The 72,089-nt window shown below is 42.4% G+C and overlaps 2 protein-coding genes across 5 annotated transcripts; both read right to left on the reverse strand.

Moving 5' to 3' along the window:
- Positions 1-2,222: 2,222 nt before the first annotated feature.
- blk (BLK proto-oncogene, Src family tyrosine kinase) lies at positions 2,223-20,356 on the reverse strand. Of its 4 annotated transcripts, none has more exons than XM_077220828.1 (15): positions 19,828-20,356; positions 18,297-18,338; positions 18,000-18,097; positions 17,817-17,910; positions 17,519-17,555; positions 17,138-17,231; positions 16,653-16,751; positions 16,082-16,185; positions 14,574-14,723; positions 14,039-14,191; positions 6,153-6,332; positions 5,972-6,048; positions 4,108-4,258; positions 3,634-3,765; positions 2,223-3,538 (listed from the first exon to the last, which is right to left on the reverse strand). In XM_077220828.1, exons 4-15 carry the CDS (start codon positions 17,907-17,909, stop codon positions 3,336-3,338), a joined length of 1,473 nt encoding a protein of 490 aa, XP_077076943.1. In that variant the 5' UTR covers position 17,910; positions 18,000-18,097; positions 18,297-18,338; positions 19,828-20,356; the 3' UTR covers positions 2,223-3,335. The 4 variants fall into 4 exon arrangements, with proteins under 4 accessions (XP_077076943.1, XP_077076942.1, XP_077076945.1 ...); XM_077220827.1 differs by lacking the exon at positions 19,828-20,356 and adding an exon at positions 18,650-18,861; XM_077220830.1 differs by lacking the exon at positions 19,828-20,356 and adding an exon at positions 18,650-18,858 and having other exon boundaries at positions 5,972-6,044; positions 6,149-6,332.
- Positions 20,357-36,602: 16,246 nt separating this feature from the next.
- Positions 36,603-61,948, reverse strand: rp1l1b (rp1 like 1b). Its single transcript, XM_077219994.1, has 4 exons — positions 61,862-61,948; positions 53,139-53,750; positions 48,385-48,562; positions 36,603-48,262 (listed from the first exon to the last, which is right to left on the reverse strand). The coding sequence occupies exons 2-4, from the start codon at positions 53,619-53,621 to the stop codon at positions 36,753-36,755; spliced, it is 12,171 nt and encodes a 4,056-aa protein (XP_077076109.1). The 5' UTR covers positions 53,622-53,750; positions 61,862-61,948; the 3' UTR covers positions 36,603-36,752.
- Between the last annotated feature and the right edge of the window lie 10,141 nt (positions 61,949-72,089).

A 72,089-nucleotide genomic window follows, 5' to 3' on the forward strand; every position in this document is an offset into this window, starting at 1 on the left:
TAGTTTTGCCTCAGACAGTGTGTGTCAGTATCCAATTAAGAGATATTGAGGCTCACTGTCACTGCAAGTTTCAAAAGAAAAGTGCAGCGTTTGACCAGAGATGTAAAAATGATGTCGTCAAATAATGTGATCTGGCACATTATCAGAGGCTACAGTCAACAGATGTTCAATGCTACAAGCAGGCTAACACAAAATCATTCTTGTGCTTGAATACCCCCTGGTGGAAATATCTGAGACAGATTGAAAGAGGAAATGTGTAGGTGCATCAACTTCATTTATAACTCATCATTTCCAGGCCAGCCATCAAAAAGCTGGAACTAAGCATTTTCTGACTGAGGTTATTATATCTTTTCTAACTCAGACTTCAAAAACACCCAAAATCCAATAGGAGTCCAATGACTATTCTTTATCATATTTTTAAATAATTTGACTTTACTTTTGTTAAATTTTAAGTAATTTTGTCAGGTTTTTGTCATTTTTAAAGTTTTATTGACTCATTATTCCAATTTTGTTAATTTTCAACAAAACTAATTGTATACCTTAAATTTGTATGGTTTTAGTTTAAGTTACATATAGTCACCCTCCTTTAAACATTTAAATATAATCACCCTCCTTCAAACTTTTTAAATACATTTTTAGTTCTACATTATCAAAACGTTCACAAAGCAGAGTGAATGGTTCAGCACACAGAAAGCTGTGTTGCAAATTAAATCATTTGTAACTGATCCTGGCTAAAAGTGCATATGACACTGATAATCAAATGGATTTTACAGTTGTATAATATTTATAGGCTTTTTTTTCTTTTCTGGGGACTTAAAGATTCAATATCAGACAGTTTGCTCCTGCCAGGAGATAATGTAAGTAATTGGAACCATAAAGAGATTTTTTGCAGCCTAGCTGTTGGAACATGGCCAAACTGGATGTTTAAATCGAAGAGGTGCTCATTGTATATTTTTCAGAGAAAACCTTCTGTAATCTTTATAATGGGTTGACGTTTTTGCAGACAAGCAATTTGTGATGATGAGAATAATTAGAATAATTGGTCCATACATAAATCACACTGCTTAGTGAGGGCTGGCCAACACGGAGAGCTTGCTGATTTCAAGTCTAATCCTCTAATTTGTCTTATTTATATATATATATATATATATATATATATATATATATATATATATATATATATATATATATATAAAACACTCATATATGCATATGCATTTCACAAATCTAATGATACATCCATCTAATATTGCAGTGAAAAGCTAGATAATGAAAAAAAGTATGACAGGTTATACGCTCTGGATAATGATTCATTACCTCTGTTATAGTCAACATAGCCTCGTAACTGAAGAGGCAGTTCATTGATCAGCCCCTGTTAAATATGATCATTCCATCAAAGCAACACTACTAAATATATGAACAGATATCAAGTAAGGTTGCGGAAGTTTGTCCTGCATCATTAACACAGCTTGAGAGCATTACTCAAAAGGTTTCAGCATGCAGTTCACAGAAATATTTTGCTTAATTGGCCACCTTTGATTTTGCATGAATGCTGGGAAAAACTTCTGCAGCGTGTTTGGAATTCCGAGCCATAGAGTGCTTTTCGTGAGAGGAATGCTGACTCACTGCTTCCTGTTTCAGCTGCTGACTGGCAGGCAGGAAACCACAGGAGCAGCTCTTGGGTGTTGGTTGCATTCTCACTCAGTTATCTCTAAACATATAAAAGCCCCAGGGGTGAGTTTAAGAGAGGGAGCAGTGCTGTACGAATGCTGAGCATTTCTCATATTCATCTGAGCAACCAGAGATTTACACCGTGAAATATAGAGAACCGTGCTCCCAAGATTTTTAAATGAACAGTATGCAATTTAAAATATCAGTTAAGTTTATGATTGCACCTTCTTTTAAGTGAACATTTTGGAAAACATGTAGGCTATTCTTAATAGCTTTCCAGAACTATTTGGATATTATGTAAAATTTGTTTCCTAAGGATGAACATATCTCATTATATGATGATCATACTAATGTTATACACTACTATTTAAAAGTTTGGAGTCAGTAAGATTTTATTTCATTTTGAAAGAAATCCTACTTTTATTTTGCAAGGATGCATTAAAATGTTCAAAAGGGACAGTAAACACATTTATAATGTATAATGTTTCCAAACATTTTAAGCAGCATATTAGAATAATTTCTGAAGGATCATGTGACACTGAAGACTGGAGTAATGATGCTGAAAATTCAGCTGCATGAATAAATTTTATTTTAAAATATATTAAAATGTAAAACAGTTATTTGAAATTGTATACTATTTCACAATATTACTGCTTTTACTGTATATATTTGATCAAATAAATACAGCCTTGTTGAACATCAGAGTCTTTCAAAAAAGTAAATAAAAATAAAAATTGTCAACCCCAAAATTTTAAACAGTAGTGTATGTGATCAGATAATCACAAACTACTTCACTGTCATCTAACTCTTTAATCTATCCCTAACGGAACATTAAAAGTCTGTTATCTCAGGAGGAAGTCTTATAATGACTATGTTCATTTTATGGTTTCCTGTAGTCAGTTTATTTAAAACACATCCACATCAGTTCAGAGTTCATAGGTAATGTGTATGGTTTAACTGAAACTTCAGAGTAAGATATAAGAAGATCTTGTTTACTGACTGTTAAAAACAAATGTGTCATAATTCAGAATTTTCCAAAAGCTGGAGTGTGTAATTTCTGTGAAACTAGCATCAACAAATTTAATTGCATAAATAATAACTTGTGAAACACTCACCCCGTCTTCAAACTGATTGGATAAACAGATAGCTCCGCCCCAATCTCATGCCATTGGTTGAGCCAGTGATGCTGTGTTGGGCTCAAACAAACCACAGAGCCACTGTGTTCATATTTTTTGGTGGAATCAAACAAATGGCCTACTTACAGTTGTTTTTATATTAAGTTGTGATAGAGGGCACATGAATTTTAAAAAAAGAAAAGAAAAGTTGTGCACGGATAAATCATTTATAATAAATACTGCAATATTCCAAAAAAAATAAGATTTGTCCATTTTGATTTCATGGTGACTTAAAAAAAATACCATAAGACAACCAAAAAACAAATCTTAGAAATACACTAAACCTTGACAACAGTGACATAAGTGTACTTTTTTTTTTTTTACAGATATACAAGGACGCAATCTTGTTGTTGCTCTAGTATATTCCCCATAATCCATTGTTTGGTCCGGTGTTTAGTCCATCCTTTCATTTCTTTCATGCGTTTTTGTACCCCCTTTTCTTTTATCCCCTTTTCAGTTCATCAATTCATTCATATTTCAGAATGGAGGCTATGGCTGCATCTCGTACTGGCCCTCAGTAGCAATGAAAAAGTCATTGAGTGTGTCCTGTAGGTGGTCAAAAGTTGGCCTGTCCTCAGGCCTTTCCTTCCAGCAATTCAGCATGATGTCATAGAGCTCTTCTGGACATCCATCAGGACACGGCATTCTGTAGCTCTTGTCAAGGTTACGGATCACCTCCGGATTTGTCATACCTGAAATTGTGAGGAAAGCACAGCCAGATTAAAGACCTACCCATCTATCCTACACAGTTCTGAATGGGAAGTGAAACCCAAGAAATCCCCATTACCTGGATACGGTACTCTGCCATATGTGACAGTCTCTGTCAAAAGAACTCCAAAGGACCAGACGTCAGACTTGATGGTGAAAGTACCAAAGTTGATGGCCTCAGGGGCCGTCCACTTAATAGGGAACTTCGCACCTGATCGGTAAATAAGACACATTGACATGCAACAATAAGCTTTTCATAAATGTGATGTGGAACAGAGATGCATGCATGGAAAATTAACTCGCACTAATTTGATAGTATCAGTTCTATAAATAAAGCCACAAGGACAAAAAAATCTGCCTTAAAGTGGTAAAAGTGGCAAATCTCAACATGGAAAAATGCTATTTTTGAACGTCAGTAGGTCGTAACCAACCTTAAAAGGTCAGATATGTCAGTTAATCGTATTAGAAATCAAATGTCAATAATGACTGGTGCCAATTAATTTGTTGCACTGGAAAAAAGCACTGCATTGTGGGAATAAGCTAGTGAACTGACCTTCTTGTGCAGTGTATTCAGTTTCTATGATCCTGGCAAGGCCAAAGTCTGCTATCTTACAGTGCAGGGTCTCAGAGACGAGAATATTAGCGGCACGCAAATCTCTGTGAATGTAGTTTTTCCTCTCGATGTAAGCCATGCCTTCTGCAATCTGTTACATAAAGAGAGTTAAATGTGCAGTTACAATCATCATTTACCACTAAAACATTTTTTTCTAAATTAGGTTAAATATAATTTAGGCTATACTGTATGCGGGATTGTGGTTCATTTGTAAGATCAAAACACAATTACACAACTAGATGCTAATTTAATAGCTACTATAAAAATATGATATTATTAAAATCAACCCAAAATATTTTTGTTTAGGTTTGATTGATTGTAATTATGTGTAATGTTATTACTAGTAGTAAGTACATGTACAATGTGTAACAAGGACACTGTAAAATAAATCACAAATTCATCTACTCTGTAAAAAAAAAAATATGACAACGTATGTTTTTACATTGCCTTAACTAAAAGTAAATGTAAGTTGAAATGACTTAAACATTGATAGTACTTCAGTCACCAACTTTTTTTTTACAGTGTACACAGGATTTTTAGGTTGAATTCAGATAAAAATTCTAGAAGTTTTGAACTCAAAATTAACCTTAAAGTGAATTTGCAAACATATACATAAAGCATTTGCATTTATATATCATTGCATTTATATTTGCAATGCCGACCAAAACAGACAGCATCAACAAAGTGGTCTCTAACAGGAAGTTGCTTTTGCACAGAGAGCGAGATCACAGTCATGCATGGTAGGGGCTTCAGGTCGGAAAAATTTACGTAATATCCTGCCAAAAAGATATTAATCTAAATTTGTGGCGGTTTTTAGAAGTGTTCAGATCTATAAATGTTCAGACCATGTGTCTACAAAACCAAAGACCATTTCCTCTACATGTCCCTGAGAGTGCAAAGGAGTACTTAAAATAGTTTCAGAAGTTGAAATTAATATACCATAGGTGTACAGATTTCCATGATGTTTCAAATCTACAGTAGTGGCCAAAACTGATTTCCGGAGGGGATCTTTGTTTTTAATGACCCTAAAATTTTGAATAAGCCATCAAAATTTGAGGAATATATGAAATTTGCCTTTTTCACCACTTTAAGGCAGCATTTTTTTTGTGTGTGTTCCTGTGGCTACCATCAAATTATGAGTTTGTTTTCCATGCATGCATCTTTGTTCTACATCACATTTATGAAAAGGCTTATCGTCGCCTGTCAATGCGTTGTATTAAACTATCAAAATATGAGAAAAAAAGAAAAATATATAAATGTGTGTGTGTGTGTTTGTGTGTGTGTGTGTGTGTGTGTGTGTGTGTGTGTGTGTGTGTGTGTGTGTGTGTGTGTGTGTGTGTGTGTGTGTGTATTTATGCTGTATTTACAAGGTATTTCTCTAAAAAAAAATTAAAAACAGGAAAACTATAGCTACGGAAGTCCATATAACAAAAAGCTCACAGGAAAAAGCAAACATTTTCATCTATAATATTTCCAGTTATTAATATTTCATTGTTTCTCTTTTGTTTTTGCATGTATTAATAATTTCTTTGTAAGACAGCCTGGCCAAAAAATTATGCCCGCACAAATTGCCATATTTCATTGTTCTCACAAATTAAACAATTCACTTTAAGCACGACCACGCAATATGTTTAAAAAAAATCTTTAACAAATTTTTAATAATATTTGAATAAATGGTAAAGATGTCAGTTTTCCTAGACCAGAGATCAATTTTGGCCACTACTGTACATTGCAAGAGAAATATAAATTGCTACTAAGCAATGAAGACAATCAAGGGAAATCATAAAAATTAAATTATTCTTACTTGAGCAGCCATATCAATCAGCTTGGGAAGTTTTAATTTATGGCCATCATCTGTCTTCAGAAAGTCTAACAAGCTTCCTGGAATAAGACAAGAACAATTGTATGGTTTGGTCAGTCACAACATAATTTAATAATAAATTAAAAAAATGGTTTAGAACTAATAATGTTGTGTTAATACTAGCCATTAGCCATGTATTCTGTGACAATGAGGATGGGCTCATTGGTGACTACAGCGTGCAATTTGACCAGTCTCTCATGCTGGAGCTGCTTCATCAGATTCGCCTCCTGTAGGAAGGCCTCTGGCTCCATGGTGCCTTCCTTCAAAGTCTTGATGGCGACTTTCTGGTTGTTTTTGTAAAACCCTACAAACAAGAGCCACAGGCAAATGCAGGTTTATTAAATAAACTTGCGAAGAAAACCACATCGATCTACGGCAGCTCAATAAACACAATTTTCATGACAGATAATACTACAGATATATGGTTTGATTCTTGAGAAAGGGCCTAGAATCAATACTTAATTATCAGATATGCTGTAAAAAAAATATATAATCATAATATATATGTAAACACCCCTAAAACAAGATAAATTTACTCGAGAAACACAATTGTCAAAGATATTAAAAGGATAGTTCACTCAAAAATGAAAATTGTGCCATCTTTTACTTACACTCAAGTTTTTCCAAACCTATATGATTTTCTTTCTTCTGTTGAACACAAAAGAAGATATTTTGAAGAATGTTTGTAACCAAACAGTTTCTGGACCCCATTGACTTCCATAGTATGGAAAACGTCTACGGTTACGTATGTAACCCTCGTTCCCTGAGTAGGGAACGGAGACGTTACGTCGGATGACGACGAATGGGGTTTCGCTTAGAAAGCCTATCAACTTCGAGTATTACAAAACGAGCCAATGGCAAAGAAATGCCATGGGTCTGCGGAATTTGCATGGCGTAACTCCGCCCCACCTCGTGGGTATAAAAGGAGGAAGCCGGCAGCAAGCAGATATGTTTCTTCGCTGAGGAGCCAAGACTGAGCTCAGGCGATCCCCGCGGTACAGCGGAAAGTGGCAGGCAGACGTAACGTCTCCGTTCCCTACTCAGGGAACGAGGGTTACATACGTAACCGTAGACGTTCCCTTTCGTTGTCACTCCGAGTTACGTCGGATGACGACGAATGGGGTTACCAGTCTAATCACGCCACCTTCTCAGCTGTCTTCCAGTGCCCTGCGTAAATCGAGATCCCTGTCAGCCTGGACAAAGGACTCCATATAACACAGGAATACCAAGGTACACTGGGAAGCATATCCCAAGCTTAGGGGAAGTATGCAATTAATGCCAGCCCGGAGGGGGGGGACTTAGAGAATACACATATGACCCGAAGGAAGCATATGGAAAACACTGGGGTGTCCAGCCGCAGGTGGAATATTTCAACCCCAGGGGTGGCAAGGTGGCTTGCCAAGGGAAAGACACACGCTCAGAGAGGCTTACAGTGGAAATACACATGTGGGGGTCGCTCAGAGGAGGGACCATGCACACGGGAGGCACCTAGCCGACGCACAGGCAATAGACACTGGCGCCGACGTCAGGAGTGCTGGAGGAGCTCAGGGCTTTCGGAGAAGCTCACCTGAGAAAAATATCGCACGTATCCAGTCCGTGGAGTGGAATGGCGAGCAAGCGAAGACACCTGAGCGGGTCCGGTACTAGCTGGTTGAAGCGAGTACACGAGAGGACACAGGCTCCACTCGGAGATTATAGAATCTGGCGAATGTGTTAGGTGTCGCCCAGCCTGCAGCTCTGCAGATGTCTGTTAGCGAGGCGCCATGCGCTAGAGCCCAAGAGGACGCCACACTCCGGGTGGAGTGGGCAGTCACACCAAGGGGGCACGGTCGACCTTGCTGCTGGTAAGCCAAAGCAATGGTGTCCACTATCCAGAGAGACAACCTTTGCTTGGAGAGAGCCTTTCCCTTCAGCTTCCCACCATAACAGACAAGAGCTGGTCTGAGGTCCTGAAACACTGCGTTCTGTCTACATAGGCGCGGAGAGCGCGTACTGGACAGAGCAGTGCCAAGGCTGGGTCTGCCTCCTCCGAGGGCAGCGCTTGCAGGTTCACCACCTGGTCCCGAAAGGGAGTGGTAGGAACCTTGGGCACATATCCAGGCCGGGGTCTCAGGATCACGTGAGAGGAAGCCGGCCCAAATTCCAGGCACGCTTCGTCAACGGAGAATGCGTGCAGGTCCCCAACCCTCTTGATGGAGGCCAGTGCAACCAGGAGCGCTGTCTTCATAGACAGGAACTTAAGCTCGACTGATTGCAGGGGCTCAAAGGGAGCACTCTTCAGGGCAGTTAGAACCACTGAGAGGTCCCAAGAGGGAACGAGAGGAGGACGAGGAGGATTCAGTCTCCTCGCTCCTCTCAGGAACCTGATGATCAGGTCGTGCTTCCCCACCGACTTACCTTCGATGAGGTCATGATGTGCGGCAATGGCGGCAACATAGACCTTCAGGGTGGAGGGAGACAGCCTTCGCTCCAGCCCCTGTTGAAGGAAGGAAAGCAAAACACTGATCGAGCATCTCCGGGGGTCTTCTCGGTGAGAAGAGCACCAGTTGACGAAGAGGTTCCACTTCAACGCAAGACGTGTCTCGTGGACGGCGCTCTAGCGGAAGTGATGGTAGCCACCACCGCTGGTGGTAGGGTACTCAAACCTGCCTCGTCCCATCCAGGAGCCACACGTGGAGGTTCCAAAGATCGGGACGAGGGTGCCATAGGGTGCCCCGTCCCTGAGAAAGAAGGTTCTTCCTCAGAGGGATCGGCCAGGGAGGTGCTGTCGCGAGGAGTACTAGTTCGGGGAACCAGGTCCGGTTGGGCCAGTAAGGGGCAACCAGAATGACCTGCTCCTCGTCCTCCCTGACCTTGCGCAAAGTGTGCGCAAGAAGGCTCACTGGGGGAAACGCATACTTGCGGCCCTGCGGCCAGCTGTGCGCCAGAGCATCCGTGCCGAGCGTGCCCTCGGTCAGGGAATAGAACTGGGCGCAATGGGTCGAGTCGTGAGAGGCAAACAGATCTATCTGCGCGTCCCCGAACTGGTCCCAAATCAGCTGAACCGACTGGGGATGGAGTCGCCATTCTCCAGGGAGGGGCTGAAGCCGTGAGAGCTCGTCGGCTGCACAGTTCAGCGCTCCGGGAATGAAGATGGCTCGAAGCGACCTCAGATGCTTCTGACTCCATAGGAGGAGGTGGCGAGCGAGTTGTGACATACGGCGGGAGCGTAGACCACCTTGATGGTTGATGTACGCCACAGTGGCGGTATTGTCTGAACGGACTAGTACGTGTTGACCCCTGAGCAACGCCCGGAAGCGGTGCAGGGCAAGGCGTACTGCCAACAACTCGAGGCAATTGACATGCCACAGCCGCTGGGGTCCTGTCCAGGAGCCCGCAGCAGCATGTCCATTGCACATGGCGCCCCAGCCCGTGGTGGAGGCATCTGTTGAGACAACAACATGCCGGGAAGCTCGTGCCAGGGGGACACCGGCCCTGAGAAAACCGAGGTTCGCCCACGGGGTGAAGAACTGACGGCAGGTCGGAGTAACTGGTACTCGGAACGTGCCGTGTTGCCATGCCCACCTCGGGACTCGGTCGCGAAGCCAAAGCTGAAGCGGTCTCATATGAAGCAATCCGAGCGGCGTGACCGCGGCTGCAGATGCCATATGCCCCAGGAGCCTCTGAAAAAGTTTCAGTGGAACCGCACTCTTGCCCTCGAATTGTCTTAGGCAAGTCAGCAGTGACTGCGCGCGCTCGCTCGTAAGCTGCGCGGACATGGCGACCGAGTCGATGTCCATACCGAGAAAAGAGATCCTCTGCACGGGGCAAAGTTTGCTCTTCTCCCAGTTGACCCGAAGGCCCAGACGGGCTAGGTGCCGAAGCACTAGGTCCCTGTGTTCGCAAACCTGATCTCGAGAGTGAGCTAGGATCAGCCAGTCGTCGATATAACTCAGGATGCGAACCCCTTGTTCTCGAAGGGGAACAAGGGCCGCCTCGACGACCTTCGTGAAGATGCGAGGAGACAGGGCTAGCCCGAAAGGGAGAACCGCGTACTGGTATGCCTGCCCCTCGAAAGCAAACCGGAGGAACGGTCTGTGTCGAGGAAGAATGGAGACATGAAAGTAGGCGTCCTTCAGGTCGATCGCTGCAAACCAATCCTGGGGCCGTATGCATTCGAAAACGCGTTTGGCGGTGAGCATCTTGAACGGCATCCTGTGAAGGGAACGGTTCAGCACGCGCAAGTCCAGGATTGGCCGTAACCCACCGGTTTTCTTGGGGACAATGAAGTAGGGGCTGTAGAAGCCGGACCTCATCTCGGCTGGAGGGACAGTCTCGATTGCACCCTTCGCCAGCAGGGTGGCAATCTCTGCTCTCATGATAGGGGCATTGCCACCGACCAAAGTGGAGCGGACTCCCCTGAAGCGGGGAGGAGACCGTGCGAACTGAATCGCATAGCCGAGCCTGACGGTACGCACGATCCAGTGGGACAGACGGGGAAGCTCTAGCCAGGCTCCCAGGAACTGAACCAACGGGATCATGCGAGCCACAGGCGTCCCCCCGGAGGGGCAGCGAAGCGGAGTAACTGGCCCAGATGTGGACGGCATAGCGGCCCGGAGAGGGGGCACAGTTAGCAACCGCGCCCTGGCAGAGGGGGCCAGGGGAGGACCAGGCTGGTCGTCCCGCGGGGGCCTGCTCTGCCAGGGGTCTGGCGACAGAGGGGGACAGCGGCGAAGCGGTCCGTGGACGGCACGCCATGTCAACCACCTCCGGGACAGAGGGGGACGAGGAGAGCACGGCTTGTGGGCGGCGCTCTGTGACGTCCGAGAACTCTGTGCTCAGAGACGGGAGAATCAGCTCTTTGGAGAATAAGGATTCTTCCCCGGCCCTCCCCGGGGAAAGGAGTGGTCCTGCTACCAACTCCTGGAAAGAACTGAGTCCCATCTCTAAGGAGCCCAACTCAAGAGCGCCGCTTAACCCGGCGTGTAGCGGGGTGCGGGGCTGGAGAGGACTGTGGCGTCCGACCGCGGCCTCCAGAGCCGACCCGGGTGAACGGGCGGGGTGGGAGCCGCGGGGGGGCGCCCTCGGCAGTGGGCAGACCGAGGGATCTGAGCGGACGGCGGGGCCGTCGGGACAGAATCAACCTCAGTCCGCTCCATCGCCGAGGTGCCCGTCTCACGAGCGCCGCTTAACCCGGCGTGTAGCGGGGGGCGGGGCTGGAGAGGGCTGTGGCGTCCGCCCGCGGCCCCCAGAGACGGCCCGTGAACGGGCGGGGTGGGAGCCGCGGGAGGGCGCCTTCGGCGGTGGGCAGACGAGGGATCTGAGCGGACGGCGGAGCCGTCGGGACAGAATCAACCTCACTCTGCTCATGGGCGGCTGAGAGCTGTTGGGCAAGCCCTCAACCGCACCGCCGAAGAGGCCGACCTGGGATATGGGAATGTCGGACAGACGGGTCCGCGCGACATCCAGCACATCAGACAGGTTCAGCCACAGACTGGTGAGCATCACCTGACCCAGGGAGCGTACGGCCACTTTCGTCGCTCAGAGAGCAAGGTCAGTGGCGGCGCGCAGCTCAGTGAAGAGCCCTGGGTCAGTCCCGCCCTCGTGCAGGTCCATGAGCATCTGGGTCAGGTGGACCAGCAGAATGACCATGGCATGCAGTGAGGCGGCTGCCAGTCCCGTGGCGCTATAGGATCTCGCCACAAGCGTAGACGAAAAACTACAGGCCACGGGCGGGTGCTTAGGATTGCGCCGAGAAGAAGCACTCTGAGGACACATAGCATCGCAACAGAGCGTTCAGCCGGGGGAACCCCAGTGTACCCATGGGCAGCGGCCCCATCGAGGGGAGGAAAGGCGGATGAGATCAGCGAGCGGTCCCGAGAAGACAAGGGGGTCTTCTTGGACTTCGAGATCTCATCATGCACGTCCGGGAAGAGAGGTATTGGGGTTTGCCGTGGACGAGGGTCGGCGGCCTTACCCAAAACCCATCGTCCCAGGAAAGCATGGTCGTCATCTCCGGATCAGACTCAGGCACAGCCGTATGCACACCGGAAGGTGGCAGCTGTGACGAGCCCTCACTTCCAGAAGACTCAAACCCACCTAGTGATGCTGCAACAGACATGGCATCTTCCTCTGTAGCTTCAACTGAAACACGCGGGCCACCAGAGGGTAGACTCGCGGGAATCAGCAGTTCACTAGCGGGCACCGTCATTGAAGAGGGGGGCTGGGGTCACGGACACATAGTCGGCGCCTAGATCCAGACCGTAACCCTCAGGTCACCCTGGCCACCAGCCGAAGATCGGGGGGTGGATGAGGGGACTCTCACTCTTGCGAGTTCACCGAGTCTCGACCTATATATGACGCGATGATCACGTTCCCAGCGAGAACATGAGTCACCCACGAGCGCTGTTCAAGCATGATCAAAGCCCAAACACACTAGACAGCGCTCGTGCCCATCAGAGTCCGATACCAGTCCGCTGCAACCAGAAATGCACGGGCGAGCCGTCTTTAAAAAGACGTGCCACGTGTAAGCTCTTTTAGTGAGAGAAAACTCAAGTGTTGAAGCACCCGGGGAAAAACGCACCGACTGGCAGACCACTGCAACAGATCAGCAGGAAGCACGCTCTCGCCGTAGATCGCCGTCACACCAACACTCGAGGTACTCGTTTGTAAAGCTGACAATTCAGAGATGGCTTGTGGAGAGAAGAATACACTTGGCTCCGAAGCGAAAACATATCTGCTTGCTGCCGGCTTCCTCCTTTTATACCCACGAGGTGGGGCGGAGTTACGCCATGCAAATTCCGCAGACCCATGGCATTTCTTTGCCATTGGCTCGTTTTGTAATACTCGAAGTTGATAGGCTTTCTAAGCGAAACCCCATTCGTCGTCATCCGACGTAACTCGGAGTGACAACGAAAGGGAACAAAAAATACTATGGAAGTCAATGGGGTCCAGAAATGGTTTGGTTACAAACATTCTTCAAAATATTTTCTTTTCAGCACAAGAAAGAAACTCATACAGGTTTAGAACAATTTGAAGGTGAGTAAATTATGTCACAATTAAAATTTTTGGGTAAACTATCCCTTTAATGCTTGTTTTCTGAGAATATGTCATACATTTATTTTTCTAACCCAGTTTTCCATCAGTTTGTTCTTGTTTTGGGCACAAACCTCACTATATTACATACATTAAATTCAAATACAAAAGATAAATAACACGAAAAATAACCAAGATATATAAAGGTATAAGAACATTTAAAGAATTAAAGAAATATTAAAAGAAAATTCACGTTTTGAAGATTTGCAGAAGCACATACAGTAGAGAAAATTTGGGCAGAGGTTTTTGAGACTTCTGATTAATGTTGAACCTGGTGGTCAAAGTTGAAGCCACATTGAGGTACAAATAATTTATCATTCGTGTGGCTAAAATATAACAGTATCACACAAAGCCACATGACACACAAACACATGCCCTTGAACAAACAAATTCAAGGCCAGTATAATTACAATTTTACTCTGAAGTGAGGAGAATACAATGTCATTTTTGTGCATTTTTTTGTAAATTCAAATTTGTATTAAATTTAGTGTCTGATTAACTTAAGTCTTTAAATTGTGAAAAATAATATTTGGTCATTTTAAGATACGGAGGCAATACTGCAACATTGACTTGCACAAAGACTTTGCTGATGTCAGATTACTAAAAGCAGAATCGGCTCCTACTTTGGATTACATCTGAATTAACTTTTAAATCAAAATAACATGACTCTACATATTTGTATTTGGGTAGTTCACCAGAGCAAAAATACATGTCCTCCAAAATCCAAATGTTGTACCATACCGGATTTAAAAAAAAAAAAATTATTGACTACCAGGCTGTTGTGTGACAAAATTTCAATCAGTTTAATCAAAGGTATTCCTTTATAATTATCAATTTAATCATCGTCTTATAGGAACCATGTGCTTGCAAAGGGAATAATATGGATTTTTTACCCAAAGGCAACATTGCGTGACTGAACTTTCTTCTGCTTCTTACCCATCCACACTTCTCCAAACTGGCCGGCACCAAGTTTATTCACCATCTTCAGAGTATCTCTGGGAATCTCCCACTCATCTTGAGCCCAGGGTCTCTGAGGGGCAGCGGATTTACAGGGACTTCCCAGCCTCTGGCACAAACCATCCGCTGACCCTATAGGTTCAATAAAGAAGTTTGGGAAAATAACAAGAATGTTCAGAGGAGAGTAAGAATGCAGAGTCACAAACTATCAAATTAAAGCCAAGACTAGCATCAACTTATCTGACAGAAATTAAACCATGCTTACTGGTTTTGTCTGGAGAAAACCACAAGACATGCCCAAATCAGAATGTAGAAAAATATTTTGTTACTTGTAAAAAGTTATATAAAAAGACTAAACTACGAACTGAGACTGAAGCTGACCTATTTATCTGGTGGTTAAAGCAACCGTTTGTCACGTTTTCAGAGCCACAACCACAGAAAGCATACAGTGGAAGAATCAGAAAGGGTCCTTGGTACAGTTTTCTCAAAGTTTTTTTTTGCTTCAAGTACTTACTGGAGTAATACTTCACTAGATCTTGAAGAGAAGAAAAGGTCGTAGCGGGAGAGATGTAGTAGCCACCATTATCAAGGGCTCGGATCTTATAGTGCTTGACCACATCACCTTGCTCTGGGGTGGAGTCTCTTAAAGACAGAGAGAAAGCACCTGCGGAGGATCATTCAGAAACAGCAGTCAAATAACACGGCTGATCATTACGCCATGCTTATTTTTTTTAAAATCACCTTCACAGCCAGCCAAAATATACTCAAAAATGTGATTTTAAGGCACTGAAACAGGGTGAACTTGATTTCACTAAGTACAACATGTTCCTTGATTAACATATTTGTTGACCAATCAAATTTGAGGGACAAGTTTACAGTTAATGTCAAGTTTAGGCTTACAACCAGGAGTTCCTGCTTCTACATCTGTGTTATTCACTTATCATTTCCCTCTGATTTAAGGGATAAATTATTGTTAGAGTTATGTTTAGGGGTATAGGGATCGGACAAAATTTTCAGACAGGAATGTTGTTCAGAAAAATATGTTGATCCAGAAGCATGTCTTACTATAAATGTTTCTTGAGCAGCAAATCAGCATATTAGACATTATGTGACACTGAAGGCTGGAGTTATGATGCTGAAAATTCAACTTCATGAATAAATGTCTAGATATTTAAATTTCACACTGTAGTACTGTTAATTAATTTTTATTTGTTTGTTTTTTAACTATTTTTTTATCACATACATGCAGCCTTGGTGAGCTTCTTTCAAAAGCATCAACAAATTCTACCAAAAAGATTAACCCAAACTTTTGAACGATAGTATATACATTATATATAAACACAAACTAAACTAATTTATTGAGTGTCAATGTTTCAAGCTTATGGACCACACCAAATTATGCATTACAAGGTTTACTCAGAAAAGTTGTTGCATTCAAACAAGAAAATTCCAGTGAAGACTAGTTTCTCCACTTCCCCTTCCTCCTCAAGTACACAAATAAAACAATAAAGGCTATTAATATCTTCCATCAAGCTCTGAGAAAAAGCACATGCAGATCTCAGTACATAGTTTGACATTCATGTGCTCTTTCAGCTCTTTGCATGATGTGAACTTGAAAAAGAGCAGCAGATGAAAAATTCAGGCATGCACACATTATCAATGAAAAATTTAATCAAGTTTTGAGGCTGTGGATCCAGTGCTCCTTCAAATATTAACTTAGTTTGACTTGTCTGAGGTAAACACAAAAACCTTGACAACCGAAAATACAGTAATATTATATTATACCAATAACTTGAAGTGTTTTCTTTCGTATTTCTTTTTACGGTAGAAATTTAACTGATGCCATACGCAGTTCTTGCTGCACTACATTGTGCCTAGAAAAGTTTATAGTGAAACACTGTAGCAATGGAAATTGTTTGAAATGTTGTGCACTTTTGTTATTGGTCCTAAGTCGTGCAATGTTGATGTAATTATTCAGTGATTACGTGAAAACATGGACACTAAAGGTTATTGGCATCTGACCTTTGGTTGTTTCACTTTCTCGCACAAGAAATGCACCAGGTTTGTTTCCTGGCGCCAACAAAAGACGTTCTGTGTCTCTGCGACTCATGTCCTTGAAAAACCATCTGGAACAGAAAACAGACCCAATTATACAATAGTTAGTTCCGAGTGACATTCCAAGAATCCTGATATTATTATGAACAGCATAGCAGTGGAAAGGATTTGTAGCCTCCCAGCTAACAAAGACCATTTTGCTAGTGTTCAGGGGCGAATCTGGGATTTCAATATTAGGGGGGCTCAGACCCCAATGAGAGTATGATAAAACATTTTTTAAACATTTTTTATATATATGCGACTCATATATATATATGACCGAATGTTCTATTAACATTAGCCTACTGGAAGAATGTTTGTTCATAACTTTGAGAAAACCTTGCCAGAACGTTCCTCAAAGTTCAGAGAACGCTCCCCTTGTTAGTTTGTCAACGGATGAAATACAGCAGTGCTGATATTCACAACAGCAGACAACACGACAACACTCTATGGGATATTGCTTAAATATATGCATGATATTAATTATATCTTTGCCTACCTCTCCACCTCCAATGTTTGTGCTCTTGCCACGAATGAACTTGGAATATATCCCTCATAACCTGTGACCAAGGACTTCGCCAACCACCATTCACCAGTCCTAAAAAAACATGGGACAATTAGTTACTTATAATCACTTGACTCTTTAAACTTGTCTTTTGTCTTATTTGTGTGTATACGTGCGTGTGTGTTTATATATTATTTTAGCTGACGTTTAGCATTGATCAATTTAAACAATAAATACAAATATAATCCACCTGGAACAACGTGAGATAAAATGGGAGCAAAACGGATTGACGGATTTGCCAACTATGCCATCCAAACTTCATTAAGTTCACAAAGTTCGAACCGATTTTAGTCTTTGGATTTATGCACAATTAAATACCCGATTCTTTAAGTGGAGCTCTTCTCTTATTATAATACACTAGAAGCTGAATTAAATTTTATTCTCATATTATCAAAGAAATATCCATATTGTTTACTCACTCCTGAATAATCTTGAGTCTGTCCCCTTTTTTGAATTGAAGATCAGTATCACTAGCAGGCTGGAAGTCATGTTGAGCAATCACAATGTCTTCATCTGAAAATCAATTTTAATCTGTTAAAATATGCAATTCAAATAAACACATAATAAATCTCTTCCATCTGTAACATTTTCCTCTATGGCATAACATGTGAACCACTACATGTAATGACAGTTTCTGGCCTTTAAAGATTTATTCATTTTAGTTTGAACACAAGATCTGCGCCCAGCAGCATTATGACTATGATGTATTCCAAATGATTTTTAATCAATGATTAATCAGTGTTCAAAGAAAAACGCTCTCCTAATGCCATATTCCGCAACAACAAATTCATATGTATTACCTTGATTGTTGCTTTGCTTCCTGTGATCTCTTGACAACTGTAAATCAAATTATTCATTTGCTTATTGACTAAGATGTATTTCAAAAGATAACATGTAATAGAAATGTATACATTTGAGTATAATATAAACTGAACATAATATTCAAGCACTATAACACAGATCGAATCAGCACTCATCAAGAGTAAAGCAAAGGACTAAAGTTGACGTTTCTCCACTGTTAAGCGCAAAGGGCAAAGTAAGACAAATTGTGAGTAAAATCCAGCTTGTCATAATTTTTTTTTACAAATCAATACTTACATGAGATGCTTTAGAATTTGAGGAATTATGATGTTCATGCCCTTTACTCTTTGAGTCTTTGCCATGTTTCTGGTCACTACAAGCACAACCCATCCTTAAAAATAAGATGTAATCATCTTCTTAATCAGTGTTTGTTGAACTTTGATTTATAAAAACTAATCGAGTTGTTAATTGCAATCACACCTATATTCGCCGCTGTCAGTCTCCGCAGTTCTCTACTCGGAGTTCAGTAATAGTCCAGAAAAAATCCAGAAAGGTCCAGAAAGGCATCATACTGGGGGCTGAAGAAAAAAAGAAAACTATTTGGCAAACTTATAATGATATCACCACAGTTTGCTTTAGTTTTTAAAACACCTAACCAGTAATGTTTTCATTAGTAAATAGATCACACGATGTGCTCTAGTACCAGTGAAAATATTAAACCAATCACACAAATAATAAACCAAAATATGAAATATTACATAATGAGTAACTGCTTACCCTTGTGATATGAAAACAGATTCCATAGGACGAAACTATTAACTGGTGAAAAAGATAAACAAGATAAAGTTTTGTGTGTGTGTGTGTGTGTTTACCATGTTTAACTGCTCGGTACGTTAAACTCAATCAAAGAAAACAATTTTAATACGATATGATGTTGATAGTTTGCAGATAATCGGAGGTCATTAAAAATAATTGTGGTCACTGAATACATGCATCCTCATATATTATGTGTCAAATTAAACAATACTTGAAAATAGTTTATAAAGAAAGTGTTACTACTATATGGTCAAAGCAACATCTAAAAGTAAAATATATATTTAAAGAAAAAAAGAGATATAGTTTGTACTTACATTTTTGTGGCCTGTAATATATATTTAATAATCCAACTTCAGATTCTTAATTTCCAAACTAAATCAAGAGTGTTTGTCTCTTTCAGACACATACAAAGACATCCTCAGTCAGACCATCTACCACACACACAGACACACACACAAACACACACACACAATCTGCATTTTAGTCCCGTCACGTGTCCCCCGAGAGAACACATTAGTTGAAAGAGATAAATAGAGATCAGTAGTTGTGTTTATTTAGCTTATACCCCTCCCTCCCTTTCCTCTGTCATTGCTTAATTCACAAACTGCAAATGCCTTGGCATGCATATGATGAGCATGTGAAGTCAGACATTAAAGTTGCAGACAACTACATAATTTTACATCCTCATTTTTAGTAACTTTTTCACTCAGAAAGACAAATTCATGATATGAGTATTACGCTATGCTATTTGTAAATAAGGAGTTCAGGAGCATTTCTTAGAAATACAGAAATAGCAGTTCCGAATATGTAAACGCGTTTAAAGAAATGAAGCTTTCGTGGAAATCATTTAAATGAATTTGGAAAGCTGTGTTTTCTGTTTTAAAGGCATCTCTCATAAAAAAGATATGCATGGATCATAATATTAAAAATCTTGCTCAACCACATGTAGGCCTAACTGTAAGACTATGTGAAGTGTTCTGAAGATGAGATTTAGCTCGCAGCAGCAGCTGTGTCACAGGATGTTGTTGACTAGCCCCTATAAAGACAGTGCTTTCCTTTTATACGCACTGTGGTTTTCTTCAGTTAAACTTCAGTTATTCTGATCTCTACATTTTGCACATTCATTTAGCTACTCTGCAGATGCAATTCCAAGTTTGGATGTGTTAACAAATCATACATGTTTTTGTAGTTCTATCCTGTTAGGCCTTCAAGACTCAAATCAAAATCTTAGTCTTTGAGCTCAATCTACTGTATATGATCCTGAACATTGATCAAATTGAGATGAAGCAGATGTTTACAACACAGATATTTGTCCAATCAAATGCTTTCTAGAATGAGAATGTCACTCAACCCTAATCCCAAACACAAAAATTACTTAAATTGCTTAAAATCTTTGGAACACAGAGAATGTCTTAATGGAAATTAGGTGTGAAAAATAATTATGTGTGCAATATGTAAGAAAAATATTAATGATGCAGTGTGTTAGGCCTACCTTGATTTGACTTTGGATTAGATATCTGGAAGGCTGCAGAAACTCATGTCTTCTCAGTCTCTATAACTTTAAAAGTTAATTTATCCAATAAAATACTTTATTTCTGTATAGATTAGTAGCCTGTTTATTGCAAATTATAAACCTATTTGAGTTTTGGGTCTGTAAAAAAAGTTATGGGATGATGGACAGGAATAAAATCTTTAAGAGCTGGAGAGGTAATGATTGAAATGCTCAAACTCTCCACCACAATCCCTCCGAACCCGAAAGAATTTAAGGTGGTATTCTCTCAAAACCTTGACTTCTGCCTAATCAAATCTGGCAAGAATGTTTTTGTTTAGCGCACCCGAGACTCTCTTAACGCGGTAGATTTGAATGTGTAGGCCTAAAAGTAGCCTAAACGAGATTTGAGGACTAACTGAGTCCTTCGCGCACCCTTAAAATAAAAATAAATAAAAATAAAAATGTATTGTTAGAGAAAATTAAGGGAACATACAGGCTGCATCCGAAATCGCCTACTTCCCCACTGTATAGTAAGCGTATGTGACAAAAGTACGACCTGCTACTTCCACTTGGCTTTACTCTGAGAGAGAGAGAGAGAGAGAGAGAGAGAGAGAGAGAGAGAGAGAGAGAGAGAGAGAGAGAGAGAGAGAGAGAGAGAGAGAGAGAGAGAGAGAGAGAGAGAGTCCTTTACAGTCAGACAGACAGTAGGCCTAGCCTACATCTACACAGAATAGGCCTACGTTAAAATTGGCAAAATTGTGTCCATTACAAAACGTCCACTAGAGAGCAGCAAAGCTTTCTTTTTTAGACGATATAATGCTTTATGCATATTGGACATCAATATAAATGTGCAGTTAACAGCTATTTAGATGTGTGAATGAGTGTCAAGACCCCAGTGAATTATTATATAGACCTAACAATAATTATAATTAGATGATTGTTATTTACATTTTTAATTTACCTAATTAAATATATAAATATTTTTGCTTTTTTTATTATTTTCATTTAATCATGATCACTGAGCAAGCATCATCTTAATAAATTATGTAATTAAACTTACTACTTGAGTATCAAAACCCAACCTCATTTTAATTTTGCTAAATGTTTTTTTTTTTTTAAGTAAGTGGAAAGGTTTAACATTTATTGTTTTCTTTTTTAATTTTCATTCCACTTAAGGTCTTTTTCATCTTACTTTCATATTTGATGATAATTATGATGGCTGTTGTGTTAATTTTGATTCTGCTAGAAAATACATTTTAAAGAATTTGTAGCATATGTCAAAGAAGTCAAAAACACTTTCTATACAGCTATATGTCACCTGTTGTGAAATTCTCTTATTACAATGCAGGGTATATGAGACTAAAAATGACATCATTCCACTTGATCATTTGAAAAATTTTGAGCAACAAAGGAAATGAATGATAATAAACATCAAACAATAGATTGTTGATTAATCATTTTATCCTAAGTAAACTCTGGTTTTCCCATATAATCAGGAAGACATTTATCATATTAATACGAGAACTCCATAAACAATGATAACAAGGAAGTACAGTAAACTTTAAATCACTTCAAAGTTTGTTTCCTCTCAGTTCCTGTTTTCCTGTCAGAATCACTTTTTGATTGCACATAAATGGAGAGTAACAATGTCACTCTCTGGCCAGGTTTTTTTTTGCGGACCACCTGTGTATGTGATGTGGAGTCTATGGGGCCCCTCTGACATGCAGTGCAGGTGTGTGATGGGACTTTGTTGAGGTAACACATTCATCTTTTTCCCACTCTGGTTTTTCCAGAGATTGCGGATACTGTGTCCCCACAACCCAGGTCCCCAGACACTGCATCCTGTCCAGCAGTATAACCTGAATAACAGTGGAAATAAAGGAGCGGAGAGAGAGAGAGAGGGAGAGAGATTGTGCTCGAAAGAACCTTCGTGCCCTGCCCATATTCACGACAATGTGCTAACCCTGCAAAATTCCTGACGCACCTATGTGTGTGTGAAAAAAAAAAAAATATATATATATATATATATATATATATATATATATATATTTATTTATTTATATATATATATATATATATGCGAAACTGGGGCTAGTTGTCACACTTTCCACTCTAGTGAACATTTCTCAGGGTAGTTTCATTTTTTAAAGCCAATTTCTGTGCAAACACTGTATTTGGCAAGCCGTTTTAACTTTTATTCATTTCCAGGATATTAATTGTTGATATCAGCAATTCAGTTTTCACTAGTTAAAATTATAGTTATTGATATCAAGAATTAGATTTATACTAGTAACAATGGCAATTTTTGATATCAGAAATTACATTTCCACTAGTAACAATGCTAATTCTTGATATCAATAACTACATTTTTACTAGTTAAAATGCTCATTCTAGATATCAAGAATTGTATTTCAACTAGTAAAAACTATAATTCTTGATATCTGTAATTGTATTTTCACTAGTAAAATGTCACCATAGGCTGGCATTCAAAATCAATTGTTGATATCAAGAATTGATTTCTTTACTAGTTGAAATTCCAATTTCACATATCAGAAATACAATTCTTACTAGTAAAAACCTTTATTTTTGATATCAAGAATTCAATTGTCACTAGTTGAAATGTCTATTCTTGATATCAACAATTGAATTGCTACTTGTAACAATGTTCATTTTTGATATCAATAATTCCATTTTCACTAGTGACAATGTTAATTTCTGATATCATGAATGTGATTGTTACTAGTAAGAGAGTCATTTTAGATATCTGAAATAATATTGATATGAGAAATACATTTTCAGATATCAAAAATGAAAAATTTTACTAGTATTAAATTGTTGATATCAAGAATAGACATTTCAACTAGTGACAATTGAATTATTGATATCAGGAATTCGCATTTTTACTAGTAACAATGTATTTATTGATATCAAAAATTATATTTCTACTAGTAAGAAATCAATTCTTGATATCAACAATTAATTTTGAATGGCAGCCTATGGTGACATTTCACTAGAGAAAATAAAATTGTTGATATGAAGAATTAAATTGTTGATATCAAGAATTCTATTGTTGATATCAAAAATGTAATTGTTGATATCAAAAATGTAATTGCTGATATCAAAAATGTAATTGTTGATATCAACAATTCATATCCTGGAAATGAATAAAAGTTAAAACGGCTTGCCATACACTGTACCCAAAAAGGTCTTAGCTTCAAAAAATAAATAAATTATTGAGGGGTTGGCGATGACCAAAATCTTATATCATGATATGAGTAATTTTATATCACGATAGCATAACGATATATATCACGATATAGTTATTTTTTATTTAATTTAGATTTAGATTTATAGTTATTTTTGATTTAATTAAGATGATATCAAAAGTATAAGATGATATCAAAAGTATAAGATGATATCAAAAGTATAAGATGATATAAAAGTAATCTTTGATGACCAGCTAACCTTCACAGACCACATTTCAAAGACAGCTCGATCATGCAGGTTTGCAATGCACAACATCAGGAAGATCAGGCCTTTCCTAACTGAGCATGCAACACAATTTCTCGTCCAGGCCCTGGTTATTTCTAGGCTTGATTACTGCAATGCTCTTCTAGCTGGTCTTCCATCATGTGCAACTAAACCCTTACAAATGATCCAGAATGCTGCTGCTCGTCTTGTCTTCAACGAGCCCAAAAGGGCCTACGTCCCTCCGCTGTTCATCTCCCTGCATTGGCTACCACTCGCTGCTCGAATCAAGTTCAAGGCACTGACACTTGCTTACAGATTGACCACTGGCTCAGCTCCCTCCTACTTTCACTCGCTCCTACGGGTCTACATCCCTACCAGAAGCCTACGATCGATCAATGAGCGACGGCTCGTTGTACCATCACAGCGAGGCACAAAATCACTGTCCAGAACATTCTCATTCACGGTTCCATGCTGGTGGAATGATCTACCCACCCTCGTCCGGAATGCAGAATCCCTGACAGCATTCAAAAGACAACTGAAAACTCATCTCTTCCGTGAGCACTTAACATAGGGAAAAAAAAAGAAAAGTTTTTCTTGAAATCTTCACTTGTCTGGTTTATGCTACTCTGAGCAATGTTTGAACTTTGTATTCTGAGCACTTCTTGCGTTGTTTTTGCCTCTCCACGATGACTCGCTGGCAACAATCCTTTAATGTCTAAATGTAAATCAAAATGTTTGAAACCATTGAAATTTCATAATTCTTGTCATCATTTTCAATATTACAAAAAAACGTTGTAGAACGTACTCGGTACTAACGTAACCTCGGTTCTCTCTAGAGAGGGAACAAGTACTGCGTAATATCTTACGCTATGGGGGAAAACCTCTTTTCCATGAGATATTGAAGCCAAAAATAATCCTTAATTTTGAATTAATGTAAAACGCTGTGCAGCAGCATGCAGACATAGGCAAGACGGCTTTCGCGCCTATTGGCTGCCCTGTGGCAACAGCAGCAGGCTATCGAGAGAGGCTCTGCGTGACACATATCCAATGGGGGCATTTCGCGCCCATTTTGTCCCGTCCCGCCAGAAAGGTCGTGGTCTCGCCCTATAAACATAGCTCGATTAGGCTGGTACAACTGGTTTTCATCGCCGAAGCGAACCAGAGCTGTGTATGCACTGCAAGATACGCAGTACTCGTTCCCTCTCTAGAGAGAACCGAGGTTACGTTATTAACCGAGCACGTTCTCTTACGAGAGTATCTCTCGTACTGCGTAATATCTTACGCTATGGGGAACACAATGCAAAACGTCGTGCGTACTGGGATCCAACACCAAAGTCCCAAGGGCAGTAGCCAGGGGCTCATATAGTGCATAATCACCATAGACTCACAGAGAGTCGGAGAAGAGAGGCTGCAAGCATCATTCCCCATGAAATAGCATCCTACAGGAACTAGTTATGTTAACCGTGTTTCACGCAGACAGGGTGAACGTGTTCAGCCTGAACTGGGTAATAGTACGGGTTATTCAACACCCATGGAGCTGTTTTATCGCTCAGTGAGCGATGCACAAGCGAAACTCAGCATCTGGGCCGGCACAGCGGGGCAGATAGCACTGAATTCTATACCGACAGAAGCTTGGCTTGTAAGGCTGGAACCTCTAGGTTGTAAAACCTTATAAATGTAGACGGCGAGGCCCAGGCCCAGCCCTGAGCTTGACACCAGGCAGAGAACACTGACCACTTCGAGGAATAGAGCTGTCTAGTAGACGGGGCTTTAGCCTGCGTGATTGTATTTAACACTCCCTCTGGGAGGTTTGCGGGTACCCGTTGATGGCCCATGCATGTAGGGACCATAATTCCGGGCGAGGATGCCAAATTGAGCCCTTTGCCTGTGAGAGGAGGTCTCTCCTCACCGGTATCGGCCACGGGGCAGTGCTGGTCTGCCGCATTAGGACTGGGAACCAATTCTGGTTTGTCCAGAGCGGAGCCACGAGTAGCACTGGGCATCCGTTTTCCCTGATTCGTTCCAGCACTTGAGGCTGGAGCGAGACGGGGGGAAAAGCATAGAGGGGGCAGCGGGGCCATACGTGGGCCAGCGCATCCCTGCTCTTGGAGAAAAAGGTCGGACAGTGAGCGCTTTCTTGGGACGCGAACAGGTCCACCTGCGCTCTGCCGAATGTCTCCCACAGCATTTGGATCGTCTGCAGGTGCAGCGACCATTCCCCTGCTGGGACATTGTTTCTGGACAGACGGTCTGGTCCCAGATTCAGGCTACCAGGCACATGCGCTGCTGTCAGTGAAAGCAGGTTGTGCTGAGCCCAGACCAGGAGGCGTTGTAAAGGTTTCGGGACCTGACGCCACCCTGGTGATTTATGTATGCCACCACTGACATGTTGTCCGACCGGACTAAGACGTGGCGGCCTTTCATCTGGGGACAAAAACGTCATAGCGCGTTGTCGACTGCCAGCATTTCTAGACAGTTTATGCGTAGGAGCTTTTCCCGTTCTGACCACTGGCCGAAGAACGATCTGCCCTCGAGCAGCGCTCCCCATCCCGAGGTGGAGGCGTCTGTGGACACCACCGTCACACTCGAGGGTTTCCCCAGACTCACGCCTGACTGATACCAGTCGGCTATTTTCCAAGGTTCCAGAGCCGAAACGCATTTCATGTCGATGCGAAACAGAGTCGAGGCGAAATGAGGTGAAACAGACCAGAGGTCCATGCCCGGTGTGGAACTCGCACTTTCAGCCATAACTGCAGTGGACGTATGCGAAGCAGGCCCAGCTGGAGTACTGAAGATGCCGAGGCCATGAGGCCCAGCATTTTCTGAAACCTTTTGAGCGGGACCATAGAGCCGCGGCGAAAGGATTTTGCGGCGCGCTGAATGTCCAGATCTCACTCTGGCGACAGACGTGCTGTCATAGACAGCGAGTCCCGCACTGTTCCCAGAAAAGAGATTTTCTGGCGGGGAAACAGCGAACTCTTCACCCAATTGACTGTGAGACCCAGATTCTCGATATGCTCGAGTAATGTGGTTCTGTGTTCTATGAGCTCTGAATGTGATCGAGCTAGAATCAGCCAATCGTCCAAGTAGTTCTGAACTTGCATGCCCTGAAGTCTCAGGGGTGCGAGGGCCGCGTCCATGCACTTCGTAAATGTACGGGGTGCTAGGGATAGGCCGAACGGTAGGACTGTGTATTGATATGCCTGGCCCTCGAAGGCGAATCTCAAGAATCGCCTGTGACGTGACGCTATTTGTATTTGGAAATAGGCGTTTTTCAGATCTATTGGCATAAACCAGTCTCCCTGGCGCACTTGCGCGAGGATTTTCCTGGTTGACAGAATTCTTTCTGGCGCTTCATAAGCACTCTGTTCAGATGTCGCAGATCTAGAATGGGTCTGAGACCCCCGTCTTTTTTCGGTACCAGAAAATATGGTTCTATGGCCCCTTTGCTCAGCAGTTTCACTATTTCGGCTCGAAGTAGATGAGATACTTCGTTGTTTACCGTGGTTTAGACTCGCGCCGTGTAACGGCAGGGACGTCGAGCGAACTGTAGCGAATAGCCTCTTTTTATAGTGTTCAACACCCATTCTGATACCCCGGGAAGCTTTGTCCACACATCTGCGTGAATAGCTAGGGGTAGAATGAAAACCGGGCTCTGGCCGCAGCATAGTGGCGGCTGCAGAGCTTCGGTGTGCTGAGACATAAACACTGTGTTTATAGAGTGCGAGGCGGAAGGCGCGCCGATCACGGCGGGCAGCCTGGTCGCGCTCGAATTCTCTATGACAGGTTATGGAGAGAGAGCGAGCGGGACAAAATCCGTTGGGTTGAGCGTGTCTGTGAAGGAATGTGGGCGCGGGACGGCGGGCACATTCACTGCACTGAGAACACCGTTGGCTTGTGCTGACCGAATGTGTGTCGGTTTTGTTTTTACAAAAAATGAGGGACACACATCGTGTAGTGTTTGTGGGCACTGTGTCGTGGGCATGAGTCGATTTTATTTGTGCTAGCCCTGAACTGTGGCGGGCTGTGTCTGTGTGTGGGAATGGGCACTGAGACGTGGGCATTCTTACAACACTCATAACACCATCGGGCCTTGGCCGGAATACCAGAAAATACACTCTTTTGGGATTTATCTGGGTCACCGTAAAAATGGCATTTGTGTGCAGGCAAGCGGGCTGTGGTGCCGGTTTGTTTACTGCGAAATACACTGGAACAGTCACATTGTTTAGAACTGAACGAGCGAGAAGTTTCGGTGGAGTCTGGCCGCGGCGAGACTTAAACACCGTGGGTCTTAGCTGACTGTATGTGTGTTGGTTTCGTTTTACAGAAAACGTGGCACATGCAGTGTGTAGTGTTTGTGGGCACTGGGTTGTGGGCACATTCACTACATTTAATGCACAATGACATGAGTCGATCTCATTTGTGCGAGCCCTGCACTGTGGCGGGCTGTGTTTGTGTGTAGAAATGAACACTGGGCTGTGGGCATTTTTATTACACTCATAACACCATCGACTGTGGCCGGAATACCAGAAAATACACTTGTTTATATGATTTTTCTGGGTCGACGTGGAAACAGCATTTTTGTGCAGGCAAGCGGGCCATGATACCGGCTTGTTTACTGCAAAATACACTGGAACAGTCGCATTTTCTTGGAACTGAACAAGCGAAATGTGTCGGTGCAAGTCTGGCTGCGGCGAGACTAAATTGTATCTTCTGTGAGACCTGGGATTGAACACGGGTCTCCCGTGCGAAGGCTTTTGGTTTCGCCACTGAGCCACAGGGGGAAACGACAAAAGCCAAAAATAGCTCGAGAAGATAATAGAGCGTCATCACAGTTTGTGTGTTTTGCCGTTTGTTTGCAGGCGTGCGTGTTATACAACAGGCTCATTGCTGCAATATTGACATTTTCAGCCGCTCAAACTAAGAGGAGCTGAGAAATGTTTGAGAAATGGAGATTGGTCCGGCCTCGGCGGTACCAAAACACACTCTTTCCTCATTTCGCCGGTGACGCATGTCCACAGGGGGCGGTTAGGTTTCTTGTAACGTAAAGAAAGCTAGCCGCGCAGCGGTTTTGATGCTGGCCCGTTTCCCTGACGACTCGCGGGCAGAGGGGTGGAGGTCCACAGAGCTCGCCCAGTCCTCACTGTCCGACGCCAGGATAGAGCAGCTGGCCTTCTCTACAGATGCAGCTATCTCGTCGACATTAACGGCGGAAGCGGCGGCGTACGGCGGCCGTTGTCCGTCAGCGAGCGACTCGAGTGAAGCTGGTGAAGCTGGCGGGTGAACCGGCGAGCTATCACGGGCTGGAGAAGGCTCGGGGCTGTTTCGTCGACATCAATGGCGGAAGCGGCAGCAGACGGCGGCCGCTGTCCGTCGGTGATGGACTCGAGCGATGCCGGCGAAGCTGGTGGGCAAACCGGCGAGCTTTGGCGGGCAGGAGAAGGCTTGGGGCCGCGCTGGGCACGGCGCTTTTACGGCGCGGCGTTACAGCGGGCTGAAGTGCAGGCTCTGAGAATCATGCCAGGCGAGTCCTCAGAGTCACCATCGGCAGTAGCTCACAGTGAGGGCATCCGCCGTCGACGAGAGCGAGAGCCGCATGATCCTCACCCAGGCAGGAAACGCAGATGACATGGCGATCCTCTTGACTGAGTGTGGCTCGGCACGAGCCGCAGGATCAACGCATCTTGATAAAAACGGAGCTCTTTTAAAAGGGGGAGAGAGACAGTGAAAAAATGTGTGTCGCAGTGGCAAACACACACACACACTTGCAGAAAAGGATATAACGCCGGAAAGCGTAGCAGGTACGGCGGCTAAAGGCGGCGATGCCAGCGACTTCAGACTCAAAGGCTCGAGACCAAGCAAGGCTCGTCCCGCTGTGTGCTTTTTCTCAGACGGCGTGGCTTCTCACTCCGGATCCAGCGATGCGGTGATGCTTCGCTGAAGAGATGAAAATCAGTTGTACCAGCCTAATCAAGCTATGTTTATAGGGCGAGACCACGCCCTTTCTGGTGGGACGTGACGAAATGGGCGCGAAATGCCCCCATTGGATATGTGTCACGCAGAGCCTCTCTCGATAGGCTGCTGCTGTTGCCGCAGGGCAGCCAATAGGAGCGCAAGCCGTCTTGCCTATGTCTGCATGCTGCTGCACAGCGTTTTACATTAATTCAAAATTAAGGATAATTTTTGACTTCAATATCTCGTGGAAAAGAGGTTTTCCCCCATAGCGTAAGATATTACGCAGTACGAGAGATACTCTCGTAAGAGAACCAAACGTCAAAGTATAGTCATGTTGTTTACGAGGCTTTGTTTTACACAAAAATTGAAAAACCCCATTATAAAACCCCATAGGAAAATCTCAAAGGAACCAGCGGCGAATTAGACTTACGGGTTCTGACATCAAACCGGCACCACTCTATTATACCACGGGCTGTTGAATGCTTGAATCTGATTGGTTGATGAACGTGGTGTGAAATTATTTTCAGGGAAACGCACGGCTAAAGTAGTTCAAGGCAGGTCTTTTTTTGACCGCATTACAGTTCAAAACGATTTCAGTTATTTCAGCCGAAATACAGTCTTTACATGTCTTTACAGCCGACAACAGCAAAAGAACCAAAACCCATAACGACACTGACCAAGCAAATAAATAAAGTAAACAATAGGATGAAAATTACTAATTATTTCAATGTTTTTGCTACAAAATTCCCCCCACTCTCTCTCCCACTCAAATATGTTGTCAGCGCTGCTCTGGCGATTTTATCAGTAAAATAGTTGAACAACTTAAAAGCCACATGACATTTCTCACTAGCGAGGTAATAACGACACTGTTCTTGAAGCAGATAAATTTACAGTTTCGATATTAGTAGACGCTGCTGCCAAAAACTGTTAAGAGGCGCACAGACTCGGGTAATTCACACATGCTTAACCCTCCCCTCCTAAACTGTTTTTCTGAACTTTTTAAATCAAAGTCGCTGCTAGAGAAAAACACATTTGTCTCACTTGACTTTTTATTCAAAACTTAATTGTTACTTTGATAAAGTGAAAACGTCCCTGTGTGAAAACTATAGTCTTCATACATATCTAAGTGAAAATTGCTAGTGCATGTGTAACTCAGACTGTGCATCTTGACTATGAACACTTGTGCATAAAACAACAGGTAGGCCTAGTAGATTGATGTGAGAGTCTGCTCTCTCACACGGTTTGCGTGCACCCAGTCCTAACCGTGCCAATCAAGCAGCACCTGAGGACAAAGGAGTGAGAAGCCCCTATTCACAGCCTTGTAGGGTGCTTCCTCAGTGGAAGAGGGGAAAGCAGTGTACTGTGAGAACATTTTCTCTCTTCCTCTCACCGTGTGGGAAAACTCCTCTGCCCCTCTCACACATCAAGCCGGACAGGGACTCGCTCATTTATTCGTCCTTTATTAAATGAGACCATGGACACATCAGTTACAATAACACTGAACAATGCTCTCAAGGGCCTGTTGTTTAGCCCTGGCTTCCAGGACTGCTTTATACATGGTACTTCCTATGTGGAATCAGTTTTTGTCAGGAGTTGGTGGTCTGAAAAGACACGTCCTTGGCACTGGAGCCATATCCTACAGTAAAAAGGCATGCCAGGACTGATACAATGATCAATGATTGGCTTATTCTCCTAGATTTGTGTCCTGTTTGTACTCCCAAGAATTGCCTGTAAATCATAAGACAATCACATACTTCTCATATTATTTTACTAAGGTTAACTTTAGTGTGTAATTTTAAAAGAAAAGTTTGTTTTTCCATTGGGCAATATGAATGTACAATTTTTATAGGCTTTGGAGAATACAAAAATCTACTGAAATTGCTGCTTTTTTTGAGAAAATGCAGAAATTGTCGTTCACTTTCTGTTCAACCCTGTGTTGTGATATTTATAATAATAATCAGTATATTTGACCATGTCAAGTTTAGTGTTATGGGGAAAAAATAGTTGTCGGATTTTATTATTAATAATTTTTATAAACAAAAATAGTGACTGTGAAAATTGTGTTTGATATTTGTCAATTCTGGCAGTACAGTATACATTATAATTTGTATATACATGTATACAAATTATAACGTATACTGTACACTGTAATCATTTTCACCCATTTCAACTTAAAAATTTAGGCAACTGAACTTAAGTTTTTAAGTAGAATCAAATCGGCTGTACTGTATTGAAAACTGACTTTAGTTGAATCTTGTATAACTTGTAAAAAAAGTTGAAATTATCTAAATAATGTTGTTAATGTAAAAACATGCCATGATATTGATCATATACTTTTTACAGTGTGTTATATGATCAATAATTTATATACGTAGTAGATTGTCGTGAATACATTTCAAACATACTGTGACAGTCTGACTCTGTAGCAACATTAGGCAAATATTTAGAAAATCAGCAATTAAAACATAAAAAATGATATGTGTGTGTGTGTGTGTGTGTGTGTGTGTGTGTGTGTGTGTGTGTGTGTGTGTGTGTGTGTGTGTGTGTGTGTGTGTGTGTGTGTGTGTGTGTGTGTGTGTGTGTGTGTGTGTGTGTTTTGATAAGTGGACGAGAAAGACTTAAATTACTTAAGATAATCTTATTTAAAAAATTGATTTTAGAAGTGATTTAAAAAGACAAGTGTCCTCTGTTACACTTGCAATTGACATCCACCTGCATATGTGTGAGGCAGGAAGTCCTGGCACACAGCTTAAAATGGCTCTTCTCCTGACCGACAGGCTGGCACACTTGTTTTTCCTGGAACATCTGGAAGCATGAGAGTGTGGAGTCACACTAAGCTTGTCTTTGCAGCTGGCTACAGGCATAACACTCAAAGGTAAACAGGGAAAAACCCCTTGCATTATCCTCCGGAATAGATGTCTGTATATCCCAGTGTTGAGGGTGGAAATAGCCCCCCTATCAGGGAGCAGGTGCTTCCTCCAGCAAGTCTTATTTATCCACATTACAGCCATGTTTGGGCAACCATGGACACCAGCTCAAGTTCAGTGCTGCACAGGTGGACAAATCATAAAAAGGGGAATCGAATTCATAATCTCAAAGTAACTCCTGCTATTCCTCATTTGGCTTTCTATCAGCCTTCAGGAAATGCTTTTTTTTATTAACTGCTGATTCTTGCAAGAAGCAGTGAGCTTTAGTATCACTGTATGCTTGACTTCTAGAGGGACACTTGTCTGTCATCACTTTTTGATTATGATGCATTATTATCATCATTTTCCTCATATGTACTGTTGGGTTAACAACCTATTTGAGACTTAATTGATTGAATTTTAAGTTTAAATAGTATTTAAACCGCATGAATAAAAAGGGGAAAAAGTGTTAAGTTCTCAGAAATGTGCTTCTTGAATTCCTGGTTTCATATGTTTTTAAAGAACGATTTAACAAAAGGTTACATTTTCTTTAAATTTTTCCTTGAATTTACAACCTGAACCCCTATCCTTAAAAAGGTAAAATCCTCTCTGTTATTTTAATAGACTTATTGACCAGGGGTTCATGATATCATTTCCTGATTTAAGGTTGTTGTTTTTTTACCCTTTTAAGACTGAATGCAAATTAAGCAGTTTCTGTTTCACCATTTGACTAGCTTTCAAATGATTACAGTACTATTACAAATAAAGTTAACAGGAAGTTGCCCCTTTGCTGTTCACAATGTATATAAATGACCTACCAAAATGTTGTCCAGGCGTAAACTGTCAGATGTATGCAGACGACACTGTGGTCTATGTTTCCACTAAAACACCCAGTCTGGCAGGTGAACACCTGACAACAGCTTTAAAGGATATCTCTAACTGGCTCGAGTTATCTCATCTATCACTAAATGTTAAGAAAACAGTCTCCATGTGTTTCTCTATACGAAATAGGCCGGTTAGCGATATATTTGAGGTACAAATAAAAAATGAAGCAATAGAAGCAGTCAATGAAGTCAAGTACCTTGGGATTATTCTGGATAAAAATTTAAAATTTGATAATCATATTAAGTACATCAGCAGAAGGTCAGACCAAATATAAATAGTTTTCGGTTTATAAGAAGGGATTTGTCCTGTCACACTGCAAAACTATATATGCATGCAATGATATTTTCACACCTATCATATTGCGTCACATCATGGTCACAAATCTCTCCAAATAAATTAATACCGATTCTCTCACTATACAAACAGGCAATAAAAATCATGTACCGGAAACCCATGAGATGGCATCATTGTGATGTTCTAAGAAAGCATAAGCTTCTTGGTTTTAACAGTTTTATTGATTTCAATTATATTAAATTGGTTTTCAAATGTCTAAATAATCATGTTTCACCGCAGTTTTCTATATTAATCAGTAGACGCCAAAGCTCTCAGGGGGCGAACACACGAGCCACTGTCAGAGGTGACTGTTTAGTCCCAAAGGGTAAGACCTCCTTTGGTCAGTCTGCCTTCTCAGTAAAGGGGCCAACACTCTGGAATGCTCTGCCTACTGATTTAAAAGTAGAGACCGATGGCAAAGCTTTCAACAGAGGACTTAAACAATGGTTAAAAACTAAACAGCGGTGCTCGCATGAATAACTAATGATATTCTCTGACTCTGATGCTTCTGTTTTATAATTTATGTATGCAATTTGTTTTCTTTTTCATTTTCTCTGTAATTATATGGTATATTTTAGCTATCCTTTTCTGTTAATATTTTTAGTATTATTCTGCTTACTAGTTTCATTGTATTTTATTTCCAAAAGCCTCCCGTGGACAGGTGTTGAAAATTAGCATTTGTGCTAAAACACTTAAACAAATGCATATGGCTCGTCCAATGTAATTGTATGTCCATGTTAAATAAAGAAACAGCTATAACCTTCTGTATTCGTTGCATACTGCCATGCAAACATAATTATGTATACTCTTCCACTGGTCCGTCTTTAGATGATTCTGAAATGCAAACGGGTGTCATCGTCTCTCTCTCTGTAAAGAGATGGAAGGCACTCTCGAATATTGTGAGAACTTGCGAGATTAGACAGCTGTGTTTTGTCGGCTGCTTCAGCCCCGCCTTCGAGTGTGGCACTCGGTCGATGGGAGTGACACCAATTATTTATGTCACATTCCCTCCGGAAGCAGAGGATGGAAACTCAACAAGAGAGGACCATCCATCAGACTTGTCCAATGGGGCTGTATACCTATGACTCCAGCACTCCGAAGGCAGGGAATGAAGTCTCTTAGGACAGTTTCAAATAACCATCCACACACTTACCCTGTCAGACAGAGACAGTAATTAAAAGTCCCAGAATATACATACCATTTAGTCTGCAAATGTCAATTTTGGACTAACGGATTGTAAAAGGTGATGCCATTTTAGGGGGTGTTAACTTGAGTAATTGGAGTTGTCTTGGAATCCTTGGGCTCTGCCCCTGTTCGGTGAACTGGCCGGCCTGTTAAAAACACAGCGAAGTTAGGGAGGAAAAACAAAATGCTGGTTGTTTCAGATCTCTCTCTGGCTGGGAATTGACTCTTAACTAGGTGGTTGATGGATGAGGTGGGTCAGGTTATTAATAGTTTGCTGATTTTCACCTTCAATATTTTCAGGGGGCATTTTTTATTGTGTCAAGAATGTCATATTATGATCTATTGAAGGTTCAGAGACAAAGTCAGCTCCCTTGAAATAATTTTTCTCTTATTCAAAACTTCTAAAAGGCACAGTGACCAAAGCAACAGGGCATTTGTAATGCGAGTGGACAGCAGTTACGGAAGACTGATAGAGTGGCAGGTGTCTTGTCATTGAACATGTATTTTACTGGAAGACAATTTATTTTAAGTAACTATAGTTATACATGGAAAGAGATTAGAATACGAATGAAAGAGTAAAGTCTATTTCACCATCTTATATAATCTTTCAGCTTAGGTAGGTATGTACAAATATGGCTGACATCTCTACAAGGTGTCATTACTGCGTAATGCTTCAGCCACACGTCGACTTAAATAACAATGACCCCATAATTCAATTAAGCAATCCTCTGGAAGGATTCTATATGCAGACATGTAAAGTACATCCTAGAGATTTAGACCTTCTAAAACTAGGTTGGGGGGGGGGGGGGGGGGGTCATTTGAAAGGAAAACAAAAATAAATAATTATAAAACTGTAACATGCACATGATACATCAGAGATTACAACTCGCGGCCTAAGCCCAACCTAAATATACTTCTATATTGTTTTTAGACAAGAAATCATTTTTAGAACCAAAATTATGCATTTTAAAAGGTGCGCTCAAGAAAAAGCCCCATGACTTTTTCAGGCTTTTTGATAATTTCTCAAGCTAAAAAATAAAAAAACATTTAAGCTTAAATATTTTTATTTCAGGCAGGAATTTAGTACATTTAAGTTACAAGGAATTGATCATATTTAAGTTAACCATTACCTTTTGGCCAGCAGAAAAGACACTGCAATGAAGGAACCACATTTGCATGTGCACCACTTCATTATACAGTTTTGTGTGAACACATAAGAACACATATTCCTTTAGATGTACAATCCTTTACGTGTTGTGGCAAAACATCTAAGGCATGTCTTAGAGTGTACACCTCAATTCTAATAATACACAATTATGATGTAATATGGGTGATTTTTGGTGTACATCTGCATTTATACACTTACTTTAAAAGTAAGCATTACTGTACATATTCTGACTAAGCCCGATGGTGGACTTCTGTTATGTGATTTAGCAGGGATAAAGATGTTTTTCTTTTACCTTTTATAATGATCTCCCACAATCAAATATGAAAGCCACATTAAACACTCTGTCAATTCAGTACATTCATTCTTATGCACTCATACACAGGTCAGGCCTCCTGATTTCCCTTACAGGTCACCATGGTATGTGATTTTTCCATTTACAGTGAATTTAAATAAGGGACATTTTAGTACACTTGTATAGCAGCACCCACATACATGAAATATTTGTAATCCTTTATCAGCAGTCCCTTATTTCCCATGGCTAAGGCTTACAACCAAGTGTTTTACATAAATAACTGCAATTAAATATGTTATTTTGACATTCATTAAATACAATTCTAAACAAGTTTCTACCATAAAGCTAGAATAGCTTCCTGTGCTGTTCAAGTTTCAGAAATTCAATTTTTACAGTACCTGAGCAGTAGTGCTGTGCGTTTGCATATATAATCTGCATATACAGTACAATGGAATCATAAGTAAAGTGCATATTTTTTTATAAATAACATTATATATTATATTATATTATATTATATTATATTATATTATATTATATTATATTATATTATATTATATTATATTAAATAAATAAATAAAATAAGGGGTCCAAAGGGCTACTAAGAAAAAAACTCAATTTAGGTTTATAGTATTTATAAGGTCTAATTATAATAGAGAAATAACCTCTCTGGAACCATTTTTACATGCTCAAAACTATCTTTGGTTCTTTTCTCTGATGTTGAGGAATGATTCTATGGGTTGGCTTTCAGATGATCTAAACCATTCTGATTCTTTGTCAGTTCCTCATGAACTTCTTCGAAGGAACCTGGCTGAGATTCCATGGAGGACTTTGTCATCTGCTTTTGCAAGGCATTTTCAGATGATTCCCATTCACTGTCCTTTGAATCATCATTAGTCTCATTTGTCTGGTCCTGCTCTTCTTCCGCTGTATCCTCTGTAATATCTGAGAGTTTGCCCTTCTCATTTCCATTCAACTCTTCAACCTCATCTTTTTCCACACAAGAACTCTCTCTTGCATCATCACTCTCATCCTCTCGAGTCTCTTCGTCTTCAACTTCATGTTCATTATCCTCTTCCCTCCTCTCTGGTTGTCCAGTGGCTGAGAGTTTGAGGAAATTCAGGGCATGAACGAGCATCTTGAAGGTTTTATGTGCATTTATTTTCTGTGGTTTGCCCTCAGATTTAGAATTAAAATGCACGACTTGGTTGTGTTCTTCGGTTTCCGAGTCTTCTCCATCAGCATCAGCCCCATCCTCAGACTCTACCAAAACATTAGATGAATTTTCCCCATCTGGTTTTTCATCTATTTGTTTTGGCTGTAACACAGGCTGTAAAGCTGGAGCATTACTATCATGTTCCCCTTCATCTGTCTCCATATCTGGCTCGGTATCATCCTCAGCTTCATCACCAGCTTCAGCTGATTCACCAATGTTGGCCACAAGACCAGATTTATTTGCAATTATCTCCACACCATCATCTTGTTTCTCACTTTCTTCCCCATTATCATCAACACTATCTAGGACAACATCACCCTTGTTCTTAAGAGATGTTTCGTCTTCAACCACCTCAAGATTAGTCAAAACATCAAGACACTCTGTGTCTTCAAGGTTAGAAAGAATGTCTCCCTCCTCTGCTGCTTCACAACTGACAGATTCCTTGTCTTCCTCAATGTCTGATTGACTTTTGTCTGTCTCTTCTCCAGTTGTCTCATGATCAGGTGTTTGCTTTCGCTCTGACAGTTCTACCTCAGTATTCTTGTCGTCTGCTGTGGTGCCATCTTCAACAGTAGCTTTCTCTTCAGACATCTCAGTTACACCTTCAGCGGTCCCTTCATCTACTGTGTCCTCGTCACCTGTATCAGTCTCTCCTGCAGTTTCAGCTTCAGCAGTCTGCCCATCTTCTACAGATTCATTCTCAGCCATCTCACACTCTTCTACATTGTCATCATTAAATGTCTCACCCTTTTCTGCAGTTTGATCATCACCTGTATCACCATCTTCTGTAGTTTCATCTTCAGCATCTGCTACAGATTCATTCTCAGCCATCTCACACTCTTCTACATTGTCATGATTAAATGTCTCACCCTTTTCTGCAGTTTGATCATCACCTGTATCACCATCTTCTGTAGGTTCATCTTCAGCATCTTCTACAGATTCATTCTCAGCCATCTCACACTCTTCTACATTGTCATCATTAAATGTCTCACCCTTTTCTGCAGTTTGATCATCACCTGTATCACCATCTTCTGTAGTTTCATCTTCAGCATCTTCTACAGATTCATTATTAGCAGATGTCTCACCCTCTGCAGTTTCATCTTCAGTTATGTCATCCTCACCAGCAGTTTGTCCATCTTCTTCAGATTCATTTTTAGCAGCTGTCTCACTATCTTCTGCAGTTTCAACTTCAGTTATGTAATCCTCTCCAGCAGTTTGTCCATCTTCTATAGATTCCCTTTTAGCAGCTGTCTCACCCTCCTCTGCAGTTTCATCTTCAGTTATTTTATCCTCTCCAGCAGTTTCTGCTTCAGCAGTTCGTCCATCTTCTGAAGCTGTTTCACTGTCTTCTGCAATTTCATTTTCAGCCGCCTCATGCTCTTCTCCAGTGTCGTAATTTCCTGTCTCAACTTCTTCTCCAGTCTCTTCTTCTGCAGTTTGTACATTTTCTGCAGATTGATTTTCAGCCACCTCACGCTCTTCTACACTGTCGTTGTTTCCTGTCTCAGCTTCTTCTCCAGTTTCATCTTCAGCACTTTGTCGATCTTCTTCAGTGTCATTTTCATCCACCTCATCCTCTTTTGCAGTGTCATCATTAACGGTCTCACCTTCTTCTCCAGTTTCATCTTCCTCAGTTTGTCCATCTTCTGCAGTGTCATTTTCATCCACCTCATCCTCTTTTGCAGTGTCATCATTAACTGTCTCACCTTCTTCTCTAGTTTCATCTTCCTCAGTTTGTCCATCTTCTGCAGTGTCATTTTCATCCACCTCATCCTCTTTTGCAGTGTAATCATTAACTGTCTCACCTTCTTCTCCAGTTTCATCTTCAGCAGTTTGTCCATCTTCTGCAGTGTCATTTTCATCCACCTCATCCTCTTTTGCAGTGTCATCATTAACGGTCTCACCTTCTTCTCCAGTTTCATCTTCAGCAGTTTGTCGATCTTCTGCAGTTTCATTTTCATCCACCTTCTCTTCTTTTGCAGTGTCATCATTAACGGTCTCACCTTCTTCTCCAGTTTCATCTTCAGCAGTTTGTCCATCTTCTGCAGTGTCATTTTCATCCACCTCATCCTCTTCTGCAGTGTAATCATTAACTGTCTCACCTTCTTCTCTAGTTTCATCTTCAGCAGTTTGTCCATCTTCTGCAGTGTCATTTTCATCCACCTCATCCTCTTCTGCAGTGTCATCATTAACGGTTTCACCTTCTCCTGTTTCATATTCAGTTATTTTATATTCTCTAGTGGTTTCTGCTTCTGGAGTTTGTCCATCATCTAAAGTTTTCTCTTCAACTGTTTCACCCTCTACTACCGTTTCACCCTCAGCAGTCTCTCCGTCTTTTGCAGTTTTACTTTCATCTGTATTAAGCTCTTCTTCAGTGTCATAATTAGTTGTCTCACCATCTTCTGCAGTTTCCTTATCCTCTTCAGTGGCTAGCGCTTCAGCAGTCTGCCTGTTCTCTACAGTCTCTTCACCAGTGGTCTCACCCTCTTCATAAGCTGTTTCGTCGTGCTCTTCTGATTCTTCCTCAGTGTATTCTTCAGTTGCTTCCTCCTTTGCTGTTTCAGCCTGCATTATATCATCAAATTCACTAATGTCAAAATTTGCCACATCTTCATCTAATTCATCATTAATCTTAGAACTGCTTTCACTTTCTTTGACGGCCATTACATTAGAATTAGTCTCATCATTCTGCTCTTGCTCTTCATCTTGTTCTGGTGCCTTATGTTGTGCTGTCATCGTTTTATTAGACATCTCAGCAATTTCCCCAACTTCATCCACATCTTTCCTTAAATGTTTGGATATATTTGATTGTTTCACAGAACTCTCCTCTACATAATTGCTGGAGGCATTGTCTTCCTCTCCACCCACCTCACTTTCTTGTTTTTCATAATCTTCCTTAATTTCTTGGGCACTTGAAGAAAGAATTTCTTTATTCACCCCCTCTTTCTCATCCTCCTCTTTGACAGCCTGAAGCCCCACATGTTCTTCCCCTTTCTTACTGGCTGTAGATTCACTGGCAATCCCCCCGATGCTTTCATTGGTAGGAGACGATTTCTTTATCTGGAGAATTCTTCTCAAATCAAAGTCCATCATCACAGGGGCAGGATTCATCATTTCCACAGGTAACACGTGTATGGATGCCATTTTCTTTTTCAAGCATGTGTCACATGGACAATATTCATCATCGCTACGTTGATCACTGAAATCAGTCCCTGTCATTGTGTAATCATCATCACTTTTAGCAGGTTGTGGATCAATTGATTGATTGCGCATTACTTTCAGGCGCCTCCGCTTTTGCTGCGTTTGAATGGTAGATTCACGTGACATTGTCTCTTTCGGTGGTCTTGGTTTTCCAGCTCTGCCTTGGATTTTTCTTAGTTCCCTGTCAATACTCGTTTGTATCCGTCTGCGGACTTCATCTTGCAATTCACTTATCATGGCGTCAAGCTGCTCATTGTCATCCAGATTCCAACGGACTTTGAACTCAGCCATTGCATCAACATAATTTGTCATAAATTGTTTTTCTAATTTGTTCAATAAATTCAGAACCCATACAGGATCAGGGTCTTGAGAAAGCCTTTTTGAAAAATGGCCTCTTTGTAGTGTTGGAGCACTGCTTGAACTTGTGTCCTCTTGACGGTCTGATTCAGTTTCCTTATTATTATTTCCAGAACTCTTGTTTGAGGAAACAGGTGTTCCAATGAGTTCCCTTGGACTATCGTTATTCCTGATAGTCTCGTCAGAGCCACGGACATCTTTTAGCTTCTCTTCAACTGTGTCCTTAGTCTGTGGGGTCCACTGAGCTTGACTGGCTGAATCATATTTTGATTCTGGTGTTTCTGAAGCTTCCTCTTCCACGGTTTCATCAACTTCCTGTACCTTTGTCAGGGTATCCAGGCCTTCACATTCTGTATTGATTTGGGCTTGGGTGCCATCATTGACACTACTTTTCCCAGAACCCGTTGAGCCACTGTTAACATCTACCCCTGATGATGACCTGGCTTTGAATTCCTTGTCCAGATGCTTGTTTCTCTCCTCAGATGTCTTCTCACTGTCTGTGGGGTCACAAAGCCAAAGAGACTTAAGCATGCTCATGAGCTCCTGGTATTTTTCTTTTTTACCATCTTCAACGCTAGAACCAAAGTCTAACAACTGTAGATTTGCCAAACAATCCAGAAGGCCTTGCGCTGACGTACTGAGCTTACGTCCATATACACGAGACACCTCTGGTAAGCTATTGCATCTGTCTAATTTGGGGCTCAGCAAGACTTTCATCACCAGAACTGAGGAATTAAACATCTTTGGTTCTTCTCCCCTCTGAGAGTGATCACCCTCAGCAACTTTTTTCTCAATAACTCCCTCTGCATTCACCACATTAGCATCTTCCATCTCAGGTTGTGTTTCAAGCTTGGTTATGCCATGTCGCAAAGTTTCATGTTTATTTTCATCTCCTGAAGGTACATGTGATGTGCAGAGTGGTTCTATTGAATCAAAGTTGTCATGAAATTCATCGCCTAAATCACACAAGGTGGTGTCTGATGGGATTTTCCTCAGCCATTCATTTACCACCTCAGTTGGGGAGGCATTGGGCAGGCTAGAAGGACTCAGCTCAGACATGTCTTCATCCATCTTGTGGCAAGACAAGTCACTCTCAATCCTTTTCCTAGATTTGCTACTTTTTTCACTCTTGATGTCACTGACATTTGTATCAGATTTACAAGATTGAGTTTTTTGACTGAGCTCTGCTGCTATATTCAAACAGTCAGTGTGTTCTTCTCTTGGGTATAGAGCAGGAACGGTCTGTAATAACATGCTATCATTGGAGCCGACAAGTAAAATAACTGGTTTTTTGGATTTTTTGGGAGATTTTGGTGGGATAGGACTGAGATGGTTTCCTGAGGTAACAGATAAAGTCGCTGAATGACACCTGGGTGTATTGTCCTCAACTTTCTGTATCGACCTGGTGCTTAATTTATTGTTTCTTCCATTGACAGCTGTAGTTTTAACATCATTCTTTTGACCATTTACTTTTAAATGAGATGATGAACTGGATATATTACTCTTTGGTCTGTCAATCATTTCAGCAGTATTTCCTTCTTTAGCGGAGGCACTTGAAATTGGTCTTTTCTGTTGTGTAGAACTGCATTTTGAACAGACACTTTGAGATTTATGGGTAACATCTGGACTTCCAGTTTTCTCTTGTCTTATGATTTCAGTGTGTACAGACATATCAGAAGCTTTGCTAGATGGACGGATCTCTTCGGTTGGAGAGCTCTGCCTCACTGAACCATTGGCAGATGAAGTATTTATATACTTTGTTTTGGAGGATTTATTGCTTGCTACATCATCTTTATCCTGGTTTATGTCTATAGGAAATGTAGAGCTGCAATGAGAGCATTCGGACTTCGATTTACTAGAGACATTTGACTTAGCCGATGCAAAACTTTTAGGTCTTTCCTCTGGGGTCCGTGTTGTTTCAGTTGTTATTCGTACTGTAGATTCTGATAAACACTGGTCAGATCTACCACATATTTCAGTCTTTGATGAACCAGATGTTCTTGAGTTGATTGAAACTGCACCTTCATCTATTTCCTCAACATCATCACCCTCATAGTCTTCAACTATCCCAATAGACACTGAGGTGCTTGTTGGTGTTAAAACTCTTTCAGAGTCTGAACTAACTGAGCTGATTTTGGACTTTGCTGACTTTTTAGAGAGAGGACTTGCAGGTACTTCTTCATGATCAGAGTCTTTTTCAGATGATGTCATTTGACTTGATGACTTGTTTATTGCACTGCAAACATATTTATTTGAGTTTTCTGTGTGAGATACTTTTGATTGATCAGACACTGGACTCTCACCTATGTTTAATTCCATATCTTCAGTGTTTGTCGCTGTATGGACCTGACTCTCAGAAACCTTAGACTTCTTGGATCTTGCAGATAAGTTAGACTTGACTGACAACTCGCTTGGTGATCTGTTTGTTTTTTTATCCACACCTGCTTTAGACACTTTAGATTCTGCAAATGTATTAGACACCACACTTGTTGATCTTCCGTCAGGCTCTTCAACTTCTGAGAGGAGGGACTTTGCAGAAGCATTTGATTTGGTAGGCACAACACTTGATTTAACAGTGGCATCAGATTTTGTAGATGGGGTTGACTTTACAGACGAAGAGCTTGTTGTTCTTTCTACCAGTTTATTTGCTTCATCGTCCTCCTCCGCTGGTCTTTCTGAATGTTTTGATTTATCAGATGCATAAGATTTTGCAGACATTGTACTTGATGATTGAACATCTCCTGTATCCGTGTTTCCAGTTTCTTCAGGAGCAACTCCTGAAATATTTGACCTCTGAGATCTTGCAGATGTTTTAGATGAAACTGATGCTGTACTTGGTGCTCTCTGCTGTACATTGCTAATTAGCTTGGAATCTTCTGACTTGTTTGATCTTGCAGAAATATTAGAAATGGAGGACAAAGCACTTTCTGTTCTTGCTTCCTTCTGTTTATCTTCATTAACAGGGTCTTTTGGACCAGATCTTCCAGAGACAACAGATTTCAATGACCTTGAACTTGGTGCCCTCTTCACTTTTTGTTCATCTGGTTCAACTATGATTATTTCTGAAACTTTCGATGCTCTGGATCTTACAGAAGAATTCGATTTTGCAGACACTGCACTTGGAGCCCTTTCTTGGATTTCTTCCTCATTTGAGATCTCATTTTCATCAAGTGTGGCTAGAGACATTAGTGAAATGCCAATTGGAGGTCTATCTAGGTTCTGAACTTCTTCCTCTGGATACTTTGACTTATTGGATCTTACTGAAATTCTGGATTTAGTAACACTTGATGCTTTTACTTCACTTTCTTCATCATCAGGCTCTTCTGCCTGCACTTCCGAAACTTTCGATGCTTTGGATTTTGCAGAGATACTGGTTTTGGTAAAAATGTCAGATTTTTCTGACATTGCACTTGACACTCGGTCCCCTTTTTCCTTATTATCATTGATGACATCTGTTGCAGAAGCATATGACTTTTTTGATTTGGCAGAAGCATTTGATTTCGCAGACAACGCACTTGAAGCTCTTTTTTCTTCTTCTTCTTCTTCTGCATCAACAAGCTCATCAGTTAAAACATATGAAATTTTGGACTTATTGGATCTTGTTGAAATGCTTGATCTTGCTGACAACGCACTTGAAGCTCTCTCTTCTTGGTATTTTCCATCAGGCTCTTCTGCCTGCACTTCCGAAACTTTCGATGCTTTGGATTTTGCAGAGATACTGGTTTTGGTAAAAATGTCAGATTTTTCTGACATTGCACTTGACACTCGGTCCCCTTTTTCCTTATTATCATTGATGACATCTGTTGCAGAAGCATATGACTTTTTTGATTTGGCAGAAGCATTTGATTTCGCAGACAACGCACTTGAAGCTCTTTTTTCTTCTTCTTCTTCTTCTGCATCAACAAGCTCATCAGTTAAAACATATGAAATTTTGGACTTATTGGATCTTGTTGAAATGCTTGATCTTGCTGACAACGCACTTGAAGCTCTCTCTTCTTGGTATTTTCCATCAGGTTCTTCTGCCTGTACTTCCGAAACTTTCGATGCTTTGGATTTTGCAGAGATACTGGTTTTGGTAAAAATGTCAGATTTTTCTGACATTGCACTTGACACTCGGTCCCCTTTTTCCTTATTATCATTGATGACATCTGTTGCAGAAGCATATGACTTTTTTGATTTGGCAGAAGCATTTGATTTCGCAGACAACGCACTTGAAGCTCTTTTTTCTTCTTCTTCTTCTTCTGCATCAACAAGCTCATCAGTTAAAACATATGAAATTTTGGACTTATTGGATCTTGTTGAAATGCTTGATCTTGCTGACAACGCACTCTGAGCTCGTTCCTCTGTTTGGTGTTCTGCTCCTCGAGGTAAAGAAAATGGTACTTTTAAATTTTTCAGTCTTTCAGAAGCATTGGACTTAGATGACATAGCACTCAGAACCCGTTCCTCTGCAACTTCTACTCCATCACTTACAGTGACTCCTGACTGATTGGATTTTGCTGAGAATGCACCCTGAGCTTGTTCTTCTGTTTGGTCTTTTTCTGAGACCATTAATTTAACAGATTTTGCATCATCTCTATCTTCAGCCACAAAATCTGCTACCATATCAGATCCTTTGGATTTCTTGGATTTAGAAGAGCTATTGGATTTTGTTGACAAAGCACGTGGTGCTCTTTCCACTTTGTCTGATGATTTTTCTGTGCTTTCGCAAGTTTCTTTAGGTGCTGTTATGTATTCATTTGATGTTTCAGAGGTATGTGATGCTGCATACACTGCATATAATCGATCATCATCTCCTGCCACCGCTGACATTTTGGACCCTGAAGATCTTCCAGAAACATTTGATTTAGAAGATATTGCACTTGATGCTCTTTTCTCAAGTTGCTCTCCGTCTGACAGATTAGATTTTTTTGACAATGTAGAAACTTCAGATTTGACAGACAAAGCACTGGAGACTCTGTTTTCTGTCTCCTCTTCCTCCATCTTGGACTGTTTTGATTTCAATGAAGCATTTGATTTGATTGACAAAACACTAGGAGCTTGTTCCTTCATTTCTTCTCCTGATCCTGGTGTTGGGGTTTTCTTGGATTTCCTTGATCTTGCAGATGTAGTAGAATTTACAGAAATAGTGCTTGATGCTTTTTCCTGAACATCCTCATTTTCATGTGCTTCATCTTGGTCTGCCTCTGAAGTTTTGGAGGTTCTGGATCTTTTAGAGATATTTGAAATTGATGACAAAGAGCTTGGCGATCTCTCTCCTCGTAACTCCACTTCAGTAGCTGATTCAGCTTCAGGTGTGTTTAATTGCACTGAAGTATTCATTGAATTTAAACATCCCCCTCCTTGAAAAGAAGCTGCTTCTGAAATGTCAGACTTAGATTTCTGTGAGACAGTTGATTCAATAGAAACGCTGCTGGAAGCTCTGTCTTGCTCATCATCCTCAAGCTCGCTCAGCTCAATTGACATTCTAGATCTCGCAGAAATATTTGATTTTATCGAAATGGAACTGTGAACTCTCTCTTCTGTTTGATCATCATTTGTCAGATCTTCAATTCCAGACTTGTTTGATGTACCAGATTTAACACTTGATACATTCTCTTCTATTCTCTCCTCAGATGCCCCATCAGGTGCAGCCTGTGTCTCTTTAAACTGACTAGATTTAACAGAAATACTTGATTTAGATGACACAGCACTTACAGCCATCTCCTCAACATTGTCCTGTGAATTAGCAAGCTCATTAAAACAATTTTCTGACAGTTCGGATCTCACAGATGTATTTGATTTAACAGACATGGCACTTGATGTTTTTACTTCAGAATTTTGTTCCTCAGACACATTCTCTGAGACTTGAGTATTTCTTGATTTGTCAGATCTATGAGACTTTATTGACATGGCACTGTGTGCTCTTCCATCCTGTACGAGTACTTTTGAAAAATTTGTTTTATTTGATTTTCCAGAGGTATTGGATTTTATGGAGATAGCACTTGAGGATCGCTCCTCTATTATTTCATCATTTACTTCAGTATTCTCTGGATCATTCCCATTTTCACAATGGGCTGATAACTCAGACAGAGACGTTGTAGACATTTTCGATTTGGCTGACATTGCACTTAGTGCCCTTTCTTCTGTTTCTGTATCTTGAACATCAATGTCTTCTAGTTGACCATTTGATTCAAAAGCCCCTGGAGTCGTTATGTCCTTTGAGACTACACATTTATATGTTTTTGGTCCAGACAAAGATTTGGGTGAAGCAGATGCTTCAGACCTGACCGCTTTATCACCTACTTCTGGACTGGTAAACTTTCTGGATGTTTTAGACTGCCCTGAAGATGAAGCTTTGCTTGGTGGTCTGGGTGATAAATTCACCAGAGATGTAGGAGATTTACAGGGTGTAACAGAACATGAATTTGGTTTAGCATCTTTGCTCTCCTCATCTTTGCTCTCCTCATCTTCCTGTTGGTCACTGGATGCTCTCGATATACTTAGAGGGAGATCGACATCTTCAACATCTTGGTCCTCCTTAAGTGATGCTAAAATTTGGGAAGAAGAGCTCACAACGGATATAGGCCTCTCATCTTCCTCTACTGGCAGAGTGATCTGAACACTAAATTGATCTTTAGGAAGGTTAGAGGATATGACATCTGGCCTGTTCTCATCATTATCAGATGCGTTCTCACGCTTGGCTTCTATAGCACTTATGCTCTTTGTTTTAGGGGACACTGAGTGCACTTCACTCCGACTGCAGCAATGGTTGACGGTACATTGTTCAATCGTGGTGTCGCCCTGCTGCCCGATGGTCTGTTGAATGCACTTTTCCACTACATGCTCTGTGTACTCTTCACTAGACATTGTGCGCATGCTGTCAATAGATGCCTTCTTGCACACTATTCTCCGCGAGGATGCACTTGAGCTTGAGGATCTGATGTGTCTTACAGATCCTTGACTGGGAGGTACAGGATTCTTCCACATCTCATACTCTTGACAGTGAGCACAGCAGTGCTGGCAATGTGGCTCTTCAAAATGACTTTGGTAACATTTGGTGCTGTATGTGTCCTCTGCTTCACCAGCAGAGAGAGAGTCAGCTTCTGAGCAGCTCTCTGCACTGCCTTGAGAGAAGGAACAAGCATCATCAGGTACTATATGGGATTCATTCAAAGAGCTCTTTGACTTTTTGACCTCTGTGGACCAGTGCAATGTCTCATTGTGTAATAGTCGAAAGCGCACTTTCATCTCCATTGACAGGCTTCCATCTTGGTTGACCAGAACTCGTTTTTCAATGTCATCATCCATCATATTTTCTCCTGTATGAGGACAATCGCCTCTGTGCCCTGGAGGTAATGAGTTGGTAGGTAAGTTGGTAAGTCGATTTGGAAACAACTTTTCAGATGAGGTGGACAGTCCTGCTGATCTGTTGCTTGAATCACACTTTGGATGTATGATGCTTCTCTTTGTTTCTAGTCCAAAGTTGACTTCAAGAAAGTAATCACAATATTACAATAAATATTTCATATATTCTACTATATTTTTTTTTTACTGTGAAGTTTTAGAAAAATTAACGATAAAGAAAATGACTTTTTGCAGTGTTACCTACCATTTCTCTTGGCCCCCTTTTTATCACTGCAGACACTAGAGGGTGGCTTTATGTTCAGCCTCGGAAGTTTGTCATAAGAGTTCTTCCTGAAGCTGTCCAACAGCAGTGGGTGGAAAGGCTCATGTCCCACACAAACCAAAATGTTTGGGCACTGCAGCAGACTTTGCACACTGTCAATCTGAAAAACATGCAAATCCCTCTCAACATTAGAGAGACTGTCTTGTTGGTTGATTACAACATGACAGAATCAAATTGATTGAGATCAGCAATATCTGGCTGAAATTAAACAGCAGGGATTATTACAACTGCCAAGTTCTGATGAGGAAATGTGCTATGATGGAAGCCATACCAATTAAAGGTTAATGGCCATGGGAAGTCAAACCATCTGGTGTATACATTTTCCCACACTTTTTTAATCATGAAAACAGTGATCTGAAAATGTGTGTGTGTGTGTGTGTGTGTGTGTGTGTGTGTGTGTGTGTGTGTGTGTGTGTGTGTGTGTGTGTGTGTGTGTGTGTGTGTGTGTGTGTGTGTGTGTGTGTGTGTGTGTGTGTGTGTGTGTGTGTGTGTGATCCATTATGCAGGGTGTTTTCGGTGCATGAGTCAGTACCCAGGGGTCAGCTCAAATAAAAAGTGTACAAACAAATAGGTCAATAAAAAAACTTCATCCCTAATTAAAAAACTAGTGTGACTACATTAGTGTTTCTTAAAAATATTATATATTTATTTATTTTATTTTTTTAAACAACAATCAGCATAGTTTCATAGTTCATCTGAGAGCTCTATTCATTAGAGCCGTGTTAACTTATGTTATACATATTGGGGAAGTTAAAAAAGAAAGAATTATTTTTATGTTGAGATAGTTTAAGGTTTTAAACTTTTTTGGGAAAAAGTAAAAGAGCCCAGAAACATGAGTACTATTGTGCTTCAGTCTTGTCCAAATAACCTTTTGACTGTAGTCATCCAACATTATCTGAGGTTGAACCAGGTTCCAAACTCACGAAATCAGAATATACTGTGTATAAATAGAGAAAGAGTAAAAGCAAACATAAACATCACATATCACTCTTTAACACAATACTAACCTTATGCTAAATCTGCATGCTTTGCAGTTTTAGATCTTCAAAACTTTTCAATTTTGCAGCGGATTTGAAGATAATTAATTGGAACTGTAGAGGATGCGAGTGTCTCAAACTGTATGTTTTCATGGCATTGGCCTGCTTCTGTTGGTTCAAAATAGCTCTGATTTGAGCAAGATTAATAGTTATTCTCTGGATGCTGGTGCATCACTGCTGTGCAAAAATACAAGTAAAGGAATATCCTGATCATATCTACCAAGAACAGCAGGAAAGGTTTATTCAAAGATGTTTCAAAAGAGTGAATGAAAGATGAGAAAGCTTCAAGTCAATCAAGAGACTGACATAAATAATAAGTAACAATGTAATTCTGTTACTAAATAAGGTTATAAGATTATACTAAATAAGGTTATAAGGTTGTTTGGAGAATCCAAATGTGTATATTCAGTTCAAGAAAGATAGCCATCAGTTATCATCAATTTGATGCACACTTCAGCTTAAAAATAAATATGGCATCTGAAAGTTGTGGTTGGTGGTCAGTTTGTATGTTAATGTACAGTTTTGTCAAATGTTTTACACTTTTAATGTAATAATTTTGTATTGTAGTAATTCAATAATTCATTTAGTTTCCACCAAAGCTATTTTGCTGACTCAGAAGTCTTTCTGTTTTGTGAGGTTCCTTTGTGTGCAATCGCTGCCTGCAATGTCATTGCCTGATAGGGTAGTGAAGCAACATGTCAGCTGCCTAAGCTTTCGGAAACAGCCTTAGTCAAACAACTGTTTTGTGAATGTTTTGGACTAACACATTAAAATAATCTCTTCATCAGAGTAATTTGTTCTTGAATTGGGCTTAACCTTTCTGGTACATGCAGGAGACATTATCCTGTACTCTTAAGATGTAACTAATGCCACTCCACAAGATATATCTGACGAAACTACATATTGACGGCACATTATTTTCATTAATAGAGATGAGTAAATTAAATTCAATTATACATTTAATTATAATTTTATTTGCAGACTGGAGCCCAGACAATATACTAAAATAGGCTGCTGCGCTGATGTTTTGTCATTTGTCTTGCCCATCAACTTAAGCTCAAAACTTTATGGCCTGGTTTCACAGACAGGGCTTAGATTAAACCAGAATTAGGCCTTGGTTCAATTAGGACATTTAAGTAGCTTTTATAAACGTGCCTTAGATGAAAACATTACTGGTGTGACAAAAGTTTTGTCTTGAGAAAAAACAATGGCGCTGACATACAGTATTTTAAGATAAGTTTGTGCAAGTTAATTTAAGTTAAAACAGCTCAAACATGCATTTTAGAATGGGTTTAAGCCTTATCTGTGAAAGCAGGGGTATATCTTCAAAGATACACAAGGGTCCTGATGGATTCTGTTCTCGTTTTCCTACATGTTCAACTTTCAGCCAGTGACAAATAAAGCTTTACTCTACTGCTTGTCGAGCTATTTCTGGCATTGTCTCGCTGCCATTCGTAATGTTATCCATGTATCAGTCAGGCCCCTGTGGAGGGGTGTGTGCCACTTTACAGCATGTTTTCTATGGGAAGTACATGCCTGTGGCAGTGCTAATAGGATGTGCCTGCTCTACCACGGAGGACCAGCAGCGCTGACCAGAGTCAGCAGTGAGTCCAGCTCTGATGGGCAGGAAATGCCTGGATCGACTCCAGACATTCTGTGGACTCCAAGCCAAGAAGTGTTCCCCTTTTAAAGGAACAGCACTTTCTCTGCATACAGCGTGATGCCACCATTAGCACTGTGGCATACCGTGCCGTACCCTTGCGTGCGAACACATAGAGACAGGTCTTGATTTGATGGAACAGCCTCTGGTTGCCCTTGGGGCTGTATAAACTCCTAGCCTCTCACCTTTTATCAGGGTTGCCATAGCTCAGTCCCAGAGGGGCTATTTCTTACACTGCCCGGGCCACCCTGTCCACCTCTTATCTACCCAAACCACCTGCAGACTGTAATTCTTTATTTTTTCCTCTTCCGTGGTCTGTGGCATTTGCCCTTAAGCGCAAGTGGGAGTGATAGTGATTAAAATGAACTTTACGCTGACTGATCTGCTCATGTAATCTTGTTCTCAGCATTATGAGCATTTCATAAATCAAACAACCCGATCTTTGGAGGCTGTCACTTTCTTTGGTAGACTCGAATAACTAATGCACAAAAATCAAATTAAAAAGCTTAAAAATCAGAGGTCCCACAGCTTGGGGACTTTCCAGTTTCAGATGTGGCGTCGCTTACATATACTTAGCTTCCTGTAAACATGTGCAGTAGCTAAAATTGGAGCTATGGTTACAAACAAAGGAATAAAAGATTGCTAAAACATTTGCAAACGTATCTGCTCCCGAGCCCGTATACCAGATCTTGATAATTTTTTTCCAGTTTTAACCACTAGAGGCCTCTGTGTCCTTAGCACATGTGCTTCTCCTCCCAACTAACAGCTGATCTTACATAATTTAGGTCAGTTTACAAAAAAAAAATTTAATAGCTACATGTACTTTATTGCAAGGTTAACCCAATAATTAAAATTAATTATTTTATTAAAGTTTGGGAGGATCACGTTCAAATGATCTATCCAACCAGCACGAGATGAGGCCTATATATATATATATATATATATATATATATATATACATAGCCACATCACCTATGTTCCTCGACAGTTTTCTGCATCCCTCTGCCACCCCAACTCCTCACTATCAGCTGGTTACTATCCCCGTTGGGGATACGAGGTGAGTATTTTGGGTTTGGCCCAAACTCAGAGGACAGAGAGCCCTCCCCTCAGACAGCACACCAAATACGCATACTCTCTTATTCTATCTGATTATTTGTATGTGTGAACGCATGAAATGTCTTGAAAATATGAAAGCAAATGATCTGCAGGATGTGCAACACCATTGAACTGATCAAAACTAGACAGTGAATTCCAGGGATGTGCGCCACTCAGAACTGAATTCAGAATTAAGTGAAATTGAACTGAGCTAACAATCAAGATGCAGATTTGGAACTGCGATAAGTATACATTTTATCTACAAAAGAAAAGATAAAGCTTTACAAAGTCTGAAAGTTTAAAGAAGTTTGCTGTTTTTGAGAAAACTGTTGAAAAGTCTTGAATTTTAAAGGTTTTATACAGTAGGTCTTACAGGCAGACATTTAAGTCATATTAATTATTTTACTTAATATTATCATATTTGTTTCCGGAAATCTACAGTTAAGCAGTACAAAATACTATAAAAAGTAGCTGATATAGTGACTATCACCTCACACCCCCTTTTCTTTTCTTTTTATTGAGCATGATGTGTCTGGATGTTGCGTATATTCCTACATAAGTGTTTTTGTAAATAACTGATTTATAAGTTATATATTTTTGTTTAAACTTTGTTTAAACTTGGAACGTTATTACAATTTAAAATCACTGTCATCTATTTTAATATATAGTCTAAAACGTCATTTATTCCTGTGACGGCAAAGCAGAATTTTCAGCATCATTAATCCAGTCTTCAGTGTCACGTGATCCTTCAGAAATCAATCAAATATGCTGATTTGGTGCTCGAGAAACATTTTTTTCTTATTATCAATGCCGGAAACAGTTGTGCTGCCTAATATTTTGTAGAAACTGTGATATATATGTATATATTTCCAGAAGAGACTCACCTTGTGGCCTTGCAGTGTGTAGAGCTTCCTGATGAGACACTGCATGAGTTCAGAAACCTCGTCCGTGAAGAGCGCAAGACTGCGCAAGCTCCTACGGTGCAGCACGATGGTCCTCCGGACAGAGGGGTCACTGTTTTTCACAAGCACAATCTTCCTGGAGTGTCTGTGATGATGGTGGTTATCTTCACTCTGTTCAGGAGCTTCCTCAGGTCTAATGGGCCTTCTGTTTGTATACTGCTGAGCGTGTGGATGTGTCTGGAAATGATACCATGGGTTCGAGTAAGCTCCCGAGGCCATCTTCTTTGCCTGCTGGTGATCGACACACAGATAACATCCACGATCCTCCAGCGGTTCCAGTCTAGTTGAGCCAGAGGAGTCTCTGAAGGATGTTGCGGAGTAGTGCCCATGGGGGAAAGAGGGCTTTAGAGGTGGGTCGTCTGTGATGGTGTCAAAGCATTGAAAGCTTTGCTTGTGGGAGGCCATTTTAACTTCATCCAATGGCCTGTGGTAGATGTCAGTTGACTGTAGTTTGAATCAGAGGATAAAGGAGAACATAGCAGGGCTATACTCTCTGGCCCAGCAGATCACACTCACTCATCCTCTTCTTTAACTCTGCAAAAGACAAAAACACAAAACACATGCACAGGTTAACATCACCAACAGAGCATTTTTAAATAATACTGTGTCAAGCATAATAAAGGACAACATTTGATATTATGTCCAAATTGGACATAAATGAATTTAAATTATTTAGGCCTATAAAACTAATTTGCAGACATGAAACATACCGTATACAAGAATGTGGGCAGTATCTAGAATTCAAACAGTTTTAATATTTAAATGTTTAAATGTAAATAAAAATGCTATGATGTATTGTAAAATGAATAACAGAAATATGTAAGATCCTGCATTATTTCTAGGTGATTTCATAAATAACTTTGCTTACTTGTCAAAAGTCAGATGTTCTTGCTTCCATTACAGATGCTCTTTGGATAACATGATTATCATGTTTGACACAAACTTGTTTATGCTGCAGTGCTACTGTCATTAAAGATAATGCTTCATAAAAATCATGAAATGAGTCTATTCAGCTATCACTCACATTATAGGCTAATAATATAATTTGTAATGAAATAGTGCATAATTATATATGTGTGTGTATATATATATATATATATATATATATATATACATATATATATACATATATATATATATATATATATGTATATAAATATATATATATATGTATATATATATATGTATATAAGAATTGTGCTGTACTGTATGCTTGCACTTGAATGCTTACATCGCATACTGTAAGAAAAATAAGAGCATTGCTAATAAAATGAAAAATTTAATGCTATTGCAAACTAGTTTATGAAAATTTTCTTTGTGTAAAGAAAATCCTGAGAAACCTGGGCATAAAATAACAAGCTTAATCAAGAGGATAAACTCACAAGCTGAAAATACTGAATACATTCAACTCTGTCCTGTTCTTAACAGGATTTAAAATGATTTGCTGAGTGATCCACTGAAACATTTACATTGTCATGAAATTAAGTGTTTTCAGATTACTAAATGATACTTTCCTTTTAAATTTGAATTAGTTTTTCTTTCTCCAACCTCTAATAGCAGAATCGAATTAAAGTCTTTTCTCAATCACTTTCTTGCAGAATCAAGCTTCTTTACCGAAAGCAAGGTACCTTTATAAGTCGTTTTGCCCATTGCAACTATTGAAACTGAAAATATTTTTGGTGTTGATGTCGAATCAAAACTGAAAACATCCAGATTTAACATGTGACCAAACAGGTACATCTGCAGGAATCCCACTGGCACATCATGACAGCACATTTGTGCCTGGCACACTCTACAGCTGAGGGAGCATTACTGAGTTCAAGACACAGAAATGATGGACAGATATCAGAGACTAAGCAGGGATAAAAAGAGCAGACTTCGCCTGAATTAGACTAAAGAGCTTATCTACAAGTGCAGAAAAAAAGTGGAAGCAACATGTGACAGGATGAAGCTGCAGTAGAAGCCTATTGTTATTTTTGATTCAAGCACCAATGTGAAAATTAAGTAATACCAAAGTCATGTGATTTAAGAAAGCAAAAATGTCAAGCAAGAAATGGAAAGACATGCTAATTTGTTCAAAGAAAAGGTAGAATGCTAAATAATTAAAATCTAACAAAACTATTAACATACAGTACAATAATTCCTGATGATTAATAATCATTAATTCCTAATGATTTCTTATGTCAGATCAGTGAATTATATTCACCTTATATTCGCCTTATATTCTAATCCACATTTTTTCTATGGAAATGATTTTTTTTTTAAAGGGCCGTGATCTCTTGGAAAAAAAGAGGACCATGAATCCTCAGTTCCTCTCTTTTTCAAAACAGGGAAATGATCCAGCCTGTGAGTTTTATTGCAAAGCAGGACAAAACCAAAATCTTTAAGTCTTGCAGAAGCACATAATAATATGTAATATACATTACCTTTCAAAAGTTTGGGGTCAAGATTTTTTTAAAGAAATCAGCAATGATGCATTAAATTGATCAAAAGTGACAGGGGGGTTGCACATGTGCATATAGTCGAAAATGGCCTATGATCACAATGTCCAGTCATAGTATAGTATGCAAAAAAAAATAACTTTAATACTGAAACTTCAGATTTCTATCTGACTTCTATCTGAAGTACTATCTGATTTCACCTCAAGGCAAAATGACTCAAACTGTGGAACCAGGAAAACTGAATCTGTATCTGTAAAAAATCTTTATTTGTAAAAAAAAAAAAAAAAAGATTTTCTAATAAATTACCAGGAGGCCTGTTCCAATATCTGCTTTTGATGAGAAAATTTGAAGAAAAGAGAATGCAAACAAATAATACAAATCATATGATATCAATTATGTTACCCAAAACTAATAAATTCCTGTGATGCAGATGATCTGTAAGCTCAAAACACCATATGAAAAACGTCTCGGTTACGTATGTAACCCTAGTTCCCTGATAGGGAACGAGACGCTGCGTCAAACGCTGCGGGAACGCCCCTGCGTTGTGCGTCATGAAGCACGTATGGAATCAGCCCAATGGAGAGATGAAACGTCATAGGCGGGTGACGTCATCGACCAGGAAACTATAAAGCACCCCAAAAACACAAGCGCATTAGCTTCTGATAGGCTTGAAGGAAGCGCTAACGGGAGTGCCGGGAGTATGGCGGAGCGACGCAGCGTCTCGTTCCCTATCAGGGAACTAGGGTTACATACGTAACCGAGACGTTCCCTTTCAAGGGAACTTCGAGCTGCGTCAAACGCTGCGGGAACGCGAATACCCACGTCGCCATAGGACCAAATGACCGTCATGTGAGACTAGCGCACAGAGGACGAGAGCACCTGTGCCCCAGGGGTAGAGCTTAAGTCTAGGTCATAGAACTTAATAAAAGTATGCGGTGAAGACCATCCAGCCGCATCACAAACATCACTCAGGGAAACCCCCGACAAAAGAGCTTTAGAAGCAGCCATACTCCTGGTAGAGTGAGCTCGGACAACCAAAGGTGAAGGCTGGCCAGCCGACTCATAAGCAAGTGAGATAGCCTCAACCACCCACTTGCTCATTCTCTGTTTAGACGCCGGACACCCTTTCCTGGGTGGCCCGAAACATACAAAAAGTTGTTCTGATTTCCTCCACAGGGCAGCTCTGTGGACATAAGCGTCTAATGCCCTAACAGGGCAGAGTGAATTAAGTTTCTCCTGGTCCGATGACATAAATGGAGGAGGACAGAAAGCCTGCAGAACCGTAGGTCTAACAATATTAGTAGGAACCTTAGGAACGTAACCTGGTCTAGGATGCAGAAAAGCTTTAACCATGCCAGGTGCAAATTCCAGGCACGAGGGTGAAACCGACAGAGCCTGCAAATCTCCGATTCTTTTTAGTGAAGAGATAGCAAGCAAAAAGATAGTCTTAAAAGTGAGAAACTTCTCGGGAACTTCTTCGATAGGTTCAAAAGGAGCTAGGGAAAGACCTTCTAATACAATGGCCAGATCCCAAGTCGGCACCCTCGTACGAACTGCTGGCCTCAGCCTCAAAGTGCCACGGAGGAAACGAGTTATAAGCGGGTGTCTCCCAAGAGAAACTCCACTGAAAGGGACGTGGTAAGCAGCTAGTGCCGCCACATACACCTTTAGTGTGGAGGGGGATAACCCTGTGGAGAAGCGCTCCTGCAGGAATTCCAGCACTGCACCCACTGGGCAGTTAACTGGGTCCTGCAGGTGTTCTCCACACCAAGAAGTGAAAAGTTTCCACTTCAAGGCATAAAGCTTCCTCGTGGATGGAGCTCTGGAGTTAAGAATGGTCTCAACAACCTCGGTTGAGAGACCGGAGTCTATGAGCTGGGCCCCCTCAGAGGCCAAGCCCACAGTTTCCACAATTCTGGGCGGGGGTGAAGTATCGTGCCCCCCGCCTGGGAGAGTAGATCCCTCCTGACCGGGAGCTCCAAAGGAGAACCGTCCAGGAGAGAAATCAGGTCCGCAAACCATACTCGGGCCGGCCAGAACGGGGCTACTAGTAGTAGACTGACCCCGTCCCGGCGGACCCTCTCCAGAACTCCTGGTAACAGAGCAATCGGGGGAAAGGCGTACAGACGTGACCTCGGCCACGGCTGCACCATAGCATCCAACCCCAGGGGGGCTGGAAGAGTGATGGAGAACCACCGATGACAATGAGTGGTCTCCTTGGAAGCGAATAGGTCCACCTCGGCGCGACCGAAACTCAACCAAAGGAGCTCCACCACCTCGGGGTGGAGTCTCCATTCCCCTGGCCTCGGCCCCTGCCTCGACAGGGAGTCTGCTACCACATTCAAATACCCAGGGAGATACATTGCTCTCAGAGATAGTAGCTTCCCTTGGGACCACAGGAGGATCTGACGGGCCAACTTGTAAAGCCGGCGAGACCGCAGGCCCCCCTGATGATTTATATAAGAGACCACCGACGTGTTGTCTGATTGAACTAACACATGATGGCCTCTCAGGTCTGTTAGGAAGTGTTTCAGAGCCTGAAACACAGCCAACATCTCTAGACAATTTATGTGCCACGAAAGATGATGATCCTGCCACAGACCTTGGGCTGGGCGACCACTCATGACCGCCCCCCACCCTGTGAGGGAAGCATCCGTCGTTAGCGTTATGCGACGACAAAGAGCCCCCAGCACAGGACCTTTGGATAGGAACCAAGTTTCTCTCCACATGACCAGAGCACGAAGGCAGCGCCGCGTGACTTTGAACGTGCGGAGCGGATTTCCCCTCGGGGAGAATCCCTTGGTCCTGAGCCACCACTGTAGCGGTCTCATGTACAACAGGCCGCAAGGTATAACGTTGGACGCTGCTGCCATCAGACCCAACAGTCTCTGAAACTGCTTGACAGTGAGTAGCTGGCCTAGCTTCACTTGTTTCACAGCTGAGAGAATCGAAGCGATGCGGGTCGGAGAGAGTCGCGCCCGCATCGATACCGAATCCCAAACGACACCCAGAAAAGTGGTCTTCTGGGAAGGAGATAATACACTTTTCTTTGCGTTCAGCCTCAACCCCAACTTTCTGATATGAGCTAGGACGACATCTCGATGCCGAACCGCCATCTGCTCGGTCTGGGCTAAAATCAACCAATCGTCGATGTAATTGAGAATACGAATGCCCTGAAGCCTCAGAGGCACTAGTGCTGCATCCATGCATTTCGTGAAAGTGCGGGGAGATAAAGCTAGGCCAAACGGAAGAACCCTGTACTGGTACGCCTCGCCCCCGAAGGCGAACCTCAGGAACTTCCTGTGTTGTGGAAGGATGGACACATGGAAGTATGCGTCCTTCAGATCTATCGTGACAAACCAGTCCTCGGACCTGATTTGAGACACGATCTGCTTGATAGTGAGCATCTTGAATTTTAGCTTCCCTACCGAGCGATTCAATATGCGCAGGTCTAAAATTGGACGCAACCCCCCATCCTTCTTTGGAACGATGAAATATCGGCTGTAATAACCTGACTCCAAACTGGGAGGAGGAACCCGTTCTATAGCCTCTTTTTGAAGGAGCGTTTTCACCTCTTGTTCCAATACCAGAGCCTGCTCGGGGCCCACCACTGTGTGCAGAACCCCTCTGAATTTTGGTGGACGACACCTGAACTGGATAGCATAACCCTTTTCTACTGTCTGCAGGACCCAATGAGATATTTTTGGAAGGCTTTTCCACTCTGCCAGAAATTCTACTAAGGGTACCAGCCTCTCGAGACTGGCCTCTGGTGTAACTTGAGCAGCAGACGCAGCGCCCTGTAACGGCGCACCGGCAGGGAACAACTGGTCTGACCGCTCTGAGACCCTCCTCAGAGGGAGCGAGCGTCCCTCGGGAAAGCGCTCGCTGGGATCGTCTGTGCCCCGGCATAAAGGCGGGGTTGGCAGAACGAGCCCCTGAGGGCACCGAGGAGGAATGGGCACCGTAAAAAGAGGTGAACACCTTTCCGCCTCGGTGGGGACCACCCTCAGCATCCTGAACGGCTTGGCGTCAGGACTTCTTCTTAGCCGAAGCCTTCTTAGCCAATATAACTGTCCTCAGATCAGTTCTACTGGGAGAAGGCTTCGGCTGAGAGTGTCGCGGCTGAGCCCACTGTCCAGCAGGGGGAGCACGAGACGCGACACTCTGCCTCTGCTGCGCTCTATGTGATGAGCTCGAAGACGGCCGGGGCTGCTCCCGCCCAGCAGCCCCAGGGACATGAACTTTAAGGGGAAGAAACTTTTTAAAAGCTGCAGTTTGTTTCTTTTCTTCTTGGAATTTATCGATAACTGAATTCACAGCATCACCAAACAACCCCATGGGAGAAAGAGGAGCATCTAAAAGAAAAGCTTTTTCTCTCTCTTTAATATTAGTCTGATTTAACCACAAATGTCTTTCTGCGGCCACCAGAGCTGCCATAGAACGACCCATTAATTTGGCCGATTCTCTGGTGGCACGCAGGGATAAATCAGCAGCCTGACGCAGTTCACGAACTACGTCAGTACTGACCTCCTCACTCTCACTCATGTCCCTTAGCAGATCAGCCTGGTATGCCTGCAAGATTGACATAGTATGCAGACATGACGCAGCCTGACCTGCTGCCGAATATGCTTTACCCACTAAAGCCGAAGTGTTTCTTAAAGGCTTGGTGGGTAATGCCGGTGCCTTAAAAGATGATGCTGCTTCGGGGGAGAGATGGCTCGCAAGCGTCTCTTCCACACGAGGCAAAGCACCATAACCATGAGCCTTGGCTCCCATAATATTAGCGTATGTTGAAGTCTGGGGACTAAACACTCTATATGACACCGGTTTTCTCCATGATTTCGACACCTCGGTGTGGAGATCATGGAAAAACGGCAGGCACCGGCGTGGAGGCTGCACACGTGACGGCAAAAATCTCTCATCCAACTTTGATTTAGAAACAGACTCCTGTCTAGTCACTGGCCATTCAATATTAAGTTTTTCAACAGCTCTTGTTAACACCTCCATAAGCTCATCACTCTCAGGAGTGTGGGGTGGCGAATCCTCCACATCTCCCTCAACACTAACAACATCAAGTTCCTCAGAACTGGATAGCTGCAGCATTGGTGCCTCAGCCCGAGCGGAAGAAACCGCAGCGCGTGCTTCCGAACCCGGGACTGAGGCACTGGATCTCACAGGTGAAGGGAGAGATAAGGCAGAGCCCGTCTCAAACCCCGCTGTGAGATCCATCTGCGATCCCCACGATAAGCGCCGCCGCTCTGCCTCGGCAGAAGCGGGACCCGAACCGCGGGGAGCGCGCACCGAACCGCTCTCCTCAAAGAGCGACCGGCGGGAGCGGAGCGTCCTTAACGGCAAACGCTCGCAATGCTCACAGTCTGCTCCCTCGAGAGCAAACTGGGCATGCTGAACTCCCAAACAAACAACACAAAGATCATGTGTATCCCCGCTCGTTAAATAACGCGAGCAGGGAGGAACACACTTTCTAAACTGCTGTTCGTCCGCCATAATCTCTCAATATATATATATATAGGGATAAATTGTTTGTGTGGTGCAGGGTATGTAAGACAGACAATATCACACAGGGACAGATTCACATGTAGCGCGACTGAAAGCACAGAAGCTAATGCGCTTGTGTTTTTGGGGTGCTTTATAGTTTCCTGGTCGATGACGTCACCCGCCTATGACGTTTCATCTCTCCATTGGGCTGATTCCATACGTGCTTCATGACGCACAACGCAGGGGCGTTCCCGCAGCGTTTGACGCAGCTCGAAGTTCCCTTGAAAGGGAACCTGAGTTAAGTACTTAAGTTAAGCATCATGACACACACAGATCTTTGTAAATGCAGGCAGAAATTTTTAATTCTGATAAGTGCAATGCTATAATGCATCCCAGATAACTGTGTTCCTCAATATTCTACAGTGCTTTTGCATGCACCTGATTTGATATTCGTGTATTCACTTAAATCTGATGAACACCAAGTCCATCAAAAAACACAGACTGAAGCACAAAAATTGTAGAGATTCTTTAATTTCCCCATAATGACATTTTTAAACCAATGAGGTTTACCCAAGGTGAAGGTAAAGACTGTGAAAGCACCCGACAGTCTTAATTACATTTTCAATTAACTGTGATCCAAATGAACCGGGAAAGTCTTCAATGTAAACACAAACTGTCCCTTAAAAAAAAGCACTGCAAAATACTCACCATCAAAGGAACCATGATCACAATGTTGAGAAACCAAGAGCGCAGCAAAGCATCCTCTGAGTTTCCACACGAGAGTTGAGAAGGAACTGCCAGCTGAGAAGCGCTTGTCCCACCGGGGGCCTATCTGCTAATCGTTCCTTGGGAAGCTAAGGATAGAACGGAAAGCCTTCTTAATCACCCTGAGACTGCATCCAAATCTGCTGAGGCTTTGGACACATGACTAGAACTTGGACATTGCATAAAAGAGCAGACAAACTTAGGACATTGTCAGTAAACGACTTTTAAGGGCACTGACAGATGGGTACATATTTGCAGGATCCACAGAACACATAAAATAAAGCTTTAGCAGCTTCAGTGTGTCATAGACGGAAGTTCTGTCGAAGGTAGGAGTCTTACAGTTCATAGGGGACAAAATTAAATATCTTATATCAATGATATCGATAAATCAAAAAATCTCTAATACTGGTCAATACACTACCATTAAAAGATTACAATTTAGAATAATTGTTTCCTATATATTATATTTTTTAAACTAATTTGTTCCTGTGATGGGAAAGCTGAATTTTCAGCATCATTACTCCAGTCTTCAGTGTCTCATGGTCCTTCCGAAATCATTCTAATATGCTGATTTCATGCTCAAGAAACATTTCTTATTATTATCAATATTGAAAACAGTTGTGCTGCTCAATATGTTTATTTTTTTGGATACCATGATGCATTTTTTCTGTAATTAATAGAAAGTTCAAAAGAAAGAAGTTTTTTTTTACATAATACATGTTTAGTCAGTTGTAACAATTTAATGCATCCTTGCTAAATAAAAGCATTAATTTTTTTCAGACCCCAAACTTTTGAACAATAATGTCATGTTCAGTTTTTGTTTCAGTTAGGTTTTAATGGACTCTTATTCAGTATTTCATTGTTTCCTGTCTTTCCTGCTGTGATAGGTATAGTGTATATAAAGTCTGATATATATTGGAAAAAAAGGATCTCTTGGGAAAAAAAAGAGGACCATGAATCCTCAGTTCCAGCTCTCTTTTCCCCCCTCATGCTATCAGAACAAAAACAGGGAAATGATCCAGCCTGTGAGTAACAGGATCAAACCAGACTATTTGAGTCTTGCAGAAGCACATAATAATCCGTATTGTACTGTACATTACCGTTCAAAAATTTGGGGTCAAGATTTTTTTTTTAAATCAATCATTTAATTCATCAATGATGCATTCAATTTATAAAAAAGTGACAGTAAAGACATTTCTAATGTACCCAAAGATTTCTATTTCAAATAAATGCTCCAAAACTGTATTCAACCATGATAATAGAATTGTTTCTTGAGCAGAAAATCATCATATTAGAATGATTTCTGAAGAGTCATGTGACCATGAATGATGCTGATAATTCAGCTTAGCTATCGCAGGGATAAATAACATTCTAAAATATGTTTTAAAATAGAAAGCAGTTATCTTAATAAAATTTTACATCATTATTGTATTTTGGTAGAATAAATTTAGAACTTGTGAGCAAAAAAATACATATCAATTTTTTTTGTTGTAGTTTTAGTTTTTAGTATCAAGAAAACTATTTTTAGTATTTTATTATAAAACAATTTTAGTATTAAGTAGTATCTCGTTACTGTCAATAAGCTAGATTACTATGGAGGTATAGTGATTTTTAAGGATCTGGTCTGTGAAGACAAAAAATGCTGTCTTAGTCCAAGCAGGGGTGTCCCATGAAATGTCAGCATTATAACATTAGGTAAGGCTCTTTGCATTAAAATCATATAATGTGAGTGATTATTGTAAGTAATTGAAAAGTCAAACATCTACAGAACCTTATCACTAAGAACAGAGGTCAGGAGGGTATCTGGGATGATCCAGTTAACTTGATGGGTGGCCCAGATGGAAATGTATTAATGGCTCTTATTCAGCAGTAATTAGAATCACATTGCTGTCCTAAGGCAACCATTGTGATCCAAACCAGCGTTATTTTCATCAAGGCTCAGCCAGGAATGACAAATTCAATTGATCATCTAGTTGCAGTCAAGAATCTGACATATTTTAAACTGTGCTGATTCAAGCCAACTGGAAAGTGATTCAACAATCAAAAAATCATATTTGAGTACAAATATGCTCTTTTGAAGACTGAATCAAGACAAATTTGATAAAAATGAGTGACTTAACTTTTCACTTTTCTCATACTTTGATGGTTGCTTATGTTTAAATATATCCTGAACACAATCTGTAAGACTTTTGGGAATCAGTACATCCAAAGTGGTAGGAAACAACTTGTTGCTGAATAATGGAATAAACACACAGAAAGTTAACTAGACACCTGCCTAATGGCGCTCTTATCAGAAACTGCACCTTGTAAAGATAGGCTGTCCCAATCCCCTGTTACCACATATTTTCTGGAAATTGACCATATGCTTATTCATCCAAGAGAGCGGCTTCCTACGAATGCACTAACTCAGGGGTGAACTTGCGTTCTTTCCATCTGTCTGTGTGTCATAAAAGCTTGGCTGAGTGGATGGGTGAGTGTGGCCATAAGATTGTTTTTCTCCTGAGTCATGTGCCGTAAGACTGCTGTAGAGTTCACACCCGTCTCCTCCCTCTCGCTCCTTCCTGAGTTAAGGAACCTCCCTAAAGATGTTTTAAAACAGTGGAGACAGACTGCAAGTCAGGACACATAACAAATATCCTTTAAGATTTTCATGATTTCGGGATATAAGTTCCCAATCGGTCAGTCACTACTACGTAGGTCATGACTGACCAATAGGAATCTCGCTAAAGAGGCCAATTTACTTCGAGTGAAACTAAAACAAGCCAATACACATTGGCGTGCAATCATTTGCATCAGCTGCACGGTCTCGCAGCGCGGGTATGTAACGAGCAGCTGCTGCGAATGCACTTCAGCTTTTTGCTTCGGAGCCAACACTTCGATGCTGTTTTCAAGAGTGAATCTGAGAAGACAACAGACCTCTTCACTTTGGTGCAGGCGTGATGGCGCAGCAGCGTGAACTTTTTTTTCTCTCTCTCTCCTTTTTTTGTTTTCATTTATTTGAGCAAAGCAAAAAAAGCTGTTATAATGGCTGGTAAGGTGCACCTGAGAGCGCTCAAAAGCTGTTTTTACAGCTGGTAAGACCAGCGGGAGAGAGACAGCGCACAGACAGGTGCACATTCCTGTCTGTGTTCGGGGTGACTGCTCCCCTGCATGCCTCAGCACCTGTGAGAGCAGTTCCTAAAAGAGCTTACACAGATAGTCCGCGTCTTTTTCAAGATGACGTTCTATCTGTGTGTTTCTAGATGCGGTCGTTACCTGGGGTCATGGGATGGTCATGATCGCTGCCTCGTGTGTCTGGGCCTCGAACACGCTGAGGCAGCGTTCGTGGATGTGTCATGTACCCATTGTGGGAAGATGACCATCTCGGAGCTGCGGTCGAGACTCTCATTCCTGCAAAGTTCCTGCACCGTGTCCCGAGCCCTTGAGCCTGGATGATTGGTATCTTGGGGTGGCGTACGCTGGTTCTCAGCAACCCACCCCAGTGCCCTTCTTCCCAGAGGTGCATGAGGAGCTCACAGGAACGTGGACGGCACCTTTCACTGCCAGAAACCGTTCCGGTGGCTCCTCCTCCCTCACCACCCTTGATGGCGGGGCAGCTAAGGGATACACGCGTATCCCGCCAGTGGAACGGGCCGTTGCTATGCAGCTGTGCCCTAACTCCACTTGGCGCTGAGAAGCGCGTCTTCCTTCCTGGGCCTGTAAGTACTCGTCGGACCAAACCGGCAAGGTTTACAAGGCCTGTGGGGAAACTGCCTCTGCCATACACGCTGTGGCGTTGCTGCAGGTCCATCAAGCCAAGGCACTGAAGGAACTGCACGAGGGTGGTCATGATCCACAAGTTCTCCAGGAACTTCGTGCCGCGACGGACCTTGCGCTTCGATGAAGGTTACCGACGAAGGTTACCGCCCGGTCAGTGGGTCGTGCGATGTCCACACTAGTGGTCCAGGAACGCCATCTCTGGCTGTGTCTGGCCGATATACGTTAAACCGACAAGCTCCGGTTCCTTAATTCCCCCGTGTCCCAGACCGGCATCTTCGGCGACGCGGTCGAGAACTTCGCCCAGCAGTTCTCGGCTGTACAGAAGCAGACTGAGGCCATCAGACACATCCTGCCATGGCGGTCAGCTGCTTCCTCCACCCCACCACCCGTGGCTCCTCAGTCTGCTCGTCGCCGGGGGATCCTCCTGCTTCTGCCCCTGTTCCCGCGCCGCAGCAGCAGCCTTAAAGCCAGTCGCAGCCAGGATGCCCCGCCCGTCCAGGCCCCCACCAAGAAGGGCGCTCTAAACAAGAAGCAAGCGGCCCTAGGACGGGCCACCCAGAGATGGAAGAGACTGCTCTCCAGGAGACGATGACTGCATAGCTCCCTCCCCCAGAATAGGACTGGGTGGACAATCCTCTTTTTCGTTTTGTTTGTGTTCTGCCGCTGGCCTCAAAACCAGCGGTACCCAAATTTTCAATAAAAGAGCAGTTTCCTTTATCTCTTGGTCCGAAGAGGGCGCGAAGAGCAGTGCGGGAAGAGAATCCTCTCCAGTCTCATCCGCCTCTTCTATCGCCAGCGGGCAGCAGAGTGCAGTCCAAGAATGCCACGAGCTGCCTCCTGCACCTCCTGCCCCATGCAACCAGGTTCGTGCTGCACAGCACACTAAGACACCGATACGGGATGCCTTCCAGAGAGAGCCTCCCGAACCATGTCCCTGTGTTCCACCTCACTGCCCCACTCCGGGTCTGCCTACAGTCCCTTTGGCCCCCTTGTACGGTCTCTGCGAGCCTGGTTAGCGCTCCCTAGACCGTCTCGCTGGCTCATTTGGACCATCAGGCTCGGCTATGCAATTCAGTTTGCCTGGCATCCCCCCAAGTTCCGGGCCATCCACTCCACTACAGTGAGAGAAGCTGATGCCCTTGCGTGAGGAGATCACACTCCTACTGCCGAAGGATGCAATAGAGCTGGTCCCTCCAGCCGATATGAGGTTAGGGCACTACAGTCCCTACTTCATTGTACCCAAGATAGGTGGTGGGTTACGACCGATATTGGACCTGGGAGTTTTTAATCGGAGCCTCCACAAGCTAACGTTCAAAATGCTCACGCAGAGACGCGCATCCGTCCCCGAGATTGGTTTGCAGGGATCGACCTGAAGGACATGTAGTTTCATATCTCGATTCTTCCTCGACACAGGCCGTTTCTGCGCTTTGCGTTCGAGGGTCGAGCATATCAGTACAAAGTCCTACCCTTCGGGCTGTCCCTGTCCCCCCGTGTTTTTACAATAGTCACGGAGGGGGGCCTTGTTCCCATGAGAGAACAGGACGTTTGCATCCTCAACTATCTCGACGACTGGCTCATACTAGCACACTCTCGAGATCAGCTATGCGAACACAGGGACCTCATGTACAGGCACCTCAGCCAGTTGGGTCTTCAGGTCAACTCGGAAAAGAGCAAATTCTCCCCTGTACAGAGGATCTCTTTTTTCGGTATGGTGTTTGATTCGGTCGCACAGACAGCATGCCTCACAGAGCAGCGCGCTCAGTTGGTGCTGAACTGCTTGAACACGTTCAAAGGCAGGATGACGGTCCCACTGAAATCATTTCAGAGGCTGCTGGGGCATATGGCAGTGGCAGCAGCGGTAACCCCGCTCAGCTTGCTTCATGTGAGACCGTTTCAGCACTGGCTTCACGGCCGAGTCCCGAGATGGGCGTGGCATCACGGCACTCACCGGGTGGCAATCACACCGGCGTGCCGCCAAACCTTCAGCCAGTGCCAGATCCTTTGTTCTTGCAGGCAGGAGTCCCCTTGGAACAGGTGTCCAGGCATGCTGTGGTATTCACATCAATTGCCTCGAGTTGCTAGCAGTATATCTCGCTCTGAGCCGCCTGAAAAGGCCGCTACAAAGCAGGGACGTGCTGGTCCGTACGGACAACACTGCGACCGCTGTGTACGTCAAACGACAAGGTGGTCTACGCTCCCGTCGCATGTCGCAACTCGCCCGCCATCTCCTCCTCTGGAGTCAGAAGCATCTGAGGTAACTTCGAGCCATGTATGTCCCCGGCGTGCTCAACCGTGTGGCCGACAAGCTATCACGAGCTGTGCTTTTGGGAGAATGGTGACTCCACCCCCAGGTGGTTCAGCTGATCTGTAGAGAGTTTAGGGAGGCTCAGGTAGACCTGTTTGCCTCCTCAGAGACTTCCCACTGCCAGCTATTTTACTCCCTGACCGAAGGAACACTCGGCACGGACGCACTGGCACACAGCTGGCCCCGGAGCCTCCGCAAATATGCATTTCCCCAGTGAGCCTACTTGCACAGACACTGTGCAAAGTCAGGGAGGACGAGGAGCAAGTCCTTCTGGTGGCTCCCTATTGGCCCACCCAGACTTGGTTCCCAGAACTCATGCTCCTTGTGACAGTCCCTTCCTGGCCCATTCCTCTGAGGAAGGATCTTCTGACTCAGAGACAGGGCACCCTGTGGCAACCGCGTCCAGACCTCTGGAAACTCCATGTCTGATCCCTCGACGGGATGCGGAGGTTCTAGGTGACTTACCCCTAGAGGTACTTAACACCATCACTTCAGTACGGGCACCGCCCACGAGACGTGTTTAAGCCCTGAAGTGGTACCTGTTTGTCGAATGGTGTTCTCCTCACCGAGAAGACCCCCGAAGATGTTCGATAGGGTCTGTGCTTTCCTTCTTGCAGCAAGGGTTGGAACAAAGGCTGTCTCCCTCCACCAAGTACATGCTGCAGCTATTTCAGCATATCACGACCACATAGATGCCAATGCAGTTGGAAAGCATGACCTGGTCGTCATGTTTCTTAGGGGGGCGAGATGATTAAATCCTCCTCGACCCCCCTCCATACCCTCTTGGGACCTTTCCCTGGTGCTTTGAGCACTTCCGGATGCTCCCTTTGCAATCAGTATACTTAAAGCTTCTTTATATGAAGATTTTGCTACTGGTTGCAATGACCTCTGTCAAGAGGGTAGGAGACCTGCACGCATTTTCGGTCGACGAATCGTGCCTAGAGTTCGGGCCGGGTGACAACCATGTGGTATTAAGACCCCGGCCTGGCTATGTGGCCAAGGTTCCTACCACTCCCTTCAGGGACCAGGTAGTGAACCTGCAAACGTTGCCTTTGGAGGAGGCAGACCCAGCCCTGACTTTGCTCTGTTCGTGCCCTGCGTTTGTACGTGGACAGAACTCAAAGTCTCAGGACCTCAGACCAGCTCTTTGTCTGTTACGGAGGCCAGCATTAGGGAAAGGCTGTCTCCAAGCAGAGGTTGGCCCACTGGATAGTGGATACCATTTGCCTTGGCTTACCAAGCACAAGCTAGTAGCACGTGGCTCCTGGCTAACAGATATCTGTAGAGCTGAGGGCTGGGCGACACCTAACATGTTCGCTAGATATTATAGCCTACATGTAGAGCCGGTCTCCTCCCGTGTTCTCACCGTAAACGGTTAGAAGTACCGAGAGGCCCGGCTCTGTCGGCTTCCTGCATCCTACTGTGCACCCTTATTGCTCCAGAGTGAAAAACCTGTCGAGTCCCCCAACACCCTCGGCCCGGACATGGCGGAGCGTCCGGTGCCAGGCCCTTATCCGCTGAATCCTTGAGAGCCGGATCTGGGCTGGGTTCCATATGTGTGACCCTACGGGGATCCCATATGGGTATATTCTCCATGGCTGTTTCCTAACACAGAAGCCTGTGTCTTTCCCTTGTGCTAAGTCACCCATTATTTCATATGCAGTACAACCTTCGGGTTAGTACATATGTATTTTCCACATAACTCTTTGAAGAAGTGGCTTCCGCAGCGTTCTCCTTCCTAAACAGAAAGGGCACACTTTCCCAGTGATATCCAATGTCTCAGTGTATGGGTTATCACGGAACAACAGTTCTACCAGAAAGACTCGGGAGATAAATTGAAAAGCTGTATACATTTATTGTCAGCTCAGCAAGCATAAATTTATGAGTTCTTTGGCGTAGGCCCCGTGCTTAGCGAGCAAAGCGAGGTTAGCCGAATCTGCATGTCCCGCCTGAGATGAAGGCGGGGGCGCAGCCGACCCCCAAAGAGAAGTGGAAGAATAATTCCACGAGGACGGAGCCCACCCCCAAAGAACTGTAAATAAATATACCCAGCAGTCGTGGGTCCTGCGGCTCCTGAAACGAGAAAGAAGAATACAGATAAGATGATAAATATTTATTTACGAAATTATTTATTTAGATATTTATATTTATTTATATAGAACCGGGCCCAATAGACCAACATGCTAGACCACATAAACACGAGGTCAGCTTGACCATGGGCCATGATAGACCACATAAACACGAGGTCTGCTTGACCATGGGCCATGATAGACCACATAAACACGAGGTCAGCCTGACCACAGGCCATGGTAGGCCACATAAACACATAAACACTAGGCCAAGATGGACCTTAGAGGACAAGGCCACGATAGGCCACACGGCCATGGGAGACCACAGAGACGAGCCCGCTTAGGAGCCACACCGACCGCTAATGCAACATGAAAGACAATATTCATGAAACAAGGCCACTAGACCAGACAGACCAGGCCGCGATGGACCGTAAGAACAAAGCTATGATAGCCTGCACGGACCACGGCTAAACTAGTGGCCGAGGAGGATCACATAAAGACAGAAGATGAGCGGAGACACCGCGGGACAAAACACAAACACAGAGACGAGTACAGAGGGGCGTTATCAGATAGTGGAATTTGAACTGCGCTCAAGTGGATAACGTAGTACCACCACCACCAGTAGTTGCGAGAGGATTTACCTGGATTATTAATGGAGAGTTTGCTGGGCTTCAATGATAATTTTTGAATCAGTTATTATGTAGGATTCGAAAGTTTTTTGTTTTTATTTTATTTTATTATTATTTTTTTAATAAAAGGTTGGTTGGATGGATTTGCTTTCCTAACTTTCTTAGTGTGTAATGTTGCCATTTAAGCCTAACCAACATATGCAAAGTTACAACACTCAAAGTTTGAGCAATGGGAAAATTTCATTTAGAAATTCCTTTTAAGGACTACAACAGCGCTAAGAGGAACTACACAACATTCCTCCTAGGTTAGTGCATCACAAACCCTAATTTTACATGAATCCTGCCCATGGAGCATGATTTATAGAATATCGAGACAGAATAGCTAATCAGTGACTAGAAAATAGCTACGCATAAGCTACATAATTTGTCAACTAACCATTCGGAATGTTGCTAACCATTCGGAATGTTGCTACATGTTGACACCTCTTGAGTCTCTCCATTTGACTTCGGTTTGAACATGAAGCTAATAGTTTTGAAATTTTTCTGTGAGAGGTAATCGAAACTGCAAACAAGCTGTTGAAATTCCGCTCCGTGTCGGGAGCAGCAGCCCAACTGCATCCAAAGGGACAGACAAAAACTATGCGCTTTACTCACCCTCGAATGACAATTCCAGCATGTAATACGAAAACATCCATAGGTTGTGTTCCGAGCCAAACCTTTCACACGCCCTAGGGGCACCAGAGACCAATCACGCATTGATTTCGTATTTGTTGATGACGAAGGAATAACCGGCCGTAATCAGAATGGAAATAGAAGAATCTGAAAAGAAAAGCGAACATTATAAACAAATAAGGCAGAAATACGTTTCTTAGGAGTAGGGAGCCAAGCCTTCGGTGATATACGGTCTAGCTGGATTGAGCAGAGAGAGTAATTTGAACTCTGTTAGAGGGCAGGGTGATGGATATGGGTTGCTAAAGGGAAAAGGTTGTCTGAAGCCTGCCCATAGCTGTTGAATTGGAGTGGCCAGAATGTGAGCGACCTTAATCATCCAATTAGAGACTTTGTTAGACCAAGCTTGTTAGCACATACAACGTATACGTTTTGCAATCTCTTCAAACCCGAAAGGATGTTAACAGCCGCTATGGGGTAAATTTTTGTGAAGCGCGGATGAACGAAGCCTGAGCAGGCTTGGTAAATCGTCTAGCCGCTAAATCTTAATCTTATTAATCTTAGTACGTTACTTACCTGAAGTAAGGTGATGGCATAGCGATAAGATACTACCTCATTCACACTTGATATTCTGTTGTTGACTTTTGAGCGTAGAATCCATTTCTCAGCTGCGCAGCTAAAAAAGAAAGTTTTATTCACGGCTGAGAAATCTCTGGCCATGGCAACCGAGGAGTCCCTTG

This window comes from Siphateles boraxobius, unplaced genomic scaffold, assembly GCF_051911475.1.
Source record: "Siphateles boraxobius isolate OS27281-9 unplaced genomic scaffold, OSU_SipBor_1 8, whole genome shotgun sequence".
Classification (NCBI taxonomy): Eukaryota; Metazoa; Chordata; class Actinopteri; order Cypriniformes; family Leuciscidae; genus Siphateles; species Siphateles boraxobius.

Coding starts and splice junctions, on each gene's coding strand:
- blk (XM_077220828.1), bottom strand. CDS start 17,909: ATGGGTTGTGCTTGTAGTGACCAGAAACATGGCAAAGACTCAAAGAGT. Junction 6,049..6,152: donor CACAGAATACATGGCTAATG/GCTAGTATTAAC, acceptor GTCTTATTCCAG/GAAGCTTGTTAGACTTTCTG. Junction 3,766..4,107: donor TGAATACACTGCACAAGAAG/GTCAGTTCACTA, acceptor TTTACCGATCAG/GTGCGAAGTTCCCTATTAAG.
- rp1l1b (XM_077219994.1), bottom strand. CDS start 53,621: ATGGCCTCCCACAAGCAAAGCTTTCAATGCTTTGACACCATCACAGAC. Junction 48,563..53,138: donor ACACACTGCAAGGCCACAAG/GTGAGTCTCTTC, acceptor CATGTTTTTCAG/ATTGACAGTGTGCAAAGTCT. Junction 48,263..48,384: donor AAAGGGGGCCAAGAGAAATG/GTAGGTAACACT, acceptor ACTTTCTTGAAG/TCAACTTTGGACTAGAAACA.